At 35.4% G+C, this 72,089-nt stretch overlaps 1 protein-coding gene across 3 annotated transcripts; it reads right to left on the reverse strand.

Annotated features, from left to right (window-relative positions):
• Positions 1–8,207: 8,207 nt before the first annotated feature.
• Positions 8,208–41,377, reverse strand: LOC132562122 (src substrate protein p85-like). 3 transcript variants are annotated; one of them, XM_060226846.1, is made up of 16 exons: positions 41,291–41,377; positions 38,673–38,687; positions 38,366–38,477; positions 38,014–38,087; positions 37,379–37,508; positions 36,943–37,053; positions 36,613–36,667; positions 29,547–29,657; positions 25,598–25,708; positions 24,775–24,885; positions 22,540–22,650; positions 19,462–19,628; positions 18,062–18,128; positions 16,365–16,513; positions 15,656–16,000; positions 8,208–11,738 (listed from the first exon to the last, which is right to left on the reverse strand). In XM_060226846.1, exons 3-16 carry the CDS (start codon positions 38,453–38,455, stop codon positions 11,658–11,660), a joined length of 1,713 nt encoding a protein of 570 aa, XP_060082829.1. In that variant the 5' UTR covers positions 38,456–38,477; positions 38,673–38,687; positions 41,291–41,377; the 3' UTR covers positions 8,208–11,657. The 3 variants fall into 3 exon arrangements, with proteins under 3 accessions (XP_060082829.1, XP_060082830.1, XP_060082831.1); XM_060226847.1 differs by lacking the exon at positions 38,673–38,687; XM_060226848.1 differs by lacking the exon at positions 29,547–29,657.
• Positions 41,378–72,089: the final 30,712 nt, after the last annotated feature.

Raw genomic sequence — 72,089 nt, forward strand, 5'->3', positions numbered from 1 at the left:
TGATGTTATATACCAACACAACTTTATACACACCCGTGGTGATATAACAACACAACGTTATACACACCCGTGGTGATATAGCAACACAACGTCATATACACCCGTGGTGATATAGCAACATAACGTCATAGACACCTGGTGTGATATAGCAACACAGCGTCACACATACCCGTGGTGATATCGAAACACAACGTCATACATACCCGTGGTGATATAGCAACAGAACGCCATACATACTCCTGGTGATATAACATTACAACGTCATACCCACCTGGTGTGATGTAGCAACACAACGTCATACACACCTGGTGGGATATTGCAACACAACGTCATACACATCCGGGATGATATAGTAACACAACGTCACGCACACCCGTGGTGATATAGCAACACAACGTCATACATACCCGTGATTATATAGCAACACAAAGTCATACACACCCGGGGTGATTTAGCAACACAACGTCATACACACGCGGGGTGATACAGCACTACAACGTCATACATACCCGTGATGATATAACAACACAACGTCATACATCTGATGTGATATAGCAACACAACGTTATACACACCCGTGGTGATATAGCAACACAACGTCATACATACCCGTGATTATATAGCAACACAAAGTCATACACACCCGGGGTGATTTAGCAACACAACGTCATACACACGCGGGGTGATACAGCACTACAACGTCATACATACCCGTGATGATATAACAACACAACGTCATACATCTGATGTGATATAGCAACACAACGTTATACACACCCGTGGGGATATAACAACACAACGTTATACACACCCGTGGTGATATAGCAACACAACGTCATACACACCCGTGGTGATATAGCAACACAACGTCATAGACACCTGGTGTGATATAGCAACACAGCGTCACACATACCGGTGGTGATATAGAAACACAACGTCATACATATCTAGGGTGATATAACAACTTGATGTCATACATACCCTGGATGTTATAGCAACAAATAATCATACATATCTGTGGTGATAAAGCAACATGACGTCATTCATACCCTTGGTGATATGTCATACCCGGGTTGATATAGTAGTACAATGTCATATATGCATGGGGTGATGCAGCAACACGATGACTTATTGATAGGAAGTGAAACATAGTAACTCATATCAAAGCAATATGGATTTAGTACACTTCATTTGTCAGAATTCTTCCTTTATAACTAAGAATAAATTAAGCAGTCGATATCAGAAGACGAACGGTCATCTTAAGGTTCGTGTAACATTAATCCAAGGGGGTATTTAATGTAACATTATGCGTTGATGTTTGTAAAGCTATGCATTGGCGAGTGAATGTGTTTCAATATGCAGTTTTATGAAGTTGAAAATGCGTTGACGAGTTGCTGTTTATACGAGTGTTGAGTTCTATAAAATTGACAATGTGTTGACGAGTTGGGGTTTGTATGAGTGTTGTGTTCTATGAAATTGACAATACGTTGACGAGTTGCTGTTTGTACGAGTGTTGAGTTCTATAAAATTGACAATGCGTTGACGAGTTGCTGTTTGTACGAGTGTTGAGTTCTATAAAATTGACAATGCGTTGACGAGTTGGTGTTTGTACGAGTGTTCAGTTCTATCAAGTTAAAAATGCGTTTACGAGTTGCTGTTTGTATGAGTGTTGAGTTCTATAAAATTGACAATACGTTGACGAGTTGGTGTTTGTACGAGTGTTGAGTTGTATCAAGTTGACAATGCGTTGACGAGTTGGGGTTTGTATGAGTGTTGATTTCTTACAAGCTAACAATGCATTGACGAGTTGGTGTTTATACGAGTGTTCAGTTCTATCAAGTTAAAAATGCGTTGACGAGTTGCTGTTTGTATGAGTGTTTAGTTCTATAAAATTGACAATACGTTGACGAGTTGGTGTTTGTACGAGTGTTGATTTCTTACAAGCTAACAATGCATTGACGAGTTGGTGTTTGTACGAGTGTTGAGTTCTATGAAATTGACAATGCATTGACGAGTTGGTGTTTGCACGAGTGTTTAGTTCTATCAAGCTGACAGTGCATTGACGAGTTGGTGTTTGTACGAGTGTTTAGCTCTATCAAGTTAACAATGCATTGATTGACGAGTTGGTGTTTGTATGAGTGTTGAGTTGTATCAAGTTGACAATGCGTTGACGAGTTGGTGTTTGTACGAGTGTTGAGTTGTATCAAGTTGACAATGCGTTGACGAGTTGGTGTTTGTACGAGTGTTGAGTTCTATCAAGTTGACAATGCGTTGACGCGTTAGTGTTTGTGCGATTGTTTAAGTCTATGAAGTTGACGATATATTGACTAATTAATGTTTGTACCAGTGTTCATTTCTATGAAGTTGACAATGCGTTGACGAGTTGGTGTTGGTGTTAGTAAAAGTTGACCATCCATTGATAACGATGTAGACACCCCTTGGGAAACATCCAGTAAGTGAAAATCCCTTCACGCATACTAAATACATCCGCTAACTAGGTCGGTGATGACGTACATGCAAATAAGCTAGGGGTCAAATTGGGTCAATCACATTCATGGTAGAACACATGAAGTCATAAATGTTAGGTTAGTGCGAAAGTGACTGTGTGAACGGGGAAAGAGACACGAAATCGTCAGATAATTCTCAATAGTTGTTAAGACATGTGTGTTTCCGTTTGTCATTGTTGTCATTGACGTACTAGACATGATGGTCGTTCCATTGTATCGACGAATTAAAGTAATTTTAGCTGTTGTAACCCACTGCAGGAAATGAACTACCCGTCCACTTGTGTTATATGTAGAGATAAAAGTCGTATGTTATACATACGTATCACACCAGTTAGGACGGAATATCGTGTTTTACTGTCAAGTCTTCGGGAGGAAATCAATGTAAATCCGTGACGTTACGACTATCAGGCGATAAAACAGACATCAATTCACATGGACCACATGAAAACAGATATAAAGTTTTGAACAAACGAGATATTCATAACGCTATTCATGAGGAAATATTTTGAAATCAGAAGTACTGAAATGATATAAATCCTACCCCGTCTAAATATAATGAAAAGGGACCCAGCACCATATATGGCCCTTTCACAAAATAAACTTAATCAACAATTACAAATTTCACAGAGCGGATGATTTTTATTTGCCTACATATTGAGAATGATGACCTAAGAAAAGAGAAATAAGGACGGAGATGGGGCAAAATCTAAAAAAAAAAGATGCTGTGTGTTAAAATTCTCAGATGTAAATTCAATCTATTTTCGCTTTTATAAAACTATCAGTAGACAGTATACATGTACTACTTTGCAATAACGGGGGGCTGTGTAACAGGCCGAATACTCATCAGTTTTAAAAAGTACGTAATTTGAGTTATTCATAAAAAATTCGATCTGAAATCGGCCCACACAATTTCGTTTTTCTATCCACCAGTTAATTCATCCTATCATCAAATAGACTGTATTTACTTCAGTGCATTTCCACCAATATAATTTGGAGCAGTCCTGCATAACTGGTATCAGTGACTATAGAGACAAAAACTGTCTTGGTTATCAAAGTAGTCTGGTCTTCATATCACTTAAATTCACATATGTTTGCATTGAAATAGGAAAAAAATGGTATTACATTTTCCTTGTCATTTACATTAAAATTAACTTTGCTGGCTTTGTATCGTGTATTTTTAAAAGATATATGGTCGGATGGCGCAGCGGTTATGCACCCTTCTTTCACCTTAACGTGAAGGGATTAAGGGAATGGGGGTGTGATCACTTCCCGAGAGGATGTGAAAAGCCATGTGGGTCACATGAGTTTTCCCCGCCCCAGTTTCCTCTCAAAGTAATATACTTCGCGCGCTTTCATATGGGGCACCAAGAAGAAAGATTAATGTCAGCTTAAAGCTTATTGTGAAATAAAGTTCATATATATAATGGGTATATTTCGAAAAAATTGATCGACAGGAATGAAGCTAATCATAAAGTCTTGATGGTAAAAGTCTAACATTTCATTGACTAGGACAAGAATGTGTTTTTCATTTTTTTTTTAGTTCCTGTGAAAAAACACTGGAACGAGTTTCGTTTGACAATCGAGATGAGTTCGAAATTATTTAAACATAATCGAAATCTAGGTCATTTATAGCTTAACTACATACCATCCCCGGATTGTTTCTCCAAAAATCGTTGACATGATTTCTAAAAAGCGAATACCTGCTCTTTACATGCCCGCGGGAAAGCAGTGCAAACGAAAATGTAATTTCATGGTGTAACAGCACCACAGTACTTGGAAAACAGACAACGCTACTGGCTCAAGCGAGACAACACTGTTGATTCAAGCAAGACAACACTACGGGATCAAGCAATACAACACTACGGGGGTCAAGCAAGACAACACTACGGAATCAAGTAAGACAAAACTACAGGATCAAGCAAGACAACTCTACGGGACAAAGCAATACAATACTATGGGATCAAGCAAGACAACACCACGGGACCAAGCAAGACAACATTACGGGATCAAGCTAAACAACACTATGGGATCAAGTAAGACAACACTACGGGATCAAGAAAGACAACACTACGGGATCAAGCAAGACAACACTACGGGATCAAGTAAGACAACACTATGGGACCAAGCAAGACAACACAACGGGATCAAGCAAGACAACACTACGGGATCAAGTAAGACAATACTACGGGACCAAGCAAGACAACACAACGGATTCAAGCAAGACAATACTTACTACGTGATCAAGCAAGACAACACAACGGGATCAAGCAAGACAACACTACGGGACCAAGCAAGACAACACTACAGGATCAATGAAGACAACACTACGGGATCAAGCAAGACAACACTACGGGACCAAGTAAGACAACACTACGGGACCAAGCAAGACAACAATATGGGACCAAGCAAGACAACACTACCGGACCAAGCAATACAACACTACGGGTATCAAGCAAGAAAACACTACGGGACCAAGCAAGACAACAATACGGGACCAAGCAAGACAACACTACAGGACCAAGCAAGACAACACTACGGGACCAAGCATTACAACACTACGGGATCAAGCAAGACACCTTTACGGGATCAAGCAATACAACACTACGGGATCAAGCAAGACAACACTATAGGGCCAAGCAAGACAACAATATGGGATCAATCAAGAAAACACTACGGGACCAAGCAAGACAACAATATGGTACCAAGCAAGACAACACTACGGGACCAAGCAATACAACACTACGGGGATCAAGCAAGACAACACTACGGGACCAAGCAAGACAACAATACGGGATCAAGTAAGACAACACTACGGGATCAAGCAATACAACACTACGGGACCAAGCGAGACAACACAACAGGATAAAAAAAGACAACAATATGGAATCAAGCAAGACAACACTACGAGATCAATCAAGACAACACTACAGGATCAAGCAAGAGAACACAACGGATTCAAGCAATACAACACTACGGGGGTCAAGTAAGACAAAACTACGGGATCAAGCAATACAACACTACGGGACCAAGCAAGACAACACCACGGGACCAAGCAAGACAACACTATGGGATCAAAAATACAACCCCACGGGGATCAAGCAAGACAACACTACGGGACCAAGCAAGACAACACCACGGGGATTAAGCAAGACAACACTACGGGATCAATCAAGACAACACTATGGGATCAAGCAAGACAACACTACGGGACCAAGCAAGACAACACTACGGGATCAAGTAAGACAACACTACGGGATCAAGAAAGACAACACTACGGGATCAAGCAAGACAACACTGCAGGATCAAGCATGAAAACACTACAGGACCAAGGAAGACAACACTACAGGACCAAGCAAGACAGTGTTTGTAGTGATTTTGACTGATCCAGTTATGCCATTGCTGAGAAATAATATCTTATAGAATAATACTATATTAGCTTCACAAACGATCACGCAATGAAGCTGTCATTTTGCTAATTCTTACTCGGAGATGTTCCTGTCAGATTTAAGATATGCTCGTGACATATCGTTATTTTCTTGGTCATACACAGTTCTTATAAAAGATACCCCCCTCACAAAAAAAAAAAAAAACCAAAAAAATCCATTTGGCTAATCCATCGTATGGGCCGATCATGGTATTGACTACACTAGGTGAAATAAACAAAAGAAATCCTCATCGTAAAATCATCCTCAAAGAAAACATTTCTTTCACAATAGGCATTGTTTCTTTGTTTGTAAAAAATATGTTCTCGTTGTGTACAATACCATTTGATATGGCAGTTAACAACCGACAGTTTCCGATACTTAACACTTCAAAACAAAGTTAAATGTCAAATGTTGATTAAATATTGCTAAATCTCTTCTGTTTATTATCAGAGCAGGTTTCCCCAAATAACAGCTTCATCAGGTCACAGATCATGTGAAGTGGAGGCCAGTAGGTCAAAGATCAGGAATGTGAAGACCAGGTCATAGATCAAATGAGGGGAATGCTATAAGGTCATATATCAGGTGAGGTCAAGGCCATGTAACACATCAAGTGAGTACACGGCCAGGATGAGGTAGACCATGCAAATTCAGGAGCTCAAATAAATATACCCCCTACCCACATATTTAAATGGATGACTCTATAATACAAGAGCGCAACAAGTATAATAAAAGTTCAAAGTTTTTAAAACTATTTTTTTTTTGTTTTTAAATTTTCAATTTTAAAGTTTATTTTATTACTTTTTTTTTGTAATACCAACACTTAAATATTAGGAATTGTTGACATTTTTAATAAATCAATTCCTCTGTTACTTCTCATGTGTCAACCCATATGCCATTAACTCAATTCATTGCATGGTTTAGTATACATACCCTAAACAGTGTATTTATCAATGTTTACTTAATTTGGAAAATCTGAAACTTGAGAATGACTGATCATGTAGGTAAGAAATAGCCATAAAACAATTACTCGCTGTTCAAATCCAAGATGGAGAGCTATGGCCATTTTGTTTTTCAGATCATTTTAAATATGGGACAATGCTTAACTAGGTACCAAGAGGAAGGTAAATATGAAATCTGAGAAGGATCCTGTCACAGCTATAACAAACTACTGTATTACTGTCAACATTCTAGATGGCTGCCTGTGGGCCACCTTGATTTCAAATCAGTCAAAAAAAAGGTACAACTAGGGACCAAGGGGAAGCTCCATATGAAATTTGACAAAGATCCATCCAGTACTCTCTCAGAAATAGCGGTAACAAACTTTTACTTTCGAAATAAAAGATGGCCAACAAGCAGCCATCTTGAATTCGGATCAGTCAAAAAAGGTATAATGCACAACTAGGGACCAAAGGGAACCTGCATATGAAATTTGACAAAGATCCATCCAGTACTTTCCCAGAAATAGCGGTAACAAACTTTTACTTTCAAACTCCAAGATGGCCGCCTGTCGGCCATCTTGAATTCGAATCAGTCTAAAAAAGGTACAATGCACAACTAGCGACCAAGGGGAACCTGCATATGAAATTTGAGAAAGATCCATCCAGTACTTTTCCAGAAATAGTGGTAACAAGAATTGTTTACGGCCGGACGACGGACCACGGACGCAGGGCGATTTGAATAACCCACCATCTGATGATGGTGGGCTAATAAAGTGGTTTATGAGATACCATACACAAGTGATTTATTTCAAAACTTTGACAGATGACAACCAAAATATAATCAGGTGTAGACCATGTTGAGGTGATGCTATGGTCCAATGTCCTTGGGTGCATGAAATATATTGTAAAGAGATGGACGCACAAATTGGTTATGCCATCCCCATAATTTAAGTAGGGTTGGGTGATATTTAAGTAAGTGAGGTCTAGACAAGAATTCACAGATCAAGTGAAGTCAGAAAGGGAAGGTCAAGGCAAACAGGTCACATATCAAGTGAGATCAAGATCAATCAAAGTCAATGCTAGGAAGTTGCAGATCATGCAAGATCAACACTAAGAGGATGGGGTAAGTCATAGATGAAATTAGTTCAAGGTCATATGAATCAAGACCAGACAAGGTCAGAATGTTATAAAACAAGTATAGTTAAGATCAGGTCATGTGAGGTCAAATGCAAGAAGTCACTGATCAAGTGAGTAAAGGTCAGGAGGTCACATGTTATGCCACAACAAAAATGGACAATAGATTTACATTGACAACAACCACAACCACATACCATAAGTATGTTATCAATTTGATATTTTAATGATATTTCATTTTTCTGAAGTTTGCATAATACAAATATCGTAGTTGTCTTACACTGTCCAATATTAATCATAATGATAAGATAATTGTTGGGTTGACACATTTTATACATAGTTCCATGTAGGTAGTCAATACCTACATATATATATATATATATAAAGATAAAAAAAAACTTTCATGCTGATGTTTCAATTAACACATACGCTCATCAGAATCAGTTCACACAACTCTCTGGGGCATATCACAAATCACCTGATCATCATGTTTAATTACTTTTCATTGAATGAAAAATGATAACGGTTACAATTCAGAAAAAGTTAAATGTTTATACCACAAAATGTATAAAACTATATACTTGTACATTTATATCACTTGTACATACATATGCATTATATATAAATAACACAAATTTTCCTATATCTCGCTCATTGGCTCATAATCATTCTGATGTTAGTTAGAGTCTATATCAATATTTTCAGAAACAGCAGTTACAATATATTTTTTTTATAATGTGACTTCAATTCTTTTACATCCAATCTGGTTATATATTTATATTGAATAAGTTAACCTTGTCCTCATCTCACTTAAGGTATCTTTCTTAGCTCTATTTTGTCATAAGCACAATACTTGTACACCATTTACAAATATTGAAGAATTCAAAATGTTGTAATTAAGGGGAGATTACTCTCAAAACAGTAGTCAAAGAAGGTTGTCTCTCACTGGAGGTTGTGTTTGTTGCAGTAATATATATCTAAACACACAATGTTGCCAAAGCAGCATTACCCAATCTAAAACCAGCACGTGTTCACTGATATAAAAAAAAAATATACAGACTTCATAGAGCTTGCTCTTTCACTATACAAGGTTGTTCGTTATTTTTAAAATTTTAGATATATTTTCTGTAATACCAGTAAATAGGTACTAAAACTGATATAAATACATACATAATACACATCTATAAAAGATATCTGGAATGTTATATTCATTGGGAAGATTTCAAGTAAATTCCAATGTTCTTCAATATGTATATAACCTACTGTTTTATAGCTTATGGTATTATGTGGTGTTATCATTCCTACTTCTATTTTGAAAACATCTGCAAGATAGATCCGACAAATATTTAAAAAGATAGGATAAACAGACTATGTAACATGAAGCCTTCAGGTATTTTCATATTAAAGTGTTCTTGATGAGGATTAAGTTGTATTACCTGCAAATCTTATTCTTTATATTAAGTGAGCTAATTTTTTTCTCCCATCTTCATTCATGTAATAAAAATATAGAAAAAGCAGAGTTTGTCAAGGAAAAGTTTTAGTTATATGAAGAATGATTTAAAAAAAGAAAAATGGAAAAAAATAAGAAGAACGCTGGAGAAAACATAGTGTTTTTGTATGTAAATTGGTCAAGATACACCAAAAACTGTTTACAGTTCAAACACAGCTTTAATTCACATTTTTTAAAGAATGCATACGCTTGCTCATAACAAAAGAAAAGGGTTGGTGTACTAGTCCAAGTAAGTTTCAATACTTTTGTTCTATTTCTAATTTTTCAAGGTGACTTTGAACATGATGTCACATTGCATAATCTTGAAATAGCATATTGGTCAATGGCATTCATTGCAAACATATCTCCATGTATGTATACACACAAAACTATCACATATTCACCTAGAGAGAAATTAAAGATTTCCACTTAATCATTAACATAAATTCTTCACTTCTATGGTAGAATTTACCTGCATTCATAATTTTCAGATAAACTTTAAAGTACATTACTGTATCACGAGTGGAAATGTGCTGTTGATTCTTTGACACTGTATTCTAATGATGCTATGCCTGACAATAAGACTGTTATTTTGATAGGACTCTTCAATGCATCTCTGCCATTTTTACAGTTGTCTGAAAAGACTTGCTACTTAAACTGTTGTAAATTGTGTCTCTAAATAAAATTCTAGCCTATACTGCTAAACTGTATCAAAACAACTTCTACGTACTCTTCATCTCAATCCCAATAGTAATAATCTGATTTTTTTTCAATGCAGTGAATAGAATGCACTCTTCTGATTGGTTGGAGCTATCAGTAATTTCATTAATTATTTAACATGTGTAAAAAATCTAATAGCTCTGGAATGATGATCTTAACATATTTTAATGTGGTTTGTAATCATATTTTAGATATGTTGAGTATTTTTTACAGAAATAACAGGTAAAAGACAATTTGATATTTAATATACACTATCTATCACAAGGATCGACTGATGGACACTTTACTTTCCTGTGTTTAGCATGTTTTGTCATAACATGACTTTTTAATATTATATCAGGATTAAAAAAAAAATAAAAAAAAAAACACACACACACAAGAATGTGACTTATATGCATCCCAATTTTAAAATCAGAAGACAATTTTACCTAGCAAGATTCCATTAGGACAAATGTATATCTTAACACCACAAAAGTTCAGGTATATATATTAGTTTAAAAGTTAACCATATGTCGAAATTCAAGCATTATGTAAATTAATGTTTGTTACAAGGAAACACATGGGGACCAATATTTAAATTACATGCTTAACACTCTGTAGATAAGGATTTGTTTGTTTTACTGGTAAGCATTTGATGTCCTCGTAACAACAAAGGTCATATCATGAGGACAGGTGTTAAGGATTTCAACCAATCAAACTAATGAAAGGGGTGAATGAAAAAGCTTCTGTTCATACAGGAAATAAAGAAATACTGAAGGATTAAGTAACAATAGCGCTTGACAAAGTATTTTTGAGAAAATATACAAGAATGATGTTATCTGATTTCATTGATATTTATTGTTAATAAAATAAATGATATAAACAAGGAATTTCATCAAATTTAACCAATGGCAGATTTTTCAACAGTATGGCAATGTTCATATCAGAAATGAAGCAATTATTTTACATTACAATATGAATTTAATGATATACCAATGACTGTGAAGAGAAAGAAAGCAATACACACACAGGTGACATGGATTCATTCTTACTCGTTAATCAGAGTGCCTGGCAAAAAATAAAAAGGTGTGAAAGAATTTTATGAAATCACCTGTAAACAGTGTATCAGATTTCAGAAAAACATGACATGTAGACTTTGAATCAGGATTAATATTCAATTTTTAATTGTACATATTTGTAAAATCCTTCTTATTTACATACTTTTAGGGAGTATGCCATTGAATAACTGATTTTTTTACTTTTTTTTTAATTTGATGGTCCACAATGATGGAATACAGTTATGTAAAACTGTGTGTAGCACATCTTCATTGATTTTGTCAAGCACAAGCAGTTGTAAACATATTATTAAAAAACATTTTGACAAGATGGATAGAACATTTACTGTGTTTATATGTATAAACATATCTGATAAATTGTTCTTATGGTTACAAAAGGCACAGTAAGTCTATTTCTGTAACTCCACATAATTTGAAGGGAACAATCCTGTTATTCCACGACACTCTCCTTTCCACCAGCCATCATCAATCTGAAGAGTAAACATACAATAGTGTAATAGAAAAGTACTTCCAGGAAAGAACAACATATCTGTGTATGTATTTGGAAGGAAACCATAAGAAATGTATAGTTTCTATGCAGTTCAAGGTATGGAAATTTTAAACCCTAAATGATAAGGTCCTTTTATAAGCTGAAAGAACTGAGTTCAGTATGTATATTAATTATATTAATCAACATATAAAATAAACTCAGTTCTTTCAGCTTTAATAATGAGGGCAGTTAACTCAGTTACTGAAAAGCTGAAGGAAATCTGACAAATCAGTACTGAGTTAGAAATACTAATTAATCAGGGGAGGTAACTCGGATAGTGAACAGTACTGAGTTAGGAATATCAACTAATGAGGGGAGGTAACTCAGATAGTGAACAGTACTGAGTTAGAAATACTAATTAATCAGGGAAGGTAACTCAGATAGTGAACAGTACTGAGTTAGGAATATTAACTAATGAGGGGAGGTAAATCAGATAGTGAACAGTACTGAGTTAGGAATATCAACTAATGAGGGGAGGTAACTCAGATAGTGAACAGTACTGAGTTAGAAATATCAACTAATGAGGGGAGGTAACTCAAATAGTGAACAGTACTGAGTTAGAAATACTAATTAATCAGGGAAGGTAACTCGGATAGTGAACAGTACTGAGTTAGGAATATTAACTAATGAGGGGAGGTAAATCAGATAGTGAACAGTACTGAGTTAGGAATATCAACTAATGAGGGGAGGTAACTCAGATAGTGAACAGTACTGAGTTAGAAATATCAACTAATGAGGGGAGGTAACTCAAATAGTGAACAGTATTTAGGTAGGAATATTAACTAATGAGGGGAGGTAACTCAGATAGTGAACAGTACTGAGTTAGAAATATCAACTAATGAGGGGAGGTAACTCAGATAGTGAACAGTACTGAGTTAGGAACATTAACTAATGAGGGGAGGTAACTCAGATAGTGAACAGTACTGAGTTAGAAATATCAACTAATGAGGGGAGGTAACTCAGATAATGAACAGTACTGCATTAGGAACATTAACTAATGAGGGGAGGTAACTCAAATAGTGAACAGTACTTGGGTAGGAATATTAACTAATGAGTGGAGGTAACTCAGATAGTGAACAGTACTGAGTTAGGAACATTAACTAATGAGGGGAGGTAACTCAGATATTGAACAGTACTGAGTAAGAAATATCAACTAATGAGGGGAGGTAACTCAGATAATGAACAGTACCGAGTTAGAAATATCAACTAATGAGGGGAGGTAACTCAGATATTGAACAGTACAGAGTTAGGAACATTAACTAATGAGGGGAGGTAACTCAAATAGTGAACAGTACTGAGTTAGAAATATCAACTAATGAGGGGAGGTAACTCAGATAGTGAACAGTACTGAGTTAGGAACATTAACTAATGAGGGGAGGTAACTCAGATAGTAAACAGTACTGAGTTAGGAACATTAACTAATGAGGGGAGGTAACTCAGATAGTAAACAGTACTGAGTTAGGAACATTAACTAATGAGGGGAGGTAACTCAGATAGTGAACAGTACTGAGTTAGAAATATCAACTAATGAGGGGAGGTAACTCAAATAGTGAACAGTACTTAGGTAGGAATATTAACTAATGAGTGGAGGTAACTCAGATAGTGAACAGTACTGAGTTAGAAATATCAACTAATGAGGGGAGGTAACTCAGATAGTGAACAGTACTGAGTTAAGAATTTAACTAATGAGGTGAGGTAATCAAGACGATGGGGAAAATTTTATATACTTGGGTAAGTATATACTTTCAAATACTACCTAGAAATACTGTGCAGAAATTTAACAATCAATCAATAAAGTGGATAATCTGAAGTTAATACCCAAAATTACTGTACATTAGAAACCTGTTTATGCAGACAAATTAGCATCACTGGCACTTTTGATAAATGTAAAGTAAAGTTTCAGACATAATTCAGGATCTATCTGCCAATATCAATACAGGACCCGAAAGGCTTGGTTGATGCTCGTCAGAAAGAACAAGAGGCCCAGAGGGCCTGAATCGCTCACCTGGATCTTTATGACCAACATTACTATATCTGTGCATATGTTCCACGTTTAACACATTTGACCCCTGTGACCTTGACTATGGGTCAAGGTCATTTCTTTTACTTTCTTGGACTTCATGAAAGGAACATACTGGCCAAATATAATGATTCTAGGCTTTTCGATATTTCAGAAGAAATTGTTTAAAACGTTTTAATACATTTGACCTCAGTGACCTTGAATATGGGTTAAGGTCATTTCTTTTAGCAAAGTTTGAAGGCCAACATAAGAGAAAAATAGTAGCTTCATCAAAGGAACTATCCAGCCAAATATAATGATTCTAGGGCTTCCAGTATTTTGGAAGAAGTCGTTGCAAAGGTTTTCACAAATTTTACCTCAGTGACCTTGAATATGGGTCAAGGTCATTTCTTTTTGCAAAATTTGTTTGGCTTCATCAAAGGAACCTTCCAGCCAAATATGATAACTCTAAGTCTTTCGGTATTTCAGAAGAAATTGTTTAAATGAAAAGTTGACAGACGGAAGACTGACGGACAGACGGATGATGGACGCCACGCTATGGCATAAGATCACTAAAAAAAGATCACTAGGTCTGCCCTTATTTCATTAGCATACAATCTTGGTCCATCAGGTTAAAGTGATAAACAAAAACAGCCCCTAATGACAGCTGACACATACACCATGATGATGTTGCCGACCATTAAGCCATCTGCAATGTCATGATTTAGGCTACAAATACTGTAAACAGACTTAACTTTATGCAATAAAATAAGCATTTTGTCACTTTCATGGCACATTAGTGCAATGATGAATTAGTGCATCCACTTTGATTGCTTCACAATACCAAATCCCTTGCATCCATCTGGATCCATTCTATCCCAAATACTGCACCATAGTATGGCCAACAAGATATTTACAACAACAGAAATTACTGAAACTCTGAAGCAATTGACCACAGACCACAACCATAAGAAAAGATACAGGATGGCTTCCAATCATTTTGCTACCAGTCACAATGAATCAGCAACGCAAAATGATACTACAGTATATAACCCAGGGCCTACAATACAACTGAGGACTACATAGTACTACTAAATGAGAGATTCAGCATTACCACCAGGGAAGTACATGATAAACGATCAACTACCCTCCAAAACAGAACAGTCAGTGTACACAGAGTATACAGAATTTTCTAGAACTATCCAACTATAATATTCTTCATAACTATTATGATGTCACTATGTGTTTGTAACACTTGTTCTACATTTCTGACTTAAGGCATCAGCCGTAATAAATTGTGTCCTGGTGACAGTCCCCTAGCGGTCAAAATATGTAGACATATTCCATAAAACATCCTTGGAGTGTTGAGTTTCCTTTTTGCTTTATTAAGTAACAAGTAAAAAATTGCAATAACCGCAATCATATTTTAGCACAATATTTTCATCGTAATAAATGCTTGAATAAGATAACCATAACAATGTGTACGTTTACAGTAAAGGTGAAAGAATTGTCAAATTTTGGCTCCAATCAAAATATTGTATGTGTGGCATTGACATTTTTATGTCATTTTTAGAATTTTCAGGTCTTCACTTGAGATCTTGCAAATTAGTGTTTTTTTTCTATTCTAATGTAATATAAACACTTGCCACTTATTCTCACCACCACTAGAACAAACAAATCACTTTGATTTGTGGGCGGGACCAAACAGAACATCAATTTCACAAATTTGTTTTCCCTCCTATCAAATAACATATTTTCCCAACCTACCGCCCCAAGTTCTCCAAGAATAGGTTGGTCAATGCAAAACAAAAATATCTTGATAAGAAAGCAACTCTTAAAACAATCTTTTTTTCACTCACCATTTCAATATTTGTAATGATATCCTCTGGGTCAAATGTTAATTCATCATCGTCTGTGGCTTGGTAGTCATACAATGCCACTGCTGATGGACCTTGTCCTGTTGTTGTGGGTTGCCGATCTTCAAACTGTTCATAATGGTCCTCCTCAATAGGTTGAGAAGGTTGTTCTGCTACATTTGGTTCAGGATCAGGTTCAGTCTGAGGGTTATATGCCACATCCCCATATTCATCATCCGGTTCATAACTTACAACACTTTCTTGAGGTACAGGTTGTTCTCGTTCTGGTTCAGGTTCTGGTTCAGCTTCCTGTTGTTCTGCCTCCCAACGCTCCTTATTACGACGTTCCTGTAGTATATTTTAATATAAAAAACAAAGTGAGCAGGACCTTAATTAGATATATCCTCCACATCCTAATCTCTTTATTTTGGATTTAATCTGTAGAGAGATTTGTAAGATATATTGAACACCAGCTTTATGTTTTAAAAGTTGTCAAGGGTGAACTTTTTTTCACCAATATCCAAAACAAGGGCTATTCTCTTTGTCATGGTTGTGGTATTATAGCATACTGTATCCTTATACTTTTTACTCTAGGAATTTAAATGTTTTAAAATTTTGTTTTAACATTCACAAAGGTCAAATGAAAACAACAGAAAATCAGGATTAAATTTCTATAACATTGATTTTTAATTTTACATAGGAATCATCTCACCTCTTCCTGTTGTTTTTGTTCTGCTCTTTCTTTCTCCTCAATTCTTTTCCGTCTTTCTTTTTCTTCTTCTGCTCTTTTTCTGGCTTCTTCTTCATTTGATTTTGCTAAATTTTCAAATCTATTTCTCAAATTCTTTGCTCCATCAGAACCTGTATTGTATGAGTAATAAACATACATAAATAATGTTGTTTTGTTATAGACAATGTTGCAGATGAGATGAGACATACAGGCAGTATATAATGTGGTCAGAAACAGAACTGATGACTAGGTTATGTAACAGTGTACTGAACCTCAGACTTATGTTTATAAACCTTGAGATAACATTCAACACTTTGTAGTATGGATATACCTATCTTTCTTCTCTACTGTACCTACCATCTACACCACTTGATGTTTTTGTCACCAATTCCAAGGATTACCCTACAAAACTTTCTGATGCAAGGAACCTTTTTTCTTCAGGGTTTTTCCTAATTGAACACTCGAACTGCTTAAACTTTTTACTGATATATATTCAATATAAACAGTTTTCACTTTTGAATCATATTTTATCTAGAGACTAAGCTATTACTTTAGAGAGTACTTTTGATATATTTGATTTTATGCTTACATTTCATTATTTCTCTTCATTTGTTGTAATGTACATACTGTAACACCATAATTGTTTTATTAGCAAGACTATACACGTTATAATCATTCTGTAATCATTTTCAACACTTTTTGTAATATGCAACTATCAAGATATGGCTAAACTTTTCCACCAAACTATACTGTAGCAACTTGATGACGTCAGTTATATTGTTCTAGTCACATGACCTTTATTGTTATTGTACCTTAGTTGCAAACAACATCATAATGTAAATGGTGTGCTCTGAAGACGGCCTCCTTTGGGTCAAAACATGTCAGCACGTAGGATGTAATTTAAACAATACACTATGCAGCGAATCCATGTGTGTTGTGCCTAATCCTTTCTACTTTTAGTGTACTGCATTGTATGTAAATCACTTGCCATACTCTAAAAGCATATCATATCAAAATCATAAAATCATTTATTTTTGTTGGGCTCAAGTTTCATGGTTTTACAAAGATATTGATGTTTTCCTGAATGAATCTTGCTCCTTAAAAATACACAAGTACTATGATCCATGTCAGATGAACTCTTGGAAAAGAACAACCAAGAATTGAACAAAAATAAAAATCGGTGAAAAATGTTTTATTTTACAGTATTTGTATATTTCTATATGACCAAAGAGGCAATTTACCTATTCTGACTCATTGTTTGCAGTAGGCTTGATACAGGACAATAAAACAACAACAGTTACAGGTGGGCTTATTAAAAAAACAGGGCAGATAAATATAGAATTAACGCCAGGATGTGATCTTCAATGACAAATTCTTGGAAGATTGATATGTACACATACATATATATGATCAATGAAGTAATAGCAACAGTACAGACAAGCAAATTGTCAAATTTTAGATATATATATATCCTTTCGTCAATAAAAAAAGAGAAGTTCTTAAAAACAAATTTCAGAAAATTTTGGCTATTGAAAAATTGTTTATTATATAGATGAGAAAAAAAAATGTCTGCCTTGTAATTGACTACAACGGTAATGAGACAAAAACAGTAAAATGGAATGTGCATTTGTAAGAACCTACAATCAGGGAGGACAACACATTAACAACACCACACTTACTTGCACTTGCTCTTGTTTTCTGGTAGGATGTTGATGCTCCAGCCATATCTTCAAATGATCCAGCAGACTGAAATAAATCAATTAAAACTCTATATAGAAATGTTCCATGATCCAGCTGACTGAAATAAATCAATTAAAACTCTATATAGAAATGTTCCATGATCCAGCTGACTGAAATAAATCAATTAAAACTCTATATAGAAATGTTCCATGATCCAGCGGACTGAAATAAACCAATTAAAACTCTATATAGAAATGTTCCATGATCCAGCTGACTGAAATAAATCAATTAAAACTCTATATAGAAATGTTCCATGATCCAGCTGACTGAAATAAATCAATTAAAACTCTATATAGAAATGTTCCATGATCCAGCGGACTGAAATAAATCAATTAAAACTCTATATAGAAATGTTCCATGATCCAGCTGACTGAAATAAATCAATTAAAACTCTATATAGAAATGTTCCATGATCCAGCTGACTGAAATAAATCAATTAAAACTCTATATAGAAATGTTCCATGATCCAGCTGACTGAAATAAATCAATTAAAACTCTATATAGAAATGTTCCATGATCCAGCTGACTGAAATAAATCAATTAAAACTCTATATAGAAATGTTCCATGATCCAGCGGACTGAAATAAACCAATTAAAACTCTATATAGAAATGTTCCATGATCCAGCTGACTGAAATAAATCAATTAAAACTCTATATAGAAATGTTCCATGATCCAGCTGACTGAAATAAATCAATTAAAACTCTATATAGAAATGTTCCATGATCCAGCTGACTGAAATAAATCAATTAAAACTCTATATAGAAATGTTCCATGATCCAGCTGACTGAAATAAATCAATTAAAACTCTATATAGAAATGTTCCATGATCCAGCTGACTGAAATAAATCAATTAAAACTCTATATAGAAATGTTCCATGATCCAGCTGACTGAAATAAATCAATTAAAACTCTATATAGAAATGTTCCATGATCCAGCTGACTGAAATAAATCAATTAAAACTCTATATAGAAATGTTCCATGATCCAGCTGACTGAAATAAATCAATTAAAACTCTATATAGAAATGTTCCATGATCCAGCTGACTGAAATAAATCAATTAAAACTCTATATAGAAATGTTCCATGGTCCAGCGGACTGAATTAAACCAATTAAAACTCTATATAGAAATGTTCCATGATCCAGCGGACAGAAATAAATCAATTAAAACTCTATATAGAAATGTTCCATGGTCCAGCGGACTGAAATAAATCAATTAAAACTCTATATAGGAATGTTCCATGATCCAGCGGACTGAAATAAATCAATTAAAAACCTTGTCTCGCAATATCTTTTAAATGAACATAGTGAAAAAATTGCTACTGCATGCTTACAGTACCTTATCCTGGTTTTCTGTATCTACACCAAACTTTCCCCCAAATCCCTTCTTCATATCTGTCTGAGACTCATGTAAATCAGTCTTGCCCATTTGTTCATAACTGGCTGCAGAGGCATCCTGTCTGTCCTTCTGTACCCCAAATTTACCACCAAAACCTTTGGAATAATCTACAAAAAAGCAATCATTTAAAAATTTCAGTCAAACCTTTTTGTCATGGACTCAAATATCCTGTATACCCTGATTTGACTGTGTGATGATTCCAAGTTTTATAACAATACAAACAGAAATATTTTGAAAATTCAAACAAAAATAAAGTTTGGAAACAATAAGAAAAAAATTTAATGAGCTTGTTACAAAGTTATATCAACAATCACAAGAATATATTATTAATTTGGTTAAAACATAAGTAAATAGGTCATTTACAGATTTTTTGGGGAACAACTGCATCAATATCTTTACAGTGCTACTGGGTATTTTTTAGTTTAATTGAAAAGTAAAGTAAAATCATAGATGTCATTCTCATAAGAAAAACAGATTTAAGGAAATAGAATTCAAACTTTACAATTGATATATGGGTTAATGATATATACTAAAAACATACTTTGTTTGAACTTTCCTTTACTTTTGATATATCCTGGTATGTAATAATGATATATACTAAAAACATACTTTGTTTGAACTTTCCTTTACTTTTGATATATCCTGGTATGTAATAATGATATATACTAAAAACATACTTTGTTTGAACTTTCCTTTACTTTTGATATATCCTGGTATGTAATAATGATATATACTAAAAACATACTTTGTTTGAACTTTCCTTTACTTTTGATATATCCTGGTATGTAATAATGATATATACTAAAAACATACTTTGTTTGAACTTTCCTTTACTTTTGATATATCCTGGTATGTAATAATGATATATACTAAAAACATACTTTGTTTGAACTTTCCTTTACTTTTGATATATCCTGGTATGTAATAATGATATATACTAAAAACATACTTTGTTTGAACTTTCCTTTACTTTTGATATATCCTGGTATGTAATAATGATATATACTAAAAACATACTTTGTTTGAACTTTCCTTTACTTTTGATATATCCTGGTATGTAATAAAGATATATACTAAAAACATACTTTGTTTGAACTTCATGTATTCAATCTAATATCCTTTTTTTCTTTTTGAAAGCCATATTGTTCCTCAAAGATCACATCCATATTTAGTGAAGTTTTCTCATTTATACAATTTTAATTACTTTTTTTTAATCACAGGGTGTATTTGTTCAGAAGTTAATTATACAATTAGTTTACAAATTCATCTGCTCAAATATCTTCATTAATATTATTTTCTATCTTCATTCTCTTTAAAGAAGAAAATATCAGTTACATAGTAACATACCCATGAAAGGGTAACAAAGATGTTACAGTGTAAGTATTCTTCTAAAGGTCTTCATAAATGGTGTGTGTAAATATATATATATATACTGTATATGTATAGTGAATACATATGCATGAAACATCAAACATTTGAAGTAACCTTCTGTAATATTGAAACATATACATAACTTTAGACAGTAAACATGTCATATATTAATTTATGAGGTTTTACTCATAATAAGCCGTATGTCATGCTCAAAACACCGGACATCGACAAAAGGACAGTCCTTTATATTTGTAAAATGCTAACGTATGTTCCTGTAGAACAGTACAATACATGTAGGTTGTGTAACAATCCGTTTCACGACACAATAAGACATTTTGTCACAGAATGTACAAGTACATTCATTTTGAGAGACACATTCATGACAAAAGTGGTGGATTATTACAGTGTACAACCATATTTGATCATGTCCAGCTTTGCAGAAGAACTCCTGCTCCAGACAGTATTTAGAGGGAACATTTCGGGATTTGAATTTGAAAGTAATTCTATAACAGAGGAATTTACAAAGGACTGTGCCTATCTACTGCATAAAACAGCGGAAATCTATTTCCATGCTGGTGAACTGTGAAATATAAATGTATTTTGAGCTCAGAAAATTGGTCAAAAGTGATCCTTGATTGCAATGTGCTTTTAGCACTCATTTTCTTCATGTAAATTTATCCATTTCGCTTTAAACTTTCTTTTTCTGTACTCTCAGCTTTGAGGAATAAAGAATGATGATGATGATGATGACAGTAAACATGTCATATATTAATTTATGAGGTTTTACTCATTGCTCTGGAAAGAAGTACAGAACATGCTATTTAAAATGTAAAAAATGTAGTTCAAAATATTATAGAGATGAGAACAGTTTGGTTTCCTACCATTTTCATCATCTGTCCAGTCTGTGTCCATGGAAAACTGTTTCTCTGTCAAGAGCAGTCTATTTCATTTCAAAGCTTGTAATTTCTCGAAGTGAAATACCATCAGGTTTTCTTCAGATATAAAGAATATCTAAAATCTTCATCACTAATAAGTCATGTTCATTTTAATGCTTGTAACTCTATAGGTCAGGAAGTATTTCAAAACTTATCCATAGTAAGATCACAGTCTAGATAATTTCAATGTTTACATTTAATCTCAATTACCATATTATTTACTCTGTGTATAATAATTGTAAAGAGGACACATGTGAATAGCACCTTTTAATATAAATTTAGAATAAGATGCAGTGGAACAAAACGCTCGATTGTTCATGATTCGTCAATGATGCTTAAGATCCTAACTTGTTAAAACCTATAAGGTGAATGAGAAAAACCTGAGTACACATATTAAGGTGGTCTTTTTTGATACCCTTATACATTACATAAGGGGACTACAGACACTGTAGATGTTATACTTTTCACTAGAAACCTCAGTCAGTATCCAACTATTCAATTATTCCTATGAGACTCCATCTATCTTAAATGATTCGGTACCATGGAAATGAGACAGTTTCAATCTATCGCAAATCATGGCATTTTAAATGTTTGTATAAATGGTTAGGACTAGAAATTAACAAGAAGTCAGAAATTTTGTTAATTTTTTGTAAAGTCTCCTGGCCATGATAATACAAATCACGCATTAACTATTTCTGATTGTGTATCTAACCTTTTTGTGATTCGTGTTTCTCCAGATTTTCCTGGTGGTCCCATCCAACGGCCGACTTGTCCATGTTTTCCTTTTGTACTCCATACTTTCCTCCAAAGCCCTTAGCATAATCTAGTATTAATAGAGAAATTCTTCATCACTTATTCCATATTCAGTTTCAAGCCAGGGTGATTTCTTACAGAGAAGATTTATAAATATATCTTGTTTTTAATCCACTATATTTAGATCTTATCCAGGAAAGACCTTTTTCTGTTAATTAAAAACTGACTTTTATTTTAAAAGTATGAAATGTACTTGAACTCGTTTATCTATACAAGAGGCCCAAGGGGCCTTAACGATCACCTGAGGAATATATGTCAATAATCTGGGGATTTTAAAATGTTGCAAAAATGTAACAACACTTGTGCAGGACTGTGTGTAAAACATCTGTACCAAGTCTGAACATGATCCACCCAGTGGTTCTTGAGAGGGAGTCTAAAATGTCTTAGTCAAACAGAGGCCAGGGTTGCATATTTATATAAAGCAAATCATGTTTTCACTTACAAGTTGAAATATAGCTTAGTAGATACATGTATTGCTAAAGTATACAAAAAATCAGATCAATTTCAAGTCTATCCACAATCTTTTCCTTGCCTAATAGAATAAGGCATCCAACTAAAAAAACTCATATAAAACAATGTGAAAAAATCTTGTGGTACTTCTGAGACAGGAATATATATGTATCAAGGCTGAGAAATGTAGTGTTACCACAGGTATTGAACCATATTATACATGTAGCTCAGAACATAGAAGGCTCAGCGAGTAATAAGATCCGGGTTTGATGAAAGATCTGGCTATACATTTTTTCTCGCCTATATGGTTGTCATAAACACACAACATGTCTTTATTAAAGATTAATATGTAACAAATATCAGAAGGGCTAATTTTGGACCAGTTATTTTTATTCTCACAAACTTTGCAGTCCTTTCCCTAAAGATCATCTATATGAAGTTACACTTCTGGTTCAGGACAACAAGATTTGCTAAGATTGAACAAATTCTACCCCTTTCTGCCCCTTAAATATGCCCCCATTGAGGTCACACCTTTTTCTATTGTAAACTTCAAGAAGCTTACTTTAACTAAATTTACTCCTTTTTTACCCCCACCTGGGGCCCCTATTGTAGCCATGATTTTTTCCCCAAACTAAATGTGTCTTAATACACAGATGTTTTGTGCTCAGTGTGAAATCTGTCAACTTTGAATTTTGACCCCTTTTTAGTGCCCCCTGGAGGGCCTGTTTATGACCCATTTTTTTTCTAATTCGCAAACTTTGTAGACCTTGCTCTAAGAATCATTAATTTTGAATTTATGGAAAATCTGATACTTAGTTCATAATAAGATTTTTAAAGATTTACCTAATTTTACCCCCTTTTTCCCCCTCCTGCGGCCCCTATTGGGGCCACACCCTTTTTCTTCCAAAACTTGAAGCAGCTTCCCATGGGGATGCTTTGTGCCAAGTTTGGTCAAAATCCATCCACTGGTTCTTGAAAAGAAGTCATTTAAAGAAGGTTTTTACATATGGCCCCTTTTACACCCCTTATGGGCCCCAAAGGGGACATTATCACTTTTTTCAACTTAATTTCATATGTCTATCACTAAGGGATGCTGTCTACCAAATTTGGTTGAAATCGGTCAAAGTTGAATTTTCGACGCTTTTGAGCGCCCCCTGGTGGGGCCGTTTTTGACCCGATTTTTTTTCATTCGCAAACTTTGTAGAACTTGCCATAAGGACCCTAAATGTCAAATATGAATTTCCCCCCTCCTGGGGCCCCTATTAATGCCATGCCCTTTTTCTTCACAAACTTGAAGCGGCTTCCCATGGGGATGCTTTGTGCCAAGTTTGGTCAAAATCCATTCGGTGGTTCTTGAGAAGAAGTGGAATATGTGAAAAGTTAACGACACACAACGAGACAAATCATGATGGCTCAGGTGACCTAAAAATGTTGACAACTTGTCAGCTTTGCCACTTACATACGAAAGAAAAATGACTGCGGTGATCTACAAATCTGCTATAAAACACTTGCAATGTTATGGACCAAAACAAGTGAAAACTTCACTTATATGGACATACATGTGTCATTTTCAAGAGATGGCTGAATTCTGGACAGATTCTTGGTGACTAGATATAAAACCTATCTTTCTTTCTATGCATATTGTGGAGAACTCTTTTGAAATGGAGATGAAATATCCTTTCACCTTTTTGAGACTCATGTTTCTCTAATTTCTCCTGATGTTCGAAGCCTACTGCCGATTTGTCCATGTTATTTTTCTGTACTCCAAATTTTCCGCCAAATCCTTTGGAATGATCTGCAAGAAGCATTTGATGTAATTCATTGAGAATAATAATAACCAAGATCTACCATAGATTTTCATTTTCTTAAAAGGAAAGAACATGTATTTTAGCAACCCATCATTTTTCATCATGACTGTATAAGATCATGCCTTGTGTTTGCCTTGTTTAAATCAGTTTGTGCCATCAGTTTGCCTTGTTTAAATCAGTTTGTGCCATCGGTTTGCCTTGTTTAAATTAGTTTGTGCCATCAGTTTGCCTTGTTTAGATCAGTTTGCCTTGCTCTTACCAGTTGTCATGTAATTTTCCTGAATACTTTAAAAGGACATACATTTTCATTTCTTTTATCTGTTTGTCACTCCTGTTTGCTTAACTTGTTTGATGTTTTGTGACTCGTGTTTGCCTAACTAGTGACAGGTTGTGACATCAGTATGTGTCACTCTTACCAGTTTTCAAATAATTTTTCTCAATTATTAAAACATGACTACCTCTGGTAATTACCAGTTTGTGATTCGTGTTTACCTAACTTGTGACAGATTGTGACATGAATTTACATCACATCATGAATTTTAAAATAATTTTTCTCAATTATTAAAACCCAACTACCTGCAGTAATTACCTGTTTGTGACTCTTGTTTGCCTAACTTGTGACAGATTCTGACATGAATTGATATCACTCTTATACGTTTTCAAATAATTTTTCTCAATTATAAAAATATGACTAGTTACCTGTTTGTGACTCATGTTTTCCTAACTTCTCCTGATGGTCCCATCCAACAGCTGTTTTATCCATGTTTTCCTTCTGAACACCATACTTCCCTCCAAATCCTTTCGAGTAATCTAATATGGCAGAATGTATGGATTGTACATAAGTAATTAGATGATCACAAGACAATTGGTGAGTATGAATGATAGTGCCATCATTTAAGGACATGCACATATCAAATAACATTGAGGGTTCTAACATTTGTCAGGCAGCAATATCAATACCATGCAGTCAACATAATTAGTAACATTGTCTTTAGTCAACATTATTAGTAAAACAATTCTTTAAACAATAGTGCATCTGATAAAAGATTTTCAAATGAACACCTGTATATAGATAAACACATAATATATCTAAGTCAAGTAACAAAACTTACCATCAACATTTATGCTTTAATATTTACATGTACATATGTTAATCTCATTATGACTTCATTTTTGTAAACTTTTACCACTTTGTGGTGCTTTTTTGTCTCTCTCTATATATAGTTTTGCCTGTTTGTGGTACATTTCATATATAACTAATACTTACCGGTAATAAGTTTTACTGTTTGTGGTCATTTTTGTCTATATTTTAAGTTTTACTGTTTGTGGTACATTTTTGTCTATTTATATATAGTTTTACTGTTTGTGGTACATTTTTGTCTATTTATATATAGTCTTACTGTTTGTGGTACATTTTTGTCTATTTATATATAGTTTTATATATATATATATAGTTTTACTGTTTGTGGTACATTTTTGTCTATATATATATATATAGTTTTACTGTTTGTGGCCATTTTTGTCTATATTTTAAGTTTTATTGTTTGTGGTACATTTTTGTCTCTCTCTCTCTCTCTTCTCTCTCTCTCTCTCTATATGTATATAGTTTTACTGTTTGTGGTACATTTTTGTCTATGTATATATAGTTTTACTGTTTGTGATGCATTCTTGTTTATATATATATAGTTTTACTGTTTGGTACATTTTTGTCTATGTATATATAGTTTTACTGTTTGTGATGCATTCTTGTTTATATATATATAGTTTTACTGTTTGTGGTACATTTTTGTCTATGTATATATATACTGTTTGTGGCCATTTTTGTCTATATTTTAAGTTTTATTGTTTGTGGTACATTTTTGTCTCTCTCTCTTTCTCTCTCTCTCTCTCTATATGTATATAGTTTTACTGTTTGTGGTACATTTTTGTCTATGTATATATAGTTTTACTGTTTGTGGTACAATTTTGTCTATATATAGTTTTACTGTTAGTTGTCATTTTTGTCTATATATATATAAATAGTTTTACTGTTTCTCTCTCTCTCTATGTATATATATATGTTTTACTATATTTTAAGTTTTATTGTTTGTGGTACATTTTTTCTCTCTCTCTCTCTCTCTCTCTCTCTCTATATGTATATAGTTTTACTGTTTGTGGTACATTTTTATATATATATATAGTTTTACTGTTTGTGGTACAATTTTGTCTATATATAGTTTTACTGTTAGTTGTCATTTTTGTATATATATATATAGTTTTACTGTTTGTGGTACATTTTTGTCTATGTATATATAGTTTTACTGTTTGTGGTACATTTTTGTCTCTCTCTCTCTCTATATATATATATTTACTGTTTGTGGTACATTTTTGTCTCTCTCTCTCTCTCTCTCTATATATATATAGTTTTACTGTTTGTGGTACATTTTTCTCTCTCTCTCTATATATATATATTTTTACTGTTTGTGGTACATTTTTCTCTCTCTCTCTCTCTCCCTATATATATATATATATAGTTTTACTGTTTGTGGAACATTTTTGTCTATATATAGTTTTACTGTTTGTGGTCATTTTTGTCTAAATATATATAGTTTTACTGTTTGTGGTACATTTTTGTCTTTATATAATTTTACTGTTTGTGGTCATTTTTGTCTATTTATAAATATATATATATATATGATTTTATTGTTTATGGTACATCTTTGTCTATTTATATACATATAGTTTTACTGTTTGTGGTACATTTTTGTCTATATATATAGTTTTATTGTTTGTGGTACATTTTTGTCTATATATAGTTTTACTGTTTGTGGTCATTTTTGTCTATATATATATATCATTTTATTGTTTATGGTACATCTTTGTCTATATATATACATATAGTTTTACTGTTTGTGGTCATTTTTGGCTATATATATATATATAATTTTATTGTTTATGGTACATCTTTGTCTATATATATACATATAGTTTTATTGTTTGTGGTACATTTTTGTCTATGTATATATATAGTTTTACTGTTTGTGGTACTTTTATGTCTATATATAGTTTTACTGTTTGTGGTACATTTTTGTCTATATATAATTTTACTGTTTGAGACTGGTCATATCTGGTTTTACTTTGAATCATGTTATTAGTTCTACAAACTTGAGTATAATTAGATTTGCTGTTTGTCATATCATAATTATTTCTAATTTTTTGTGACTTGTATTTAATTGATGATTTACCTATCTGTGATTCATGCTCAGCTAGTGTTTCCTGTTTGTGACTCTTGCTTAATTAGTTTTACTTGTTTGTGACTCAAGTTTAATTGGTTTAAACTATTGGTGACTCATGTTTAATTAGTTTTACCTGTTTGTGACTCAAGTTTAATTGGTTTAAACTATTGGTGACTCATGTTTAATAAGTTTTACCTGTTTACGACTGATGTTTAATTGGTTTTACCTGTTTGTGACTCATGTTTAATAAGTTTTACCAGTTTGTGATTCATGTTTAATTGGTTTTATCTATTTGTGACTCATGTTTCAGAAGTTTTACCTGTTTGTGAATCATGTTTATTTGGTTTTACCTATTTGTGACTCATGTTTAATTAGATTTACCCGTTTGTGACTCAAGTTTAATTGGTTTAAACCATTGGTGACTCATGTTTAATAACTTTTACCTGTTTGCGACTGATGTTTAATTGGTTTTACCTATTTGTGACTCATGTTTAATTGGTTTAAACTATTGGTGACTCATATTTAATCAGTTTTACCTGTTTACGACTCATGTTTAATTGGTTTTACTTGTTTGTGACTCATGTTTAATTGGTTTAAACTATTGGTGACTCATGTTTAATTGGTTTTACCTGTTTGTGACCCAAGTTTAATTGGTTTTACCTGTTTGTGGCTCATGTTTAATTGGTTTTACCTGTTTGTGACTCATGTTTAATTCGTTTAAACTATTGGTGACTCATGTTTAATTAGTTTTACCTGTTTGTGACTCAAGTTTAATTGGTTTTAACTATTGGTGACTCATGTTTAATTATTTTAACCTGTTTGTGACTCAAGTTTAATTGGTTTTACCTGTTTGTGACTCATATTTAATTAGATTTACCTGTTTGTGACCCATGTTTAATAAGTTTACCTGTTTACGACTCATGTTTAATTGCTTTTACCTATTTGTGACTCATGTTTAATTGGTTTAAACTATTGGTGACTCATGTTTAATAAGTTTTACCTGTTTACGACTCATGTTTAATTGGTTTTACCTGTTTGTGACTCATGTTTAATTGGTTTAAACTATTGGTGACTCATGTTTAATTAGTTTTACCTGTCTGTGACTCAAGGTTAATTGGTTTTAACTATTGGTGATCATGTTTAATTATTTTAACCTGTTTGTGACTCAAGTTTAATTGGTTTTACCTGTTTGTGACTCATATTTAATTAGATTTACCTGTTTGTGACCCAAGTTCAATTGGTTTTACCTGTTTGTGGCTCATGTTTAATTGGTTTTACCTATTTGTGACTCATGTTTGATAAGTTTTACCTGTTTGTGACTAATGTTTAATTGGTTTTACCTATTTGTGACTCATGTTCAATTAGATTTACCTGTTTGTGACTCAAGTTTAATTGGTTTTAACTATTGGTGACTCATGTTTAATAAGTTTTACCTGTTTGTGACTCATGTTTGCCCACTACTTCCTTGTGTTCATATCCAACAGCTGTTTGATCCTTGCGGTCTTTCTGTACGCCATACTTGCCACCGAATCCAGTGGAATAATCTACATACAGGAAATACAGCACACATTCCATCACATGCATATTAGTAATTCTTTTGGTTTGTGTAAATAAAAACGCTGAAAGTTTGAAGTCAGATTCAATTGGAATTATATGTTCGAGTATAGAATCTTCCAAACTCACTTATGAGTCAAAAAATTTGCCATACAGAACTTAAGCGTGTGCTGGAAACAACTTTCTTCTAATCAGTGAGCTTGACTTTTGACTATAAAAAGTAAGCTCAAGAAGGATATCCATGGGAAAACTTTCACAATTCATTGCTGTATTCCTCCCAATCTTGTGAAAAAATCTCATGCAACTTGATTTTTCAAAAAGATCTTTTTAAAAATCATGCAATTTTTAACAATCATGCATGCTGTAATTTTTCAAACAAAAATGGAGTTAATGTTGGTCTAAAAAAGTTAAGTATTTTCAAATTTGATAAAATGAAAATATAACTTAATATCATAATATCACACAAACTCAATCAATATCCTAAAACATCCTAAAAGTTCAAATAGGCAGGTATTTTGAAAACAGGAATTTTTTTCAATGAAAACATTGATCTTCTGTCCAGTGAGAGCTAAAACACTTCCCAGTCTTGTTTCACTTCCGATTAAAATTGTAAATCAAAGTACTGAAAGTACTGGTATGCTAAGACCATTAAAAAATAAATTCTTTGTTATTAGCTTGCTATATACTGAAACCAACTATATGCAAGCAGTAAATCATTGCAGCCCATAAAAAATGACCAGCAGATATCAGAAATAACAAGCATAGTAGTATTACTTATGTAATACATGTCCCAAGTAGGCTCCAAGATGCAATGATAGGGAAGTTGTCCATTTCTTTGGATACATTGTAGGAAATGTTGATCTTGGACACCATATTATCACTTTAAAAACTGTGTATCTTATTGGTTTAAGACCATTAGTTAGACCATCATGCAAATAACATGCTACATACAAATATTGGGCAGCTTCATTTTCCAGATTGTCTGTAAATGACTGCATAAGAGTGCCAATTTTCTAAAACAAACATGATATGTCACCATAACTTAAAATAAAAGATGCCTATTCTTTCGGAACACCTGGTCTTATTCTCCTTGTACTTTTTCAGGGAATCTTCGAGTAGATATTGTCTTTGTTTCAATTTTACACTTGTTTTGCTGGTTCTACAATTCTGTTGATATGTTTATATATTCTTTGTTCTCTAAAACTTGTCGCAAGATATTTTATTCCTCTTGTATTATCATTTTTTAACATCCTTACAGTGACCTTGAACCTTGAAATTTGATAGAAAAATGAGGGTAATGCAAAGAACACCCCCATGCATCTATACGTTTTTTGACTGTGACCTTGATCTTTGACATCTGACCCTGAATTTCTAAAGAAACCAACTTCTCATAAGGAATATAGGTTCCAAATTTGATTAAGGTAAACCGTCTTAGTCTCAATGCGTTTACAAGGTAATCATATAGTACTTATGCAAGTACTGTGACCTCTACATTCAATCCTCAAAATCATTACTATATCCTCTCCACATTGCCCAGGGATAACTGAAACTGTAATCCAAATGATAACTAATACCCCCAACACCCACAGCCTTAGCTATCTCCCCATGGTGACCTTTTGCACAGAAACATCCTCTGAAACACAGCGGCATGTGCACATTCCTCAACATTCATGCAAAGTTTTGTTGAAATTGGTCCACAGGTTTAGAAGTTGACCGACGAGCAAAACCCGTCTATATTGACCAGTTGCCATGGCAATCAATATTTCGAGGGAAAATGGTGCATGCACATCCACACATTGTCCTTAATATTACTGAAGTTTCATTGGAGTTGTCCAGACAAGATGTGTCTATAGACAGACAAACAGATGGATGGACTGATAGACAACCTGATTCCAGTTTACCCACCCTTTTGGTGGTATAAGAATGCACAAGAGTGCTTACAAATTCCATGTGGACATACATTATGGAAAAATAATAATAATAATAAAAAAACATGGTACAGATGCTTATATCTTGTTTTATTCAGTTTTTAGATACAGTATTCTTTCCATGCTTTGATCAGCAATGTAATCTTGTCATGTAAATATCCTAGTACAAGATTGCATACACAAAATTGTTGTAGGTAGACTTTTAAGATACATAAAAAAATACATGCCTAAGTTTAATTGAAGGTTTTAAACAGAAGTCGTATTATGTTCAGTATACAGTGATTTTTCTAGACAATTGTAAACTACAAACTCAGTATGCGGTGACCTTTTCTACAAAAAGTTTTTTTTATATTTATTGTATACACTAAACTCAGAAGAAAAATAAATAAGTAAACCTTTCTATGTACACTACAAACTCAGTATACAGTGATCCTTTCTACACAAACTTGGTATAACTAGTGAATCTTTCTACTCAAGTAAATTGAAGATTGTATACAAATTTACTACAAATGCAATATACAATGATCTTTTCCTCATTTTTTTAGTTTCCGCGATTTGTTGATTCTTCTTTTGTGATGGTAAATATATTGCCGCCTTTAGAGAGTACTGTGACATTAAAAGGCAACATGGTTGTTAGCATCTCCTCAAGTGATTAATCATCTTCAACATCTAATTGGAGGCCAGAAAGAAGGGCGTTTTTCTCCATCATAAGGTCCTCAAATCCATTGTTGGTCACCATGGCCAATTCCAACTTAGAAGAATCAATAGAGATACCTTCTACCATTCCAGATTTCATTTCTTCAGGGACATCCACTTGCTGAAAGAGGGTAAGGGAAATAAATAACTATATTTCATTATTGCTATGATTATGTGCAAGAAATATACACTTCTGTTTAAGCTTATAGTCTAGTCTTCCCAATAGGAGCCTATATTAAATATACTGTAATTAATTACTTTGACGTTCAGGAAAGTCAAATTATTAAGCGATGGACAGCTAGCAAAATGATAATATCTTGACCATGGTCATACAGAGATTGAATCATAAAATTAAATCTGTGTGATAAATCTGTGCAGTACGATAATTTATTTTGACATTTGTATTTCAAAAATCATTTTGACATGAAAAGTAATGTGTAATTTAATTAATTACATTGGACCGTCATGTAATGGTTATTTAATTATTTTGAAAATACCTGTAATGGCAATGCCATTTTCATAATGTAATTGTAATTTAATTAATTACATCATCATGTAATTGAACCCATGCCTGTTACAAACAGTAGCTGTCCTAACTGATCCTAAAATTAACTTTGGCTACGTCTATCACAAAATTAACTTTGACTATGTCTATTACAAATGCCACATTTAGCTACAGTAGAGGTATTTAAAAAATGTACGTCATTGTAGCTGAAAGGACATAATTAATGGTTACTTAACCAGAACTACAGTTCTGAACAAACCACTACAAAGCCTGGTTAACTGTACTAAGAAAATGTCCTCTCAATTAATCAATTTCATTGATTATCGACATCTTATTGTTGTACTTCTGGACACTTGAATTTCTTAAAGTTTCAATTTGACTTTAAATAAGGCCCAAAGTGATAATACTGCAATGTCTTAATAAGCTCTCGAGGGGTATTGGTTAGACTATTTATCCCATTTCATTCCATTCACCATGGAAACAAAACTCTAAAACGCTTAAAAACAGTCTACAATTAATGACAAATATTGAGCCTAGGGCTGTGTAAAATTGATGAATCAAGTGTTGAACTGAAAGTTGACGCAGTTGACATAATACTGAAATTTCTGAGATGAACAAATACAGTACATATATTAAAAGTTCAGGCATAATAAGAATTGTACCAATTACACTTTACACATTCACACTGGGACCTTACACTTTACACACTCACACTGGGACCTAACACTTTGCTAGGTTTATCCTAATCTTCATTAAAACACTTTCCGGGATTCAGATGTTAATTGACATCTTCATTATTCTCAATCTTCATATTGTAATCGTTCACATGCATCACTCTTCAACAGAATCAACGAGACATCATGTCAGAAAGACAAAAACTAAATTTAACCTAAAACTATATATATAAACTTCATATGTAAACCTTACAATTGGCATAGCTGTAGAGTTCCCGTATGATTTCATACCCTGGACTTGGGGTACTTATAAATTATCTCCGATCAGAAATATGAAAGAGCTAGATCTACAATAGCACGGACAGTGACCGATATTCTAAAGTAAAATTGATATATTACACAGATAGATTTCTAGATCTATTCACGGTAGCGTAAGTAGTACAGTACAATATTACGGATAAGTTTTTTTCTGTTTAATTTCTGATCTGTTGGGCCACGGACAGAAGTGACTGCGATGAGACCATTATGAAACGATCATTCAAAAATAAATTAATTTCAAAACACTGAAATACTTTACGGAAGCAACAAAAATGTGCTAGATGCTTACATAACATTTTTCAAATGCATACTGCTTCAAAGGAAAAGTCTTGAAAATATTTTGAAAAAAGTGCCATGGCGGCAGTGCCCAGCTTGCGCGTTGCCGTCGAGCCTAAATTCAATACATGCAATAGCTCATTTCAAATGAGTATTTTGCAAAAAATGCAATTGCTTGTTCAGTATAAGTATTGACTTTAAATTCAGCTTATATATATACAGTGATACTTACTTACATCAAATACCCGCCATCTTCTTTCTGCCGCCGTCTTCTTTCAGGGTCCAGCAGCAAAGAGCACCCCGGCTGTTTCCGTCAAAATTTTATGCTACTCTAAATCATTCTTATTTTAGTTTCATTCTTATTTTCAACTACATATTTCAGTATTTTCAAAAGTTTTCAACAGTATTAAACGTGATGAAAATTTTCGAAAAAGAAAAAAAAGAAAGATATATGACACCCACAATGCATCACGCGGAAAAGAAAGTTAAGCCGCCATATTGGCATCGCCTCGCAAAATTTACCACCATAAAATGTGAGTCTTTGTCATTGTATTTACAAATTTCGATGTCTGATTATCATTAATACACAACACAAAACGTTTTCTTGATGTACAAGTAATGAAGAAAACGTCGATAAGGTTGTTTCATTTAATGACTAGCATCAGCAACTTGTAGGGGCGATAATCCAATGATTACGGTAATGTCCGGCAGATGGAGTAGGAGTAAACTTTCGATTTATGAACCAATGAAAACGAAGTACTGATACTCAGGGCCAGGGGCGACAGCAACATGCTGAAGAGCATTGAAAATGCTCTTAGCATAAAAACACTGTGAGACTGCATGTTCAACTACTAAAAGGCATACGTGTCGCGATAATCACCCCACGTGGTCACTATTCATATTGATGTTATGCTGTGGGTAGCAGTATTTAAATGACCATCATAAGCAATTGAAAGCATCAGATTATACACATACATGTCACTTAATTAAAACTGATGTAGTGTGATTTCTTTCACATCTTGCTGGAGCATCCTGCTCGAACCAGCTGATATAACTTGAGGCCCCAATTCTGTATTACAAGCTAATTAAGTTATTGATATACCACATGAAATATATACAGACCACAGGATCTCGGCATGTGTTTTGTCAAAGAAAAATATTATGACAATTCACATTTTCAAAAGATAATCATGTCAAGATTGTCTCAATAATTGTAAGATTCATGAAGAGTTTAACAAATATCAATCGGTAATCATTTCAAGTCGCAATCTGTAATCCACATTCCGGAACTTAACTAATGTTTACCATACCTAACAATCTAAAATAATGTTCATGTAACACATTTTTTAATTGCATAATTTTCATGATCTAATCCCCAGTATACTCAGGAATCATCATTAGGTTGTCATGGCGATAATTTTGATGTTTTATATATAGCCATGATATCTTTCTTATTAAGGCAGATGATCAACATTGACATTGGCGAAATTTACGATAATGACGTGGCATAATCTGATATAATATTATCTAGCAGAAAGAACAATCATGACAGCCTTAGTGGCATGTTCCAGTTCATTTAAATTCTCCCAAGGAACTAGGCTTTTTTGTGTTTATAATTTCAGAATGTGATAAATATGACATCTTAAATTATCAATCAATTGGATCAACTACTTTAATTCATGTTAAAAGCCCATATTCATGATATTATCTACAGTACAAGCATGTAATCCAGCATACTATCTCCTAAATGAAATCAAAATATTCATATTTAATGCAAAATTATCATTGCATTTGAGCAATATGGAAAAGATAAGTTTATATTCAAAATTTTGGAACAGATATCACTCAAAATCCACAGGCAGTGTTACCAGTACAAATGTCTATAGACACACACTGTGTTACACAACTAGGGACTGCCCTCAGGGAGTGTTACATATGACTATAGACACACACAGTGTTACACAACTAGGGACTGTCCTCAAGGAGTGTTACATTGGACTTTAGACATACACAGTGTTACACAATTAGGGACCACCCTCAGGGAGTGTTACATATGACTATAGACACACACAGTTTTACACAACTAGGGACTGTCCTCAAGGAGTGTTACATTGGACTTTAGACATACACAGTGTTACACAATTAGGGACCACCCTCAGGGAGTGTTACATATGACTATAGACACACACAGTGTTACACAACTAGGGACCGCCCTCAGGGAGTGTTACATATGACTACAGACATACACAGTGTTACACAACTAGGGACCTCCCTCAGGGAGTGGTACATATGACTATAGACACACACAGTGTTAAACAACTAGGGACCACCCTCAGGGAGTGGTGCATGTGACTATAGACACACACAGTGTTACCCAACTAGGGACCACCCTCAGGGAGTGTTACATATGACTATAAACACACACAGTGTTACACAACTAGGGGCCGCCCTCAGAGAGTGTTACATAGGACTATAGAAAAGCACAGTATTACACAACTAGGCACCACCCTCGAGTTGTATTACAGATCAGTCATTAGTGGCAGTTTACCTGTTTGTGATGCGTGCTTCTCCGTTTTCCCTGAATATTCATAGCCTACTGCTGACTGAAATTGCAAATTTAGGCACTTGAGTGACATATAAACAGATTTTCTGAAAATATTATCTGAGGGGTTCCAAAGGCTACTTAAATATTTATGATAAATTCAAATTCTTTGTAAGAGGCATTCATAACTTGCGCACTCCAATTCAAGGACTTTTACGATATATCATTACCTAACTTCTAAAATAATCATTAAATGAACAACTTTTTTTGAAATTGAAAGAGATGATTTTTTGATGATAGTAATCTGGTCCGTGTTTCCTCTATAGAGGCTTATACCTGATCTAGTCGATCCTGCTGAACTCCAAACTTGCCACCAAAGCCCTTTGCTGTATCAGCCACACTACTGTGCTTCTCTAAACTAGCTACATATTCATTTCCCACAGCAACCTGTTCAAAATTAGAAACATTTGTAAGAAAATTTAGCTCTTGAATATGTACAATTCACCTATTACTCTTGTACCAGATCAAAGAGCTTTATGTAAGATATGAGGTTGTCACCTTACATAAAACAGTAATACCTTCCTAATTTATTTTTTCAGTACAACAATTAAAAAAAGTCAGTGCATTTTTCAAATGTGTCATCATTTTCTCATGTGTTTTTCGAATGGCATAACTTCTCACATGTTCTTCAAATGTATCATCAGTTCTCGTGTATACTTTCACGTGTCATCAATTCTTGTGTACTTTTAGGACAACTGATGTTACACCCTACCTTGTCCATACGATCTTTCTGTACACCAAACTTGCCACCATATCCATATGATGACTTGGGTCCTTTTTCAAACTCTTCTTTTTTGATGTTTTTATCATCAATGGCAACATTTTTCCTTAGATCTTCCATTCTAAATATTTGAAAATAAATGAGAGTGTTTGTACATTTCGCAATTGTTCATTTAGAGGTTTTGATCACTAATGTTTGATATTAACAATTACTGAAGTCATATAACTACTTGCCATTGAAATCTCCCTTTTTTGTTACTATCACAGGTGAACCATCAGACATGAGGTGAAGTGGGAGATTTATTCATTAAAATTTCATCTACAACAATGTACATCTTTACCTATATGACAAAAAATTATGTAAAAAGTGGTTTTCAATCATGAAATATTTGATAACATATAGTAGCAAACTTGCCTTTCACATAGGTGACCTGGGTTTGAATCCTTTATAGGACATGATAAGGGATAGAGTCACCTGCTTAGCCACATAGGTTTTCCATGAGTACTCCGGTTTCCTCCCACATTAAGACCTCTCACACTTCAATCGAGGCCAACAAAATGATTTATATAACCTATTATATTTTTGGGGGGAATGTTACAAAATATATAATGCTTAGATCTATATACCTGATAGAGGCTTGGTGACCTGATCCTTCTATTGTCTTGGCCCCCCATCTCTGGTCAACCTCACTCACATCATTCTGAAAATAATGTTAAAGAATTTAATATGAACTTTGAATGAAGTTTCTTTCATTTTCAAAGAAATTACAAAAAGTGTGCAGGTGAATCCCATAATTAGAGCTATCTTATTTAATCATGTCTTTTGATGAGATTGTACTAGGATAAATCTAATCTAATTTCTTTACAATGACAAGTGTCCTTTACAATCTCTGCACAAGAACTTACAAAAAAGTTCAGATAAATATGTTATCTCTTCACTACATAATGATCTTACAAATATCTCTTCACTTGAACTTACAACAAAATCTGGATCAGTCTCCCACTCATCATCTTCATCTGCAGGTGGGGCATTTGATTTGATGTTGTGTCCTACACCTGACTTCCACATGTCGTGTCTATTTTGTATGTCACTGTAAAATCATAAGATAGAAATCAAACATTTCAAATAGATCTTGATTGTTGACAATGAATGGGAGTGCTTCAAAATGATCTTTTATTATAAGAGATTTTGCTATCAGATGTACGGAGCATAAAACAAAACTTCAAATACACTCTTTTAATGACAAGCAATAAAAAAAACACGATGAAAGATGTTTTTAACTTACCTCTCACAGTTTTAGCTGAAATTAAATCATGACAGAACTGTTAATGGTGCATTACTGGAACATAACTGGGCATTTGGTCCCAATGACATCAACACTTCTTACGGTGGAGGTCGATAGATCACAGTAACCTAAGGCCAGTTTGGATTGATAGATAGTTTGAACACCTAACTTTTTCGATAACAATGAGATCAATATGCAAGAGATTCACACAGGCCTTGCTTATGAAAGGGGTATATGTATCACAATGATCACTTCAGGTATTCACTATTAACATCAACTGTAAAAACTGCTGGTTGTGGGTTGTAAATGCATGACCACCGTAAGAAATTGTGTTACCATGTCACTTATACAATTTATATTGATACATTTAGATCTGCCAGATGATACAACTTCAAGCTGCACTTCAGTAAACACATGATCAATATAGAACATGGAAAGTTAGCATGTGTATATTCAAAGAGCAACACTATTTCCCTTTACAGTTCGATGATTTCATTGTATCCAGGCTATCACTATTTATCATGTATATCAAATTATTGTAAGATTTATATGTAAGCTTTGTAAACAGCAATGAAACATAATCTCTATACCGATTCATCAATATTAACTTCTACCAATACATAAGCAGCCGTTCTTTTCTCCAGACTTATATAGCTTCTTCTTCATGATGTACATCATGATAAAGAACAAACTTAAGAATTGTTTAACATAAAAATCATTTAAAAGATACCAAATATCAAGTTGAACAATATCTATTTATGTTATTGGCATTGACCAGAGGCTTACTTCACTTTTTATAATTTGTCAGGTATCTAACTTTGCAAGCTGATCTGATCTGATTTTACATATTTTTATCAACCTACTAAAAATAATGCATATACTCAGACATTTTCATTAATTTTTTTAGTTGAATAAAAACCACAAATTTTAAAATTATGAGATAGAGTGTGCTCTCAAAATCTGAGTGAGTCCCACAGGAAAAGCATGAGTCCAGGACTCAAATATCCAAGTAAAAAATTCATTGATTTTAAGATCAGGGTAATAAGATAACTTGCATGTTGCCCAATTTCCTCTTGTATAATATAACATTGACAGTTATAAACCTTGATCTAGTTTAATCAGTGCTATAGTGAACTGCTCTGAAAACACATGCCTGGGTTCCTTCATTATGAGCATTCTCTACACCAGAAATCTATGGTCAATATAGAAAATGTTGCTCATTCAAAGATGCAAAACTATAAGAGCAAAGCTCTTGGGTGCCATCCTTTGGCACCTGACTATGAACACAACCTGATACAACAGAGAAAAAATATTCTGTAAGAGGAAAGGCATGGAGCATAGGTACTATGTACCATCCAAAGCTAATGTTAATGAAAAATTCTTGACAATGTTTCTGCTTTCCTGAATTTGTTTTCCTTACGAAATTGGTGGAAACACCCTCTTACCAGTATAAAAAGAGAATGTGTAAATATAGCATGTTTATGACATGATTGTTTTGAAAAAAAAAACTATATCAGACGATCAATTGTCCAACATCATCTGTGTTGCATCTTCGCTTGTTTTGCACTGGCTGTTCTCTTCCATAAACTGTAGCCACCTCTTGTGCTTTTTGCCAATTGTGATGTATGTGTTTTGTCTTGCCTATTTCGACTTTCTCAAATTTTTTCTCTGACATAGAAACCATTTTGTTTTGCCCTTAAGGTGTCTCCATAGGAGTCACCATTTCCATTTCTTTACAATGTATTACACAGGTGCAAACCTGTTGTGACATCATCAGGGCAGTGTGAACATTTGTAAACAGATCTAGCAAGAGCTAAATGAAATTTCCTCAAATATATTGCGAAAGTTGAGTTTTTTGGGAAATAAAGTCACACAATTTCCATATGAATGTAAGTAAATGCTTTGGTACAATTTTCTCAAAAAACATCTCAAGAAATCCTTACTTGGGCAGAATATCCCTTTAACATTAAGACGATTATACATAAATGAAATTGGCACCAATTAAAATTTCTTTATTTCTCGTAACTATCCAGCATATGAGGCCAACTAATATCATGACTCTATAACATAAACACAAGCCCTTAAAACGTCAACATCACAATAATTGTGGGATAGACCACTTCATTTAGTGTGTCATATTTTCATTCCTTGAAGTACTACTGCTAGCCATTGCCCATCAGCCAACATATTTGGATACCTTATTTTATTTTTCTTGATACTTTCTTGATAAATGTGGCCAAATAAAGCTTCACTCTTTCCAGGCACTGTCTGACTCATGTTATCTAAACTTACTATGTCCTACAGTAACTTTGATATGGCGGGTTCTCCAGATGTTTTCTTCGATTTATTGCTGTATTATCTGATCCAGATTCAAAATATGTCAATGTTATCATATCTTTATTTGGACAAGGATAATTCTATCATGCCACTGTTTTACGTACTCTATACTTTTACACTCTTCAAGACTCTTCTTTTTTACCGCTTAACAAACCTCGACATGAATCATCATCATATCATTGAATGGGCTGTTAAACTAAATGCTGATTTAAAACGAACGCTAGTTGTGTTTATTGCGGAAGTGCATTATAATGCTACTTCTATTTTCGTTCAAGACTTACAGTTAAATAATCCAACTTGTCTTTGAATATTCGTCCCAAGTGTTTGTTATCTTCCTGACTGTCTTCTTCCTTGTGGGCACGATGGACTTCCTACTTCCTGTCATGTCACATGACTTTTAGGCGATAGTTTCGTACTTTTCGACCGGAAGTAGTTGTGACTGACGAACAGTGAGGTAGCAGTACACAGTATCTCGGTGTGGCCATGGGTGAAAATGAAAAAAAAAATCCTTGCTAAAATTGGTTCTGTCATCTTAAAGTGGACAATGTGGGGTTTCATTTTTTTCAGGATAATATTTTAGCTTTGTGTTGGAGATTACTATTTGGGCAGTCTCGAATCTGTGTCTACGCACCAAAAACTAGCTTTACAGGAAGTGAAATTTTCATAGTGTTCACATGTGGTCATGTTATGAAGAATTTCCGAGTTGGAATTTGCTGAAATGTAAGTACTTTGTTACCATGACAGTGTTGTTGATTGTAAGATAGGTGTTTAGAATTAAATTTCTCCCAGAAAGTTGTAGTGTTGGGTTGGAATTAGCAGTATTTTTGCATTTTTAGCATTTTTTCAGTAGGTAACCATGGCAATCAAATGTCAGAAATCAGAGGAATTTTTTTTTTACACAAATTTCATCTCTCTACTGTTAATGTAATTGTTATATAGTTTATAAATATATATACATGTAATGATGTATTTTCCATAACCAATCTGCTATACCTGTATATCTCAAACATGACAAATAATTTCAGGAAAAATGCAAATTAACTGTTTACTGCTACCTGAAAGTAGAGAAGTTCCCGAATCGCTACGATATGAACTAGAAACTAAGACATTGCTAGTACCAATCACCAATCCTGGGACCCCTCTGTTTAGAATATTATGATTTTCTATGCAGTAAACATAATGACAGGTTATAAAAAAAGTGATTTAGAAAAATATGTCGCACTTTAGCCTCTAGTTAAAAACTCGCATTGGTCCACAGAATTTCATATATAATATAAAAAAAATAGCAGAGACATATATAACACATACGTCTCTGAAAATAGGGATTGCCTAAAAGTTAAAGAATTTTGATAAAAAGTTTGATAAATACACTTATATTTATCATTTTGAACTGCCTTTTTATGGCTTCACTCAATTGGTTTAGTCATCATTTCACTGTAATTTCGTAAGCATTCCAACCTCGTGTAAAAGATTTGATGCTCACAGCTAAATCGAGAATCTTTGGAACTGTCCATGTTGAAGTGGATATATTTTCGTGTTTGAAACAAGGAGCTATGTAAGACAAATGAAAGGGTTTCCAATCACATAAATAAAAAAAACTCCGGTAAACGGGGAGCCTGATTAATCCCTTTCGGGATTTCCTCCTTCATATCGGACGTTTGACTAATGTCCCTCCGACGAGGGACATTGTCAGAAGTTCGATATAAATGAGTCCAAAGGAGGAAAATCCCAAAAGGGATTAGGAGTCGGATGTACTCATATCTTAAAATCTTACAATGTTTAAACAAGTTTTTAGCAAAATGAATTTCAAATAATTCTTTTGAATTATTCAGAACTGAATATTTTTTTTAATTTTCACATAAAATCTTGAAAGGAAATTTTGAAGGTCAGAATAATTGTTTAGCAAACTAGTTGTTCAAAGTTTATTTTTTAGAGATTCCATACAATATCAAAAAGCACTGGATATAAAAAAAACCCTAATATGCAACTTTACTTGGCTATCCTGAAATAGTACACAGTATTGGCAATCTGAATAAATACACATGTTCATAACATACTGCATTATTTTAGCCATGTCCGGGTAGGTGTTTTATTATTGTTCGATTTTAATGATACTATGTCCTATGCATTGGTATTTTTACTCCCATATTATTACAGCAGCCCATGTCTTTATAAATAATATAGCGGGATTTTCTGATATACTTGGAAAAATTCTTGTACTTTGTAAAACGTGAAAAAAAAATTCACTGGCATTAAATGGTATATCAATGTGTAATCATGTACTACTGTTGACGACAGCTACCCAAAGCTTGATTGGATAGTGTGGTGAATTTGAGGTAAAAAAAAAACAATCTGTAAGCCAGCAGCTATTTCCTTCATGATTTGTTACTTGCCTGCATTTTCAGAATCTTGATCAGCCAATCATTTTTGACTGAGTATTGCAAGTTCTTGTGGCATTAAAGTTCAGATTCCCACTCAATGTTACCCATACATGTGGTATGTTTTCACTTCGACAAATACCCACTTAAGAACTCCAAATTATTCATTATATTTTTATTTTTGAATATGAAAGATGTTCCTGAAGAAACATTAAGCAATAACATGCTATTAGATATACCCTGGATATATATAAAAAATATTGTTTTTGCTTAAAAACATCTATCAATTTTATGTCGTGGAAAAAAAGTCATGTACACATATATACTTTGGGCAGGCAACATGCACAAGTGCATTAAGAAAAAGGAAAAAAAAAAAAAAAAAAAATGGTGTTTATAGGATCTTGGAAAGTGACATAAAGAAAATTCATAATTATTAGTTTTCATGCTGAATATAAAGTTGAGAGATACAGGCTTTCTGAAAGTCATTTTTTATTTATTTGCTTCAGTTTAGCTATCATTTTCAGATCATTACTATTCTCTGCTTATTCATTGCATAGACGAGTAAAGTCCTTCTATATATGCAAATCTCAAGTTTCTGTATAATGAAAAGTTATTCATCTTCCTTTGAAAGCAACTTCCAGTTATTATCTGTAGCAGTCTCAATTATGATATTTCTATCTATAGGAGTTTCCTCCCTTGATGCAAAATCTGCTCAGGTGGTAAATTAAGGCTATATTCTGAACAAGCCATTGTAAAATTTTCTTATTAACACAACTATCATATTGTAAAAGTGTTCTTAAATTACATACTGAATAACACACTTGACAGGTTAGTTATTGTCCAGAGGTTTTTACTTCAATTTTTATTTTTACTTTTCCCTTCATTTGGAATGGAAATTGTGTTTATTGAATTGTCTAAACATATTTAAGCTGACGTTTGATAATTCTCCCCAGCTCTGTTTTTTTTATTTGTATTAAAAATAAGTAAAATTATTTTACCATCATAAGTTACTGAAATTGGTTTATTAAACCTCAAGATAATGGCAGTCCTCAGTTGGTTGTAAAGACTAAAGTGATTGACAGGCCCCAGTTACTTACCAATGCTTCAGAGTTTAGACATTCACAAAACACAGATTTCATTCTCTTATATCAAGAATTTTGATTCAGAAGTTAGCAGGGTAGGTTCAGAGTCGTAAGTCAAGGAAATAATTTCAATGCTTTTTGGTAAAATTAATAGGTTCCAATGCCTCCATTTGGTCATACATCATTTATGTGTACTTTGTTGTATATAAGAAATGACAGTAAAATTCAGTGATGAACATTCAGGTGATTTTGTTGGATCTATTGCTCCATGAATAGCTAGGGTCATTTTGAGTCTGGGTCTCCTAGTAGTTGTAGGGAGCTGCCTCACTGAACACCATTAAGGTGATAACATTTAGAGACATGCATTTAGTATCAACAATGTCAAAAATAAAGTGAGGAACCAAAGACGATATGGCTACTTTTTTTTAATGCCTAGTTATGATTTAAGTGTAGAGTGTTGGATTTAGCAACCACAGGTGAAGAACCAGGTGTGCTGTTTGACACTCGGTACCTCTGACAGTTTTTGTTTCTTAGGCAGCTGAGAAACAGGCTGGTTTGTACTGTCATGTGTCCATGGACAACATATAATGTTTAGTGAGATAGCTACTAGCTACTCAAAGGAGACACTTGGCTCAAAATGATGCCAGCCATTGTTTAGGCAATAACCAAGTAAACAAATAATTTTTATAAAAAATTATTGAAAACACTTGTTCATTAGCATACCTATAAATCCCACTAGTCATTGTTCATTGAAACAGCATAGAGAAAATCATTTTTTCTGTGTGTCAAGATATCATACATGTTATTGACAAGCTTGTGTTTATCAAAAAAATTGATAAATGCTGTAGGGTGTACATGTACTTTTAACATTGATATTGATTTTCTAGACAAATATTTAAACTACTTGTTTCTGTAACGGTAATAAAATCGTGGACTTAAATTTTACTTGACCTGCCTGCCTTTCATATCAATGATGCTCTCTTGATAAACTTTAATTCTTGAATTTAAAATAAACAATATTTTGTAGTATGATTTTTGACAGAAATTACATATTTACCAACAAGAGGAATCTCTCTAAATTTTGATGCTGCTAAATCTGATATCCAGTATCTTTAATGATGTGGGCAAATGACAAACAAATTTTGACAGCCAACAAAGGTTATTTTTATATGTTAGTAATTATGGCTAGCTCACTAGATAGCTAATACTTTGTACCTAATGAGTAAAGGACCTAGAATACTAATGAAACACTGGACACTAGCCATGCATATCTGTATCTAGGCTCTCATTATATAAGGAGTTTTGACAGACAAGGTTGGTACCTGTTATGAAACTTTAATGTTTTTCTATGATAATTTGGCATTGCATTTTACAATATAGGAGACATAGCACACTATATATGGATACTGTGTAGGACAATTAGTCTCTTTTTGGACACAAGGCCTTTATTTGGTGTTACCATATAAGGTAAAGTCATAAGAAATTGCAAACATGTCAACAACTTTTCAGTTTAGTCAAGTCAAAATTACCGGTAACACAAAATTTTTCAATAGGGTGTTTGTTTGACCAACTCAGAGTTATATTTTAAGGACAAATTCTTAGTCTTAAGTGATATTATTTGACCACAATGTACAGTGCTTACTTCCTTGAGCTTAGAGGTGTCAAAAGGATCACTTTCTGAGTTTAGAAACCCCAGATATAATTAAGTCGTGTTGTGTACCCTATGTAAATGAACAAGATCCCCCTGTATGATGAATTCTGACCTATATCAAATGTTATTGAAGTAGTGTGACAGATTTCTGGACAAGGCTACCAAACCTTCTTCCCCTTGGGGTTGTATTTGGCTTCCAATGGTGACAACATAAAGGCACTTAATTGAATTTGTCAACATATATTCCAAAGCAACAATCCCCTTGGCAACGGAAAGCCAGAGAGAAGGTAGTTGATTATCAATTCAAAATAGTTTAATCACCTTTCTGCTTGAGGAATGGGGTGTAAACTTTGTAATGTTCACACAAATTATCATAATTTGGGAGTACAATGTGTGAAATATTTCCAGTGGGCAATCATAGTTTATCTAATAACTATAAATGACAAAATTTGACTTTGTTATTATCATTCAAATATAGTTCAGTGCTTATGTTTATTCTTTTGGGAATATTTGATTAAAATGTAACTTAATAATAACTATTCGTTTTGTTGACATAAATATTTTTGCACAGTGTATAAATGTTAAACTCATAGAGCTTTTTCTCTAGTGTTGTTTAGTGGTATGCTCACAGCTGGATGTAATACTTTTAAAAGTTTGATATTTCTGCATTTATTCAGCAATAAGTCCATGTCTGACAATAAGCCCATCTATGTTTTTTGGCAATTTTATTACAAAATGCCTACAAATGTTTTATACAGGCTGGATAATTGCCTTGATACTAGACAACTTAGAGTCACAGACTCTGTGATGGCCTTTTAGGCAGGGTAAATGTTATATAGGATTGTTTTCCTATTAATTGCTGTTTTAAAGTTTTCAAAAAGGAAATACATAGATTAACATTGCCATTACAATTTGATATTATAAATAAATCATTTTAACGATCTTTTCCTTCAAGGAACTCCCACTAAGGAGCCCTATAGATCACCATGGGAGAAAGAAACTGGGACTTGACTGATATGAGCCCCACATATCCCTGTGATGGAATGTAAGCAGGGACTTGACTGATATGAGCCCCATATATCTGTGTGATGGACAGGAAAAAGGAACTTGACTGATATGAGCCCCATATATCTGTGTGATAGAGAGGAAGCAGGGACTTGACTGATATGAGCCTCATATATCTGTGTGATGGAAAGGAAGCAGGGAATTGACTGATATGAGCCCTATATATCTCTGTGATGGCAAGAAAGCAAGGACTTGACTGATATGAGCCCCATATATCTCTGTGATGGAAAGGAAGCAGGGACTTGACTGATATCCGCTCAATATATCTGTGTGATGGAAAGGAAGCATGGACTTGACTGATATGAGCCCCATATATCTCTGTGATGGAAAGGAATTTGGGACTTAATTGATATGAGCTCCATATATCATCGTAATGGAAAGTAAGCAGCACTGAACTGATATGAGCCTCATATATCTCTGTGATGGAAAGGAAGCAGAGACCTGACTGATATGAGCCCCATATACTTGACTGAATATGAGCCCCATATATCATATATCTGTGATGGAAAGGATGAGCCCCATGTATCTCTCTGATGAAAAAGGCATCAATGACTTGACTGATATGATCTCAATATATCTCTATGCATGAATGGAAACAGGGACTTGACTTATATGATCCCCATATATCTCTGTGATGGAAATTAAGCAGGGACTTCACTGATATCCGCCCAATATATCTCTGTGATTGAAAGGAAGCTGGGACCTGACTGATATGAACCCCATATATCTCTGTGATGGAAAGGAAGATGAGTGACTTGAACCCCATATACTGTGATATGGGAGCCCAATATATCTCTGTGATGTAAAGGAAGCAGTGACTTGACTGATATTTGCCCCTTATATATCTGTGATGGAAAGGAAGTAGGGACTTGACTGATATGAGCCCCATAGATCTTAGTGATGGAATGGCATCAGGGACTTGACTGATATGAGCCCCATATATCTTTGTGATGTAAAGGAAGCAGAGACGTGACTGATATGAGCCCCATATATCTCTGTCATGGAAAGGAATTTGGAACTTGACTAATATGAGCCCCATATATCTCTGATGATAGAAAAGAAGCTGGGACTTTACTGATATGAGCCCCATATATCTCTATGATGGAAAGCAGGACTTGACTGATATTAGCCTCATATATCTCTGTGATGGAATGGCATCAGGGACTTGACTGATATGAGCCACATAGATCTCTTTGATGGAAAAGTAGCAAAGACTTGACAGATATTAGCCTCATATATCTCTGTGACGGAAAGGAACAGGGACTTGACTAATATCATCCCCATACATCTCTGTGATGGAAGGGAAGCAGTGTCTCTACTGATATAAACCCCATATATCTCTGTGATGGAAATTAACCAAGGACTTGACTGATATGAGCCCCATATAACTCTGTGATGGAAAGGAAGGAGAGACTTGACTAATATTAGGCCCATATATCTCTGTGATGGAAAGGAAGCTGGGATTGGACAGATATGAGCCCCATATATCTCTGTGATGGAAAGGAAGCTGGGACTTGACTGATATGAGCCCCATATATCTCTGTGATGGAAAGGAATTTGGAACTTGACTAATATGAGCCCCATATATCTCTGTGATGGAAAGGAAGCAGGGATTTGACTGATATGAGCCCCATATATCTCTGTGATGGAAAGGAAGCAGTGATTTTTTACAGATGTGATCCCCATATATCTCTGTGATGGAAAGGAAGCAGAGACTTGACTGATATAAGCCCCATATATCTCCATGATGGAAAGAAAGCAGAGACTTGACTGATATGAGCCCCATATATCTCTGTGATGGAAAGGAAGATGGGACTTGACTTATATGAGACCCATATATATTTGTATGATAGAAAAGAAGCTGGGACTTTACTGATATGAGCCCCATATATCTCTATGATGGAAAGGAAGCAGAGACTTGACTGATATGAGCCCCATATATCTCTGTGATGGAAAGGAAGCAGAGACGTGACTGATATGAGCCCCATATATCTCTGTGATGGAATGGCATAAGGGACTTGACCGATTAGATCCCCATATATCTCTGTGATGGAAAGGAAGCAGAGACTTGACTGATATGAGCCCCATATATCTCTGTGATGGAAAGGAAGCAGAGACTTGACTGATATGAGCCCCATATATCTCTGTGATGGAAAGGAAGCAGTGATTTGACAGATATTATCCCCATATATCTCTGTGATGGAAAGGAAGCAGAGACGTGACTGATATGCGCCCCATATATCTCTGTGATGGAAAGGAAGCAGGGACTTTACTGATATGAGCCCCATATATCTCTGTGATGGAAATTAAGCAGGGATTTGACTGATATGAGCTCCATAGATCTCTGTGATGGAAAGGTAGCTGTGATTTGACAGATATGAGCCCCATAGATCTCTGTGATGGAAAGGAAGCAGGGACTTGACTGATATGAGCCCCATATATCTTTGTGATGGAAAGGAAGCAGAGAGGTGACTGATATGAGCCCCATATATCTGTGTGATGGAAAGGAAGCAGGGACGTGACTGATATGAGCCCCATATATCTCTGTGATGGAAAGGAAGCAGGGATTTGACTGATATGAGCCCCATATATCTGTTTGATGGAAAGGAAGCAGAGACTTGACTGATATGAGCCCCATATATCTGTGTGATGGAAAGGAAGCAGAGACGTGACTGATATGAGCCCCATATATCTCTGTGTGATGGAAAGGATAAGCCCATATATCTGTGTGATGGACTTGACTGATATGAGCTCCATATATCTCTGTGATGGAAAGGAAGCAGAGACCTGACTGATATGAGCCCCATATATCTGTGTGATGGAAAGGAAGCATAGACTTGACTGATATAAGCTCCATATATCTCCATGATGAAAAGAAAGCAGAGACTTGACTTATATGAGACCCATATATCTCTGTGATGGAAAGGAAGCATTGATTTGACTGATATGAGCCCCATATATCTCTGTGATGGAAAGGAAGTAGGGACGTGACTGATATAAGCTCCATATATCTCAATGATGGAAAGGAAGCAGAGACTTGACTGATATGAGCCTCATATATCTCTGTGATGGAAAGGAAGCAGAGACCTGACTGATATGAGCCCCATATATCTGTGTGATGGAAAGGATGCAGAGACGTGACTGATATGCACCCCATATATCTCTGTGATGGAAAGGAAGCAGTGACTTGACTGATATAAACCTCATATATCTGTGTGATGGAAAGGAAGCAGGGACTTGACTGATATGAGCCCCATATATCTCTGTGATGGAAAGGAATTTGGGACTTGATTGATATGAGCTCCATATATCTCCATGATGGAAAGAAAGCAGAGACTTGACTGATATGAGCCTCATATATCTCTGTGATGGAATGGCATCAGGGATTTGACTGATATGAGCCTCATATATCTCTGTGATGGAAAGGAAGCAGAGACTTGACTGATATGAGCCCCATATATCTCTGTGATGGAAAGGAAGCAGAGACTTGACTGATATGAGCCCCATATATCTGTGTGATGGAAAGGAATTTGGGACTTGACTGATATAAGCTCCATATATCTCTGTGATGGAAAGGAAGCAGAGACTTGACTGATATGAGCCCCATATATCTCTGTGATGGAAAGGAAGCAGAGACTTGACTGATAGGAGCCCCATATATCTGTGTGATGGAAAGGAATTTTGGACTTGACTGATATAAGCCCCATATATCTCCATGATGGAAAGAAAGCAGAGACTTGACTGATATGAGCCCCATATATCTCTGTGATGGAAAGGAAGGAGAGACTTGACTGATATTAGCCTCATAGATCTCTGTGATGTAAAGGAAGCAGAGACTTGACTGATATGATCCCCATATATCTCTGTGATGGAAAGGAATCAGGGACTTGACTGATATGAGCCCCATATATCTCTGTGATGGAAAGGAAGCAGTGACTTGACTGATATTATCCCCATATATCTCTGTGATGGAAAGGAAACAGGGACTTGACTGATATGAGCCCCATATATCTCTGTGATGGAAAGGAAGCAGTGATTTGACAGATATTATCCCCATATATCTTTGTGATGGAAAGGAAGCTGGGACTTGACTAATATGAGCCCCATATATCTGTGTGATGGAAAGGAAGCAGAGACTTGACTGATATTATCCCCATATATCTGTGTGGTGGAAAGGAAGCTGGGACTTGACTAATATGAGCCCAATATATCTGTGTGATGGAAAGGAAGCAGTGACTTTACTGATATAAACCCCATATATCTCTGTGATGGAAAGGATGCAGAGACGTGACTGATATGCACCCGATATATCTCTGTGATGGAAGGGAATTTGGGACTTGACTGATATAAGCTCCATATATCTCTGTGATGGAATGGCATCAGGGATTTGACTGATATGAGCCCCATATATCTCTGTGATGGAAAGGAATTTGGGACATGATTGATATGAGCTCCATATATCTCCGTGAAGGAAAGTAAGCAGCACTGAACTGATATGCGCCCCATATATCTCTGTGATGGAAAGGAAACAGGGACTCAACTGATGTAAGTCCCAAATTTCTCTGTGATGGAAAGGAAGCAGGGACTTTACTGATATGATCTCCATAGATCTCTGTGATGGAAAGGAAGCAGGGATTTGACTGATGTAATAGGGTCGGTTTTTTTAGCTAATTTTGGCCGCCGTTGTTTAGCGTCGCATCGTTTGAATTTTCGCGTCGTCTGTTATCGTTAAGATGTCTGTATATATGTTGCGTCTATATGTCCAGTTTACCTATGTGACGTAGTGTGTCTACGTATGTCCAGTTATTGTCTCGTTTTCGTTCTTTGGTCTTTGTCTGTATTTGGCGGGTTTTTTAGTGGACAAAGGGGACGTTGACCAGTACGGACGTTTCAAACCTCCTTTCGACATTTGAGGCGTTTGTCCAGTAAATTGTAAGTTATATTTTTATATATTGCTTTGAAAGATCGATAATGGTGTTATATATCTTGTGTAACATCATTTGTAATGATGTGTAGTTTTATGCAAAACAAATATTCAATGACCCGTACTGTTTAATTACTTATATATGCGTTGTTTTTATTACAGTTGATCGTCTACGATCCTGATGATATTCATGTGATTAATGAGCCCTATGTTACTTTAGGACCATTGACCCATTGTTGGGGTAGGTTTTCACTCTGCATATTGTTTGTAGCATAACGTTCTATTAAATGCAGTTTAATAAGGTATAACGTACGTGGCTATAGCGCATCGCTATATTCCTTTTTTTTTATATTTACAAAGTATTACCCGTTTGTATCCATATACTACAAGTAGATATACATTGTGTATAGTAAACTCCCTTTTGAGATAATGACAGCTGTGATATGATCTATAATGTACATTATGTGTGATATTTAATGTATTGATATGTATTATAAAGGATCGTGCTCATGTGCTTTATGTGTGCTATGTTGTAGGGTTTTTATAATTAAATAAACCGAATAAACAACTGGAACCGGAACCGGTATTCGCCCTCATTATTTCAACACCTATCAAATTTACACTGATATGAGCCCCATAGATCTCTGTGATGGAAAGGAAGCAGTGATTTGACAGATATGATCCCCATATATCTCTGTGATGGAAAGGAAGCAGAGACTTGACTGATATGATTCCCATATATCTCTGAGGTGGAAAGAGAGCTCAGCCTTGGCTGTCAAAAGCCTATTATTCTCTGTGGTTGGAAAAAAGCTGGATCTCGACTGATATGAGTCCCATATATCTCTGTGATGGAAAGGAAGCTGGGACTTGACTGATATGAGCCCCATATATCTCTGTGGTGGAAAGAGAGCTTAGCCTTGGCTATCAAAAGCCCATTATTCTCTGTGGTTGGATGAAAGCTGGGACTTGACTGATATGAGCCCCTTATGTCTTTGTGTTGGAAAGAGAGCTTGGCCTTGCCTGTTATGAGCCCCATTTATTGATGTGGTTTAAACAAAGCAAGGGCTTTGCTTATATGTTACCCATTTATTTCAGTGGTGGAATAGAAATCCAGACTAGACAGGTACAAGTGCCATATATCTCTTGGGTAGAAAGGAAGTTTGGTCTAATTATAGGAACAAAATTACAAGCAGCAGTAACTTGTCTCTTGTTTCCGTATGATAGACAAGAGAGGACTATGAGCACTAGGAACACTTAGGGCTGAAACTATGGTTGTCTATGGTTAAATACAGAGGAACAGCTGGTAAGAACCCATATATCTATGGATGATTAAAAATATGCTCTGGATAATGAAATCCTTGAGGCTGTATGATGGATGAAAGAAGGTGGTGTAATATCACATATCTCAAAGTTGCATAGCAGATATGATATTAATTTTTCTGGCTAATTCCACACCAAAGTCATTTTATCTGTGTTTGGTTATTAGAATTTTCATAACAAAAACTGAAAAGAATAAGGAAAGAACCCAACCCCTACCTCTCCAAAACATATTCCCCCAAAAAAGAAAAAAGAAATAATTGACACACCAAAGGAAAAGAAATCTATTAGTAATTCATATAAGAGAAATGATTTCATTTGCATTGACCTCCTAGGACCTTGAACAGTTAGGTTATTAGGTAGATAAAGGTTTCCCTGTGATGATGGGCAAAAATATGACATTTAATCTCACAGAAAAGATATTACTCTGGTGTCAATTCCATTCATTTCATAAGATGAGACATCAGTGTATTCCTAAAGATTTGTGACTGTCTTTGGTGATTGTATTTCAGAACTTTGAAAGGATAAATGTTCTACAATGTCAAAAACATTCTTAAATTACTAAAAATGGAGATAAAAATTTTGGAATTCTCTTATAAAGGGTTGAAATGTTCTTTGTTTTATGAGGAAATATGTTGAGTTTTAATTAAGATTGTATTATATTTGGTTAGGTGTAATACAATCTAGGATTATGATAAAGTGTTAGAAATAAATATTCCATTAATTGTTTGAGGGAAATATGAAGAAATAATTCCTAGAGGAATATTTGTTTTGATATTGTCTCGTAAGACACATGATGAAGATTTTTCGTTTCATAGATTTTACATAAGGTGATAAAACTGTCTTCTACAACAACAAAAAAAAACCTAATAAAAATTTGGTGACTATATGTGAGAGTTCTTGCTAAGGTAAGTTGACATTGCCATTTGCCATAATTGATATGGTGTATAATTGTTGTCCATCCCATGGTCCAGTCCATAACTGTCCTGTCTGTCATCAGGCTGTCTCATCAGATGCCTCCATATCTAAATCATGGAGGCTGTTTCTCACCTGCTTGACTGCTTAAACTGAAGGTCAGAGGTCACACAAACACAGGTATGCTGAAAACTCTGCCAATACATACACAGCATGTTGATATTGAATCGTTTGTGAAAACAGGCAGTCAAAAGAGGCAATTTAGTTAGGCTAGAATTTTCCCAATTATTATTTCAATTTCTATCGGAGTGAGCGTGGCCGCGATTTGTGAGGGTATTTTGATTTCTATTAGTAGGAACATAGGTCTGATTTGTTAAGGTCAGTTTTCAACAGATATCACGACTATTTGTCCGTCCTCCTTAGCTTAGTGTTACAACCACAGAGGTTTGATTGCTGACCATTGTTAGGGTTGACCCAATAACTGGGATACATACTGAGCTAGAGGACAACAGGTGAACAGGTAAGTAGATTCATTCATTATACAACATCATCAATTTGAAAAGTTAAAGAATTTAGAGCAAAATTTCTGTTTTTTTCTCAAATTTTTTGTTTCAACCGGGACATATTTATATGCAAAATGTTTAAGACAATTTTTTAAGAAAAATGTGAAAACTTTGTTTAAACAATGTTCACAATTCAACATTGAAATGGTATTATCAAGAGATTTTGGTAACAAGCTTAAATCTTTCGTAAAACCATCTTCTAATTAGTTACTGGCATCCATAGATAGGTAGAGTGATCTTGTTTGACTGAACAAGGAATGCTGGTGTCAACAATAATAATATTGCTTTCTAAGCACTGATCCTGTGTTAAAACATTAATTATCATTTCCACCTAATTCATGATTTTATAGTTGTACACTCGCTATTGGAAGGCATATTGCTTAGTGTTGAATGAAGCTGTGATTTTATGAAGGTTGTAAGAGAAATTGGAAAGATAGGAATGATTTTATTCATGCTGAGGCTTCAGATTTTTTACTTGTCTTGGATTAAGAACTGATATTTATGTTTGTATTTCTCTAATGTATGGTTACCATAGGGAAACACTACCCCCCCCCCCCCCCCCACCCACCCCCCTTAAAATGTCACATAAAGATTTTTTATTGAGTAAATTTTAATGAATAACGGTACATGTAGTGGACCTGGTCAAGGGATGTAATCACAAAATTTGTCAACAGGATTGAAGCATAATATTGATTGACAGATTGATAAGTAAACTTATGTTGACCCTGTGTAACATAGAAAGCTGCATTATCTGAAACCTGTATTAAATCAGATATGCATTTAAGATCATTGAAAGTATTCAATATAGAGAGGTTTTTCTGTTTTACTTGTAGACATTCTTATATCCTACTGTGGAAGACAGATATAGCTGTATATTGTAAATATGATGAGTATGTTTTCATTTTATAAACAGAAATTTATTTCCATATTATATTCACAAAATAAAAATTCAGAAAACAATTTTGAGCAAAAACAAGGCATTTTTGTGACCTGTACCTGTCACACACACCATACTATCACATGATTCTTGTTGTCACCTATGCTGGTCCTGTTCTAATTAAATTACTATGAAATACTGTGTGCCTCTATAATTTGTAAGTGTATGATGCCACCAGCATGTATGTCGGCAGCAGCGGCCACCTTATCTGACTTCTTCATCACACTCCAGGGTAGGGTACACCATTCATTCAATTTCAACATCTCAATTATTTAACAAGGTAAATACCATCAGATTATGATCAATGTAGAGGCTGTGGAAATTCATGTTATAAAAAGGGAAAAAACATGGCAGATTTTGAAAAAAAAAACAAAAGAAAGAAAAAAGACATTACATTTTTATATTTATTTTTCGCAATAGTTTCCTAGCTCATTTCCTAAGCAATTTCTACCATCAAAAGGTTAATTTGTTTTGGTCAGTATGGAAGTATGGATCTGAAGTGCATGGTTTGACATCCCCATTTGTTGGAGTTTGTGTTTCTAAATGGACCAGTCTGTGCTGTAGCCTGTTGCTTTGGATGTGATGGACCTCCAGTATGTTATTTATTGAGGTAGTCACCGGCTGCTACAAGGAGGCTCTGCCTCAAAATGACCCTGGATATTCATTGGGTGATTAACCTAGCAAACAAACACATCAAATGATGTTTTGATAGACATTATCTATTATTACATTCCTTGGGATAAAAATTGCAAAGATTTCTTGGAAATAGTTTTGTTTCATAGACCTATACAAAACAAAATATGACACCTTCGATGTGTAATCACTTTATAATATGATATAATGGCTGTTAGGTCTAGGAGAACAGCATATATTATGATTCCCCCAGTGTGTATTTTACACTTTATGAATTTTTCTGAGAAACCTGGTGCTGGCTATATGATATTTTTCCTCTCGATAATTGTGTGTAAAATGAGAATATGCCTCTGAGCGATGTCTATAGGAGTTTTCGCATCTCTGCTTCCCGAAAATATTTGATAGCTCTGCGGTGTTGCGATGGGTACGGAGGAATCTGGTACAGTTGAAGCTGGTATTGATTTCTCGCACCATTCGCTTAATAGTAGATATAATAAAACTTGGGGCAGGAAAGTCTCTTGAGGACTATACACATTAATGTGCCTTTGTTACCCCAAATTTGCCTCCATTGAAAGCAAAGTGTTTGATATCCACAGGGGGCTCAGAGATTTGTTTCTCAACTTTTTCAAAGACCCAGTTATAGAATATATAATACAGGGCTTTTGTACTAAAATAATGATAGGAGTTTAAATTGAAATCAGATTGCAAAGATAAATTGTATTTTGTCTTTGTTTTAGAAAGATTTGATTCATTGTGATGTATTCCTCAGCTGTTCTACTGTTTAAATGTCATTGTAACAATGCTTTATTATGAGGCACTATTCCTGTTCAGGTAGTGAGGAGTTGTAGTAGATACTTTAGATATCAGAAACTGTGCCGATGGTAAGTTCCAATTTTGAAAAAAATATTTGTTAAATTGTGGGACAATCACATTACCAAGAGATTTAAAAATTTCACAAAAAGAATTTTGTTACGACAATGAGGAAATTATAAGATAATTGCTTCAGTCATGTAAAAATGAAATTAGTTTTGAATGATATTTTATTGTGAACTTTGGGGTAGTTTTACTGTGCAACTTCTTGCATTCTTGCAGTATCAACCTGACCATGGATAAAGTGGGCTTGTAAGGTCATCTAACCTAAGGGTGAGTATGACCTTATGTCATTACATCTTAACTGTTACTGTGTGCCTTATATATTTTTAAATTTAAAATTTCTCACATTCCACCAGTTGGATTGGACTCAAACTTGACTAAATAATTCTGAGACAGTCCACACCAAGTCTTTTTAATTTTGGATGGGGCCTGTTTCCAATATGGGTGCCATCTGATAAAGACACATTTTAAACTTCTTCCACAAGTACCATTAAGCAGAGTCTTGGTGGGGCCATTAAGGAAAAGAATTATGATCTTTCAGCCTCATAAAAATTCTTGTGCAATCATGGTTTTCCTGAACAGTACTATTTTCAATTTCTTCCCAAGTCCCACAAAAGGGATTCTACTCAAACTTGCCAGCTCAGATGGTCCAGACAAAGTGTTTTTATTTTTCTGGTTGGTCAGAAATCCAATATAGCCACTATGGCTGCCATTTTAACACATTCAATAAGCTTAATATTGTGGGAACATTGAGGAAAGGAAGCCAACAAAGTGTTTTATTTTTTAGTCTGATCATCATCAAAACCTCAACATGGCAGTCAGGGCAGGCATTTTGTAACGTGATTGTGCAGTGAAGGTTTCAAATTCCTCCTGTGGGATTCTGCTCAAACTTGCCTGATATAATCATTAGATGGTCTGGACCGATTGTTGTTATTTTTGCAGGTTGGTCCAAAATTAAATATTGCCACCATGACCATCATCTTGACGAACACATTTTAAAATTCTTCTTAAGTCCCTCTGGTTCCATTAAGAGGAAAATCATCGGGGATCTTGAGAAAAAAAATCTGACAAATTTTAAAGTGTTGAATTTTTTTTTTATCAGAAAAAATCTTCAACATAGTTAATGCATCCATTTTGTAACATGATTACTCAATAACATTTTTCCTGAATATTACTTATCTTAAACTTCTTTCCAAATCCAACCAATGGGATTCAGCTCAAACCTTCCTGAAAAATTCTTGAGATGGTCTGGACCAAGTTATTTTTTTGTGTTGGTCAGAAATCCAATAATTATAGCTTCCATGGCCACCATTTTAAAAACACATTTTAAGATTCTTCTCAAGTTCTGCTGGTGACAATGAGAGTTTAAGGAAAGGAAAACACCTAATTGTTGTTATTTTTCAACCTTGTCAAAACTTCAACAAGACAGCCAGTGGATGGAAATTTTGTAATCTGATTTTACAATCATGGTTTTCCTAAATATAACCTGTTTTAAATTTCTTCTCAAGTTCTATCAGTGAGATTCAGCTGATTCTTGCATGAAATGATTTTGAGATATGATGATCTGAAATCCAAAATGTCTGCCAAGGCCATTGTGAAAAACAGATTTTGAACTTCTTCTCCAGTTCATCGAGATGCTATTGAGCTAAAGTATTGCAAGTATGTTGAGAAACTGGAATGAATTGTGTTATTGTTTTAATTTCTATAATTCAGAACAGCTTGAATCATTTACACTTTGTATGTTTGTCCACAGCACTATCAATGATGTTTTATCATATATAGGCCTTTATAGTCAGAGGACTATTAAGGTATGTGGATCTCTTTTATAATTATGAGGCAATCTTTCAACTATTGATGGAGTTGAATTTGTTTTATTTTTACGCAGTCTTGCAATCTTAATATGATCATAGCTGAGAAGGGTTTTAATTTTGTCACAAACAAGAAAAAAGAGGGTTACAATTTTTGGTTTTATTGTATGTTTACCGGTCCAGGTAATTTGGCATAATTACGATGTCAACATCACTTTTAATGAAGCTGGAATTTTTAAACTTTCTCATCCTTTTTACAAGGCTGATATTACAACAATGAAATGGTGTGATGTAGTCTTCCTTAGATGTAAGTACAATAACTGGAGGCGAATAAGGTTTTATTGTTACACTGTAACAATGTCGGTCATCAAAGCAAAAAAGACGGTGGCCACAGAGATAAAGCAGGGCTGACTTATTTAAATTTTATTGTCGAACATCTGTACCTGGCTGTCGTCCAATCAGCATTAAAACTAGTCAGTATGATTTGTAAGGTGTCTGATAAATAGACAGGGACAAATTATGTGTTCCACAAGGTCCAAAAGTCATTAGTACTGTGTCCAACAATTTTTTATTACACCTCTTTAAGATGGTCAGGAAGACTACACAATGGGATTACCATTTGTAGATCAGATTGACATAACTGATTCTTTTGTACACTTGGTGGTAAAATATTTAGTCAGAACTTATTTTACTGAAGTTGTTTATTCTCTATGTTATATACATTCCTGTTTATTCCTGTCAATGTTTTATTAATTTGAGATATTAGACAACATTTTATCAGCAAATCCTCTCAAAATTGTGACAGTATAATCATGATATGCTTGCAAACTATTTCTCATTTGCATGTCTAACCTAAATGTTGATGTCAATGACCCCGAAACTTCATGAAAATGATGTCAAGAACAAAAGAGTTTTTCTGTCTAAGCTTCGTGTTGCCAATAAAATTCAATTTGTAACAATATAATCAGGATAAAGCACTGCAACTTTCAAAACACAGTAGGGTTAGCCACCAAATATTCCAAGTCTAGCTAAATAACTAGTGACTTGTACTCTCCGTTTGTCGATGTATACTGTTGAAAGCAATATCCTGCAATATAAAATTATTACATTTTCCAATTTTTTCTTTCTTTTCTTGTTAGCTGTTCATGTTTACATCAGTGAAAATTTAAATGACCATGTGATCTATGCATTTTAAATGTTATCATGATATCATTTTGTCTATGGAATTAACATATACATTATGGTATCTGTGATAGTAAAGGGATTGAACTGTGTTTATGATTCTATGAATGTAATTGTATAGTGGTATTCTATGTAGAGCATTAGTACTGTACTGTACATGTGTACAGAATTGAACCTTGTTAGTCTGGACACTTTGGTTTGTGTGTACAGTGGAACCTTGTTAGTCTGGACACTTTGGTTTGTGTGTACAGTAGGATCTTGTTAGTCTGGACACTTTGGTTTGTGTGTACAGTAGGACCTTGTTAGTCTGGACACTTTGGTTTGTGTGTACATTAGAACCTTGTTAGTCTGGACACTTTGGTTTGTGTGTACAGTAGAACCTTGTTAGTCTGGACACTTTGGTTTGTGTGTACAGTAGAACCTTGTTAGTCTGGACACTTTGGTTTGTGTGTACAGTAGAACCTTGTTAGTCTGGACACTTTGGTTTGTGTGTACAGTAGAACCTTGTTAGTCTGGACACTTTGGTTTGTGTGCTCAGTAGAACCTTGTTAGTCTGGACACTTTGGTGTGTTTGTACAGTAGAACCTTGTTAGTCTGGACACTTTGGTTTGTGTGTACAGTAGAACCTTGTTAGTCTGGACACTTTGGTTTGTGTGTAAGGTAGAACCTTGTTAGTCTGGACACTTTGGTTTGTGTGTACAGTAGGATCTTGTTAGTCTGGACACTTTGGTTTGTGTATACAGTAGAACCTTGTTAGTCTGGACACTTTGGTTTGTGTGTACAGTAGGACCTTGTTAGTCTGGACACTTTGGTTTGTGTATACAGTAGAACCTTGTTAGTGTGGACACTTTGGGTTGTGTGTACAGTAGAACCTTGTTAGTGTGGACACTTTGGGTTGTGTGAACAGTAGGACCTTGTTAGTCTGGACACTTTGGTTTGTGTCTACAGACGAACCTTGTTAGTCTGGACACTTTGGTTTGTGTGTACAGTAGGATCTTGTTAGTCTGGACACTTTGGTTTGTAAGTACAGTAGAACCTTATTAGTCTTGAACACTTTGGGTTGTGTGTACAGTAGGACCTTGTTAGTCTGGACACTTTGGTTTGTGTGTACAGTAGAACCTTGTTAGTCTGGACACTTTGGTTTGTGTGTACAGTAGAATCTTGTTAGTCTGGACACTTTGGTTTGTGTGTACAGTAGAACCTTGTTAGTCTGGACACTTTGGTGTGTGTGTACAGTAGAACCTTGTTAGTCTGGACACTTTGGTTTGTGTGTACAGTAGGATCTTGTTAGTCTGGACACTTTGGTTTGTGTGTACAGTAGAACCTTGTTAGTCTGGACACTTTGGTTTGTGTGTACAGTAGAACCTTGTTAGTCTGGACACTTTGGTTTGTGTGTACAGTAGAACCTTGTTAGTCTGGACACTTTGGTTTGTGTGTACAGTAGAACCTTGTTAGTCTGGACACTTTGGTTTGTGTGTACAGTAGAACCTTGTTAGTCTGGACACTTTGGTTTGTGTGTACAGTAGAACCTTGTTAGTCTGGACACTTTGGTTTGTGTGTACAGTAGAACCTTGTTAGTCTGGACACTTTGGTTTGTGTGTACAGTAGAATCTTGTTAGTCTGGACACTTTGGTTTGTGTGTACAGTAGAACCTTGTTAGTCTGGACACTTTGGTGTGTGTGTACAGTAGAACCTTGTTAGTCTGGACACTTTGGTTTGTGTGTACAGTAGGACCTTGTTAGTCTGGACACTTTGGTTTGTGTGTACAGTAGAACCTTGTTAGTCTGGACACTTTGGTTTGTGTGTACAGTAGAACCTTGTTAGTCTGGACACTTTGGTTTGTGTGTACAGTAGAACCTTGTTAGTCTGGACACTTTGGTTTGTGTGTACAGTAGGATCTTGTTAGTCTGGACACTTTGGTTTGTGTGTACAGTAGAACCTTGTTAGTCTGGACACTTTGGTTTGTGTTTACAGTAGGACCTTGTTAGTCTGGACACTTTGGTTTGTGTGTACAGTAGAATCTTGTTAGTCTGGACACTTTGGTTTGTGTGTACAGTAGAACCTTGTTAGTCTGGACACTTTGGTTTGTGTGTACAGTAGAACCTTGTTAGTCTGGACACTTTGGTTTGTGTGTACAGTAGAACCTTGTTAGTCTGGACACTTTGGTTTGTGTGTACAGTAGAACCTTGTTAGTCTGGACACTTTGGTTTGTGTGTACAGTAGAACCTTGTTAGTCTGGACACTTTGGTTTGTGTGTACAGTAGAACCTTGTTAGTCTGGACACTTTGGTTTGTGTGTACAGTAGAACCTTGTTAGTCTGGACACTTTGGTTTGTGTGTACAGTAGAACCTTGTTAGTCTGGACACTTTGGTTTGTGTGTACAGTAGAACCTTGTTAGTCTGGACACTTTGGTTTGTGTGTACAGTAGAACCTTGTTAGTCTGGACACTTTGGTTTGTGTGTACAATAAAACCTTGTTAGTCTGGACACTTTGGTTTGTGTGTACAGTAGAACCTTGTTAGTCTGGACACTTTGGTTTGTGTGTACAGTAGAACCTTGTTAGTCTGGACACTTTGGTTTGTGTGTACAGTAGAACCTTGTTAGTCTGGACACTTTGGTTTGTGTGTACAGTAGGAACTTGTTAGTCTGGACACTTTGGTTTGTGTGTACAGTAGAACCTTGTTAGTCTGGACACTTTGGTTTGTGTGTACAGTAGAACCTTGTTAGTCTGGACACTTTGGTTTGTGTGTACAGTAGGATCTTGTTAGTCTGGACTCTTTGGTTTGTGTGTACAGAATTGAACCTTGTTAGTCTGGACACTTTGGTTTGTGTGTACAGTAGAACCTTGTTAGTCTGGACACTTTGGTGTGTGTGTACAGTAGAACCTTGTTAGTCTGGACACTTTGGTTTGTGTGTACAGTAGAACCTTGTTAGTCTGGACACTTTGGTTTGTGTGTACAGTAGAACCTTGTTAGTCTGGACACTTTGGTTTGTGTGTACAGTAGAACCTTGTTAGTCTGGACACTTTGGTTTGTGTGTACAGTAGGACCTTGTTAGTCTGGACACTTTGGTTTGTGTATACAGTAGAACCTTGTTAGTGTGGACACTTTGGGTTGTGTGTACAGTAGAACCTTGTTAGTGTGGACACTTTGGGTTGTGTGAACAGTAGGACCTTGTTAGTCTGGACACTTTGGTTTGTGTCTACAGACGAACCTTGTTAGTCTGGACACTTTGGTTTGTGTGTACAGTAGGATCTTGTTAGTCTGGACACTTTGGTTTGTAAGTACAGTAGAACCTTATTAGTCTTGAACACTTTGGGTTGTGTGTACAGTAGGACCTTGTTAGTCTGGACACTTTGGTTTGTGTGTACAGTAGAACCTTGTTAGTCTGGACACTTTGGTTTGTGTGTACAGTAGAACCTTGTTAGTCTGGACACTTTGGTTTGTGTGTACAGTAGAACCTTGTTAGTCTGGACACTTTGGTGTGTGTGTACAGTAGAACCTTGTTAGTCTGGACACTTTGGTTTGTGTGTACAGTAGAACCTTGTTAGTCTGGACACTTTGGTTTGTGTGTACAGTAGAACCTTGTTAGTCTGGACACTTTGGTTTGTGTGTACAGTAGAACCTTGTTAGTCTGGACACTTTGGTTTGTGTGTACAGTAGAACCTTGTTAGTCTGGACACTTTGGTTTGTGTGTACAGTAGAACCTTGTTAGTCTGGACACTTTGGTTTGTGTGTACAGTAGAACCTTGTTAGTCTGGACACTTTGGTTTGTGTGTACAGTAGAACCTTGTTAGTCTGGACACTTTGGTTTGTGTGTACAGTAGAACCTTGTTAGTCTGGACACTTTGGTTTGTGTGTACAGTAGAACCTTGTTAGTCTGGACACTTTGGTTTGTGTGTACAGTAGAACCTTGTTAGTGTGGACACTTTGGTGTGTGTGTACAGTAGAACCTTGTTAGTCTGGACACTTTGGTTTGTGTGTACAGTAGGATCTTGTTAGTCTGGACACTTTGGTTTGTGTGTACAGTAGAACCTTGTTAGTCTGGACACTTTGGTTTGTGTGTACTGTAGAACCTTGTTAGTCTGGACACTTTGGTTTGTGTGTACAGTAGAACCTTGTTAGTCTGGACACTTTGGTTTGTGTGTACAGTAGGATCTTGTTAGTCTGGACACTTTGGTTTGTTGTACAGTAGACCTTGTTAGTATTGAACACTTTGGGTTGTGTGTACAGTAGGACCTTGTTAGTCTGGACACTTTGGTTTGTGTGTACAGTAGAACCTTGTTAGTCTGGACACTTTGGTTTGTGTGTACAGTAGAACCTTGTTAGTCTGGACACTTTGGTTTGTGTGTACTGTAGAACCTTGTTAGTCTGGACACTTTGGTTTGTGTGTACAGTAGAACCTTGTTAGTCTGGACACTTTGGTTTGTGTGTACAGTAGGACCTTGTTAGTCTGGACACTTTGGTTTGTGTGTACAGTAGAACCTTGTTAGTCTGGACACTTTGGTTTGTGTGTACTGTAGAACCTTGTTAGTCTGGACACTTTGGTTTGTGTGTACAGTAGAACCTTGTTAGTCTGGACACTTTGGTTTGTGTGTACAGTAGGATCTTGTTAGTCTGGACACTTTGGTTTGTGTGTACAGTAGAACCTTGTTAGTCTGGACACTTTGGTTTGTGTGTACAGTAGGACCTTGTTAGTCTGGACACTTTGGTTTGTGTGTACAGTAGAACCTTGTTAGTCTGGACACTTTGGTTTGTGTGTACAGTAGAACCTTGTTAGTCTGGACACTTTGGTTTGTGTGTACAGTAGAACCTTGTTAGTCTGGACACTTTGGTTTGTGTGTACAGTAAAACCTTGTTAGTGTGGACACTTTGGTTTGTGTGTACAGTAGAACCTTGTTAGTCTGGACACTTTGGTTTGTGTGTACAGTAGAACCTTGTTAGTCTGGACACTTTGGTTTGTGTGTACAGTAGAACCTTGTTAGTCTGGACACTTTGGTTTGTGTGTACTGTAGAACCTTGTTAGTCTGGACACTTTGGTTTGTGTGTACAATAAAACCTTGTTAGTCTGGACACTTTGGTTTGTGTGTACAATAAAACCTTGTTAGTCTGGACACTTTGGTTTGTGTATACAGTAGAACCTTGTTAGTCTGGACACTTTGGTTTGTGTGTACAGTAGAACCTTGTTAGTCTGGACACTTTGGTTTGTGTGTACAGTAGAACCTTGTTAGTCTGGACACTTTGGTTTGTGTGTACAGTAGAACCTTGTTAGTCTGGACACTTTGGTTTGTGTGTACAATAAAACCTTGTTAGTCTGGACACTTTGGTTTGTGTGTACAGTAGAACCTTGTTAGTCTGGACACTTTGGTTTGTGTGTACAGTAGAACCTTGTTAGTCTGGACACTTTGGTTTGTGTGTACAGTAGAACCTTGTTAGTGTGGACACTTTGGTTTGTGTATACAGTAGAACCTTGTTAGTGTGGACACTTTGGTTTGTGTGTACAGTAGAACCTTGTTAGCCTGGACACTTTGGTTTGTGTGTACAGTAGGATCTTGTTAGTCTGGACACTTTGGTTTGTGTGTACAGTAGAACCTTGTTAGTCTGGACACTTTGGTTTGTGTGTACAGTAGGACCTTGTTAGTCTGGACACTTTGGTTTGTGTGTACAGTAGAACCTTGTTAGTGTGGACACTTTGGTTTGTGTGTACAGTAGAACCTTGTTAGTCTGGACACTTTGGTTTGTGTGTACAGTAGAACCTTGTTAGTCTGGACACTTTGGTTTGTGTGTACAGTAGAACCTTGTTAGTCTGGACACTTTGGTTTGTGTGTACAGTAGAACCTTGTTAGTGTGGACACTTTGGTTTGTGTGTACAGTAGAACCTTGTTAGTCTGGACACTTTGGTTTGTGTGTACAGTAGAACCTTGTTAGTCTGGACACTTTGGTTTGTGTGTACAGTAGGACCTTGTTAGTCTGGACACTTTGGTTTGTGTGTACAGTAGAACCTTGTTAGTCTGGACACTTTGGTTTGTGTGTACAGTAGAACCTTGTTAGTCTGGACACTTTGGTTTGTGTGTACAGTAGAACCTTGTTAGTCTGGACACTTTGGTGTGTGTGTACAGTAGAACCTTGTTAGTCTGGACACTTTGGTTTGTGTGTACAGTAGAACCTTGTTAGTCTGGACACTTTGGTTTGTGTGTACAGTAGAACCTTGTTAGTCTGGACACTTTGGTTTGTGTGTACAGTAGAACCTTGTTAGTCTGGACACTTTGGTTTGTGTGTACAGTAGAACCTTGTTAGTCTGGACACTTTGGTTTGTGTGTACAGTAGGACCTTGTTAGTCTGGACACTTTGGTTTGTGTGTACAGTAGAACCTTGTTAGTGTGGACACTTTGGTTTGTGTGTACAGTAGAACCTTGTTAGTGTGGACACTTTGGTTTGTGTGTACAGTAGGACCTTGTTAGTCTGGACACTTTGGTTTGTGTGTACAGTAGAACCTTGTTAGTCTGGACACTTTGGTTTGTGTGTACAGTAGGATCTTGTTAGTCTGGACACTTTGGTTTGTGTGTACAGTAGAACCTTGTTAGTCTGGACACTTTGGTTTGTGTGTACAGTAGAACCTTGTTAGTCTGGACACTTTGGTTTGTGTGTACAGTAGGACCTTGTTAGTCTGGACACTTTGGTTTGTGTGTACAGTAGAACCTTGTTAGTCTGGACACTTTGGTTTGTGTGTACAGTAGAACCTTGTTAGTCTGGACACTTTGGTTTGTGTGTACAGTAGGACCTTGTTAGTCTGGACACTTTGGTTTGTGTGTACAGTAGAACCTTGTTAGTCTGGACACTTTGGTTTGTGTGTACAGTAGGATCTTGTTAGTCTGGACACTTTGGTTTGTGTGTACAGTAGAACCTTGTTAGTCTGGACACTTTGGTTTGTGTGTACAGTAGAACCTTGTTAGTCTGGACACTTTGGTTTGTGTGTACAGTAGAACCTTGTTAGTCTGGACACTTTGGTTTGTGTGTACAGTAGAACCTTGTTAGTCTGGACACTTTGGTTTGTGTGTACAGTAGAACCTTGTTAGTGTGGACACTTTGGTTTGTGTGTACAGTAGAACCTTGTTAGTCTGGACACTTTGGTTTGTGTGTACAGTAGAACCTTGTTAGTCTGGACACTTTGGTTTGTGTGTACAGTAGAACCTTGTTAGTCTGGACACTTTGGTTTGTGTGTACAGTAAAACCTTGTTAGTCTGGACACTTTGGTTTGTGTGTACAGTAAAACCTTGTTAGTCTGGACACTTTGGTTTGTGTGTACAGTAGAACCTTGTTAGTGTGGACACTTTGGTTTGTGTGTACAGTAAAACCTTGTTAGTCTGGACACTTTGGTTTGTGTGTACAATAAAACCTTGTTAGTCTGGACACTTTGGTTTGTGTGTACAGTAGAACCTTGTTAGTCTGGACACTTTGGTTTGTGTGTACAGTAGAACCTTGTTAGTCTGGACACTTTGGTTTGTGTGTACAGTAGAACCTTGTTAGTCTGGACACTTTGGTTTGTATGAACAGTAGAACCTTGTTAGTGTGGACACTTTGGTTTGTGTGTACAGTAGGACCTTGTTAGTCTGGACACTTTGGTTTGTGTGTACAGTAGGATCTTGTTAGTCTGGACTCTTTGGTTTGTGTGTACAGTAGAACCTTGTTAGTGTGGACACTTTGGTTTGTGTGTACAGTAGAACCTTGTTAGTCTGGACACTTTGGTTTGTGTGTACAGTAGAACCTTGTTAGTCTGGACACTTTGGTTTGTGTGTACAGTAGAACCTTGTTAGTGTGGACACTTTGGTTTGTGTGTACAGTAGAACCTTGTTAGTCTGGACACTTTGGTTTGTGTGTACAGTAGAACCTTGTTAGTCTGGACACTTTGGTTTGTGTGTACAGTAGAACCTTGTTAGTCTGGACACTTTGGTTTGTGTGTACAGTAGAACCTTGTTAGTCTGGACACTTTGGTTTGTGTGTACAGTAGAACCTTGTTAGTCTGGACACTTTGGTTTGTGTGTACAGTAGAACCTTGTTAGTCTGGACACTTTGGTTTGTGTGTACAGTAGAACCTTGTTAGTCTGGACACTTTGGTTTGTGTGTACAGTAGAACCTTGTTAGTGTGGACACTTTGGTTTGTGTGTACAGTAGAACCTTGTTAGTCTGGACACTTTGGTTTGTGTGTACAGTAGAACCTTGTTAGTCTGGACACTTTGGTTTGTGTGTACAGTAGAACCTTGTTAGTCTGGACACTTTGGTTTGTGTGTACAGTAGAAACTTGTTAGTGTGGACACTTTGGGTTGTGTGTACAGTAGAACCTTGTTAGTCTGGACACTTGTTAGTCTGGACACTTTGGTTTGTGCGACAGTAGGACCTTGTTAGTCTAGACACTTTGGTTTGTGTGCTCAGTAGAAACCTTGTTAGTCTGGACACTTTGGTGTGTTTGTACAGTAGAACCTTGTTCGTCTTGACACTTTGGTTTGTGTGAATAGTGGAACCTTGTTAGTCTGGACACTTTGGTTTGTGTGTACAGTAGGACCTTGTTAGTCTGGACACTTTGGTTTGTGTGTACAGTAGGACCTTGTTAGTCTGGACACTTTGGTTTGTGTGTACAGTAGGATCTTGTTAGTCTGGACACTTTGGTTTGTGTGTACAGTAGAACCTTGTTAGTCTGGACACTTTGGTTTGTGTGTACAGTAGAACCTTGTTAGTCTGGACACTTTGGTTTGTGTGTACAGTAGAACCTTGTTAGTCTGGACACTTTGGTTTGTGTGTACAGTAGGATCTTGTTAGTCTGGACACTTTGGTTTGTGTGTACAGTAGAACCTTGTTAGTCTGGACACTTTGGTTTGTGTGTACAGTAGGACCTTGTTAGTCTGGACACTTTGGTTTGTGTGTACAGTAGAACCTTGTTAGTCTGGACACTTTGGTTTGTGTGTACAGTAGAACCTTGTTAGTCTGGACACTTTGGTTTGTGTGTACAGTAGAACCTTGTTAGTCTGGACACTTTGGTGTGTGTGTACAGTAGAACCTTGTTAGTCTGGACACTTTGGTTTGTGTGTACAGTAGGATCTTGTTAGTCTGGACACTTTGGTTTGTGTGTACAGTAGGATCTTGTTAGTGTGGACACTTTGGTTTGTGTGTACAGTAGAACCTTGTTAGTCTGGACACTTTGGTTTGTGTGTACAGTAGAACCTTGTTAGTCTGGACACTTTGGTTTGTGTGTACAGTAGAACCTTGTTAGTCTGGACACTTTGGTTTGTGTGTACAATAAAACCTTGTTAGTCTGGACACTTTGGGTGTGTGTGTACAGTAGAACCTTGTTAGTCTGGACACTTTGGTTTGTGTGTACAGTAGAACCTTGTTAGTCTGGACACTTTGGTTTGTGTGTACAGTAGAACCTTGTAAGTCTGGACACTTTGGTTTGTGTGTACAGTAGGACCTTGTTAATCTGGACACTTTAGGTTGTGTATACAGTAGGACCTTGTTCGTCTTGACACTTTGGTTTGTGTGAATAGTGGAACCTTGTTAGTCTGGACACTTTGGTTTGTGTGTACAGTAGGACCTTGTTAGTCTGGACACTTTGGTTTGTGTGTACAGTAGGACCTTGTTAGTCTTGTTAGTCTGGATTCACTTTGGTTTATGTAAAGGGGAACCTTCTAGTCTGGACACTTTGGTTTGTGTGTACAGTAGAACCTTGTTAGTCTGGACACTTTGGTTTGTGTATACAGTAGGACCTTGTTAGTGTGGACACTTTGGTGTGTGTGTACAGTAGAACCTTGTTAGTCTGGATTCTTTTTTTTATGTAAAGGGGTGCCTATCTAGTCTGGACACTTTGGTTTGTGTGTACAGTAGAACCTTGTTAGTCTGGACACTTTGGTTTGTGTATACAGTAGGACCTTGTTAGTCTGGACACTTTGGTTTGTGTGTACAGTAGAACCTTGTTAAGGTGGACACTTTAGGTTGTGTATACAGTAGGACCTTGTTCGTCTTGACACTTTGGTTTGTGTGTACAGTAGAACCTTGTTAGTCTGGATTCTTTTTTTTATGTAAAGGGGTGCCTATCTAGTCTGGAAACTTTGGTTTGAACCTTGTTAGTTTGAACACATTGGTTTTTATGTATAGTAGTATTTTTGTCTGAATATTTTTTTGTTACATTTTTTATAATTGAATTGGTGTACTCAGGAACCAGCTATAGTAAAATACCCTGTGTGGAAACCTGACTGCAGGAGTTTGCATTTTTTTGTATATATAAGGAATTCTTATTCATTTGTACAATGGAACTGGTGAAGACACAGTGTTTCCCACAGTTCTTCATTACAGATTGATTTTTTTACAGTAGGGCAGGTGATAAAGGTGTCAAATCTGGTTTTATGGCCTCAGAAAATTATATCTTTGATGAGGCGTCCTTTTTGACAAAGGACAGTGATTAGCTGTTATATTTCACTGTTATTATCATCTTTAAGACACTGGTACATGTTAATAATGTTGGTGGTCATAAAATGAGATTATTTATGAGGCGTATATATATATATATATATATATATATAATGTGAACACAGGATGATTTCTTCCTCTCACCACGCACCTTTAGTCCAAAGTAAACAAGAGCGAGAGTGATTTTGGCATGTAATAATTTCTAATATGATATTCAAATGCTAGATATGATATGGCAGTTACAGGCTATATGAATACCACAGTTTTGCTGAAAATGATTGTCATATTGGCGTATTGCATTTAAAGTGACATTTTGTTTTTTCTACTGGTTGTGTTATAAAAACTTTTGTTCTATTGTGGCATTCTGTATCAACCATTACTAGCTTATATATTAAGACCTTTGAAACTTTGAAGTATTAACAGACATTTGGGGTTCTATTATTCTTGAAGCCTTGATGTATTTTGGAAAAATCAGAACACTCTCACCAATGAGGACTTTTGGTTCCACATGAAGCTTCAGGTAGTTGATGATTAGAGGGCCTAGTGCCACATGAAGCTTCAGGAAGCTGATAATTTTAGGGCCTAGTGCCACATGAAGCTATTACTTTAGATTTCAACATCGGGAAATGGAGAATTTGGCGTATGAATAATAAAGTGTATCATAATAAAGCGATACACATGCCTACAACATCAAATTTGTTGTTTTTGTTGATATTTTCAGCGTCGGAACATTGTTTATCTTAACTATTGTTTATATACATGTTCACGCTCGGTTTATTATGAAGAAAGCCGAGTGGGTTACATGGCTTGTCATGTGACGAAGTCATTTACTTCCGCTGCAAAGAAAAAATGGATTACGAGGAAAGTAAACAAACACACTTGTCTTATATATGACACTTGCTTTTGCGCCTATCTGCTAATTCTTGTTGGCAGTAAATGATTCTATAGTGTTATAATATATAATATTTCTAACCATCCATCTTATTAATTCGTTTTGTTTTGGCTTTGTCATGCGAGAATTATCTTTGTCAATCGTGGGCGCTAAACTAGTGGGGCCCCAAAGGGGGTAAACACAATCGGAAAAGAAAAAAACTCATTGTGCAGAAATGTACAGGAATTTATACTTTGTCTTTACACATTAATAGATATTGCACTGTTTATTATGAAAGCTATGTTTATCATCACGGTTGTTATTCTTACAGTAACACCAGTACCGTCATATTTTTACACTTGGAACGAATACCCCTAATTGGGCCCCACCTTGCAGTCAACAACAAACACACATTGTCGAGGTAA

This window comes from Ylistrum balloti, unplaced genomic scaffold, assembly GCF_031769215.1.
Source record: "Ylistrum balloti isolate Yb309-2 unplaced genomic scaffold, AGI_CSIRO_Ybal_v1 Utg371348, whole genome shotgun sequence".
NCBI classification, from domain to species: Eukaryota; Metazoa; Mollusca; class Bivalvia; order Pectinida; family Pectinidae; genus Ylistrum; species Ylistrum balloti.

Coding starts and splice junctions, on each gene's coding strand:
- LOC132562122 (XM_060226847.1), bottom strand. CDS start 38,455: ATGTGGAAGTCAGGTGTAGGACACAACATCAAATCAAATGCCCCACCT. Junction 37,509..38,013: donor GGTCACCAAGCCTCTATCAG/GTATATAGATCT, acceptor TCAAATATTTAG/AATGGAAGATCTAAGGAAAA. Junction 18,129..19,461: donor ATACAGAAAACCAGGATAAG/GTACTGTAAGCA, acceptor GATTTATTTCAG/TCTGCTGGATCATTTGAAGA.